Here is a 72,089-nt window from a genome sequence, read left to right as displayed (position 1 = left end):
AATTAGGTTGCCGAACAGCTAACAAGTCTTAATTCTCTCGTAAACCAATGCACGTTTGTCCTTCCAAAGCAGCAAGCCACATGGTGGAATTGACAGGAGCATTCTATCGATTTTTAAAGCACTGCGGTTGGTATGGAAAGGCGAAAAGTGAATAGTTCAACGAAGCGAGAAGACATTTTATGTGCTCAAAATTTAGATAACCTACGTTGCTTGAAAGAGATTTTATAGATTTTGACGCAGTAACGTTTGCTCAGAACGAATTGGTTGCCGTCAGGGGAATGTTTATGAAAGCTTAAGCTGCCCACCCCTACGACTTCACGACAATTGATTGCGGTTACACATGCGAAAGCGGGAAGCTTCGGACTCCGCCCTCGCTTAGTCAAGCAATTGAAAACATCAGAAAATATTGCTGTTGTCGAATATTTCTTAAATTCAAGTTGCGCTTACAGGCATTAATAAAGTGAGACATCTCCGCAGAGTTGCGTTGTCTCTGCACTACGGAACAGATATGCTTCCGCTTCCTGCAATGGTATAAGGATTTCGGATCACAGTCGAATAGCACTAGCTTAGTCGTCCTGCTCTGAAGCTATATGCTGTTTCGCCTTTGTGTACTTATGTAGTCCTGATGCAGCACTTCTCATCAGCTCCTGGTACTCTTAACGCTAGATTGTCGTCTAAATACCGGCAAGTATACGCGAATATGTAAGAGAGCTCATCCTTGAGAGTATCCCCACTGGGAATTTTACAGAGGTGTCAGTTTAGGTTGTGAATTTATTTGATGAAACAGAGCGAGGAGTTGTGCAACTTGAATTTTTTTTTATTACGGAGCGCAATGAACTACATAGTGATATATCAAAAAGACAGCATTATACTAATTCACATCATGCGATTTTCCGTCCTGCATTAATCACAAAATTCGATGATTAGCCGAGAAGGCGATGACGCCGCAGTCACAATCATGGCCGGAAAAGTCAAAACTGAAAAACGAGGAAGGAGTGCGCAACCAGAAAAAGGTGAGCATGCAGTTCGAAACGTGTCCTCCACGTCCGAGGCATTCCTCACGTCAGGGTGCGCATGCTCGTTTTTGAGTTTGGACATTCGTCATGCAGCTCCAGTCGGCATGGGTCGAAGCGGGTGGCAGACTCGCTCTCCAAGTACATGCAGCAGTAACGTTAATTGTTTCCAATGCTGTCGCCGAGCATTTCCAGAATGGTGTTCGCTTAAATGTCAATATTATTTTTTTTTTTCAGCATGCTGAATTAACTTCACCTAACTCTGCCCATGTTTCGAAGACACCTAGCTCGGTTTACTTTTTAAGAAAGTGGGTCTGTTGCTTTAACTTAATAAGGTATTTATTTCAGCGTCCTTACTGAGCCCACGAGACTCAGTGACGAGGAGGGCGACTGGTCATCCTTCGACAAACTGGGTGACGACTGGGCCGATCGCGTGCTAAATGACGAGGGGAGCCTTGACGTCGAAGACCGGCTTCTAATGTAAGCTTTGCGTATGATTTGTAAATCCGCCCTTTGTGAATTGCACGCGGAAACGCAGAGCGTGACCCGGATTACATGACGCGTTAATGCGGCGAGGCGCTACCTTTGTCGTTATGAGCCCACTACAATAGCACTAGTGCCTTTGGATATGTGGAATCAAGCACCTGTATTCAAATTATGGATGACAATTAACGCTGCGTTCCTCGCAAATGAATTCAAGGCACTCGGATCTGGGTGGGTGTTATGAAAAATGAGTAATAGGAGATGAAAAACCTCGTCCCAGATAACAACAAGGCGGTTTAAAACGACCAAGCATTACTGCTGCTGACTAATCGCTTTGTAAAGCGGCCATTTAGCTGCACTTGGCACTATTATAAACAGAAGCAAAAATTGCGGCATACCAATACTGAAAATTTTCACAAAAAATTGCGTAACTACTCCTCATGTTTCGAAGAAGAGCGCGATAAATTTGTCTTTTTTGTTTAAAGTTACTCAATTTATTTATTTATTTCAGAAATGCTTCCCGGCCTCACAGAAGGCCTTAGACTAGAGTGGGATTACATGCATTGTTTAAGAATAAAATACACAGCAGAAAAGAAAATCAGCTTAACAAGAGCAAAACCTAACAAATCAATCATCATCATCCCGGTGTCGACTTGCCACTCAAAAATGGATTGAAAGACTTACAAATCACCATGCTCTTCGTACAGTGAAAGTGACTACGAGAAATAAAAATTAAAAGGGAAAAATACATAATTAAAAGCAGACATATGAAACCAAATGCGCAAAGAAACGGTAAGAGCAATACAGGAGCAAAATACCCCGAAGAGATAAAGAACGGCAAACTACAGTTACGACAAACGCCAAGAGTAATAAAGAAGCACTACACGCAAATATAGCCAGAACAATTTTTCCATTTTGATAGCTGAAGCTCGGCAGTCGGGCATTCCGCAATATCAGCAGGAAGTGCGTTCTACTCGCTGACTGTTCTTGGAAAGAAAGAATTTTTAAACGCATTGGTTTTGCAAGTGTATTCTTACAATTTTTTAGAATAATTTGCACGCTATTGTGCCGAATAACAGGTTCGATATGTATCTTCCGGTTTATCCTAGCTTAGAATGGTAGAGAAGATGCGTGTACTTCAGTCGTTCATGAAAGCGACGTAACTGGAGAGGATCTAAATTAGCTTTTTGCACAAGAGCAGATGCTGAAGTGTGCCAACTGTACGAACTATAAACAAATATTCCTGACCTTTTCTGGATGTTTTCGAGTTTGGTAATGTTCATCTTAGTATAAGGATCCCATACTGCTGAAGCATATTCAAGAAGTGGCCTGATAAATGTTTTGTAAGGTAGGAGTTTTATATCTTGTGTTCACTGGCGTAGGGTTCTTCGCCTAGTAACCAAGTTTCCTTTCTGATACTACCGCTGCCACAGCTATTCGTGTTCAGGGCGCTTAGTGAAGCGACCCTGGTTGTCACCCTCGAGGTCATGACAAAGCCAGTGCACCCCAGCAGCCAACGTCACTACTTTGTACGGGCCTACGTATCGACTGAGAGCGCAATAGAGCCGAGCCACATTGCGTCCCCTCACAACTTTGCACTAGACCGTGCGCGCAGATTCATTTTCTGACCGCGTATCGCCCATCCGCTGTCTTGATGTTCGTTGCTGGGAGGGAAGGTCATGCCCCGTCCTTCCTGATTATCGGTAGTGACGTCCTGGTTAATTCCGGCAGCAGCGGCCTCATTTCGATGGAGGCAAAATGCAAGGCGCCCGCATACTCTGCGATATTAGTGCGCTTTCAATACCCGTAGTCCTCGAAATCATCGGTCGTCATAGCCTTAGTTCCTCTGGGATAACAAACCTCACAATTTAGGAAACCAAACAAACATTCTTTGCAAAAAAAAACAAAAGAAAAAGGACATTCCGTTGGTCGCCTACAATTGGCTTAACAGGAAAACGAAGAAACGAAAAATAAAAATAAAATAATTCATTATTGGTGCTAAGTTTTATTACTAGAAAAAGAATGTCTCCCTGGCGATTCCATGAACACGCGGGATTCATGCTCTGTCTATCCGCTTCATGCTGTGGGCGATTTTTCTGCCCGAGGGATGCCCACGACAAACACACAGCGGGCCATGTAACAAGCATCTTTAATCTCACATGGATCGTCGAAGTCGGTGCTAGGTCGTCGTCCGGGGGGCTGCAGCCATGCCGGTCGTCTTCGGTGCAGAAGCTCCAGGCGCTAAGCAGGAACGAAGATGCAGGGACCAAGAGAGAGCGACGGCGGCGCGAGGCTTCTTTTATAGCCCCCTCGCGCGGGATCGGTTCTTCCCGAACGAGCGGGGAGAGAGAAACAGGCACCGCGCAGGGGGCATTGGGATAGTGGCGCGGCCTTCGAATGCGCGGCGCGCACGGGCCTTACGGATACGTGGTGCAGGGCCCCACATCTTCCCCCCCTCAGCGTCCGACCCGGGCTCGGACATGGACATGGCCCGGCTGTTGGCGTAGCCCGAGTCGGACGCTGAGGGGAGGAAGATGTGGGGCCCTGCACCCCGTATCCGTAAGGCCCGTGCGCGCCGCGCATTCGAAGGCCGCGCCACTATCCCAATGCCCCCTGCGTGGTGCCTGTTTCCCTCTCCCCGCTCGTTCGGGGAGAACCGGTCCCGCGCGAGGGGGCTATAAAGGAAGCCTCGCGCCGCCGTCGCTCTCTCTTGGTCCCTGCATCTTCGCTCCTGCTTCGCGCCTGGAGCTTCTGCACGGAAGACGACCCGCATGGCTGCAGCCCCCCGCACGACGACCTAGCACCGACTTCGACGATCCCTGTGAGATTAAAGATGTTTGTTACACGGCCCGCTGTGTGTTTGTTGTGCGCATCCCTCGGGCAGAAAATTCGTCCACATGGGTGCTAATTCAGCCCCAGTTGGGTGAAGTCGGTGCTAGGTCATCGTCCAGGGGGCTGCAGCCATGCGGGTCGTCTTCCGTGCAGAAGCTCCAGGCGCGAAGCAGGAGCGAAGCAGGAACGAAGATGCAGGGACCAAGAGAGAGCGACGGCGGCGCGAGGCTTCCTTTATAGCCCCCTCGCGCAGGACCGGTTCTCCCCGAACGAGCGGGGAGAGGGAAACAGGCACCGCGCAGGGGGCATTGGGATAGTGGCGCGGCCTTCGAATGCGCGGCGCGCACGGGCCTTACGGATACGTGGTGCAGGGCCCCACAATGCTTGACTCCGCTTCATTCATGCTTGCCAATCCGAGTTCTTTCTCTTCCGGCTGCTGTCCCTCAGAAAGCAATAGAGTGATGCCTATCGACGTTTCTCCCACTTTGGAATAAAAAATTAAACACAGCAGTTCTTCCCAGCTTTCTTTTTTTCCAACGCTGCGGATACGACATCCGAAAGCACTCACAGCTCGAATCTGTCGAGCGAGTTCTCTGTCAGAGGGATACCGGCGCGACCTGAGTTTGGCATCGCTGTCATCAAAATTGGAAGTAGTTTCATAAATTTTTTCGTTCAAAAAGATTTGGTTACAGCTACGAAGCACTTGCAAAGAATCAAAGAAACGGCTTTGGGAACTGTCGATCCCATTTAACTTAACTAGGGGCATCGCTGCTTGGTGTACACAAGAATGGCAGATAAACTGCGAAAATCCTCCAAGACTAATATGTGCGGTAATATGCAGCAAGTGAAGCTAAGTCAAACATAGCTCTAGATTTCGCTTTAATTGCCCCAAGGATGATACTTCAAGCATGTGATAGATCTGTCGGGTAGAATCGTTCGCAAGCTGTCGAAACGTCTGGCAGAGCTGGCAATGAGCAGCATAATGAAATGAAAAAAATAACTACCAGAAAACTCCACGCACAAAAATATCTTACTATAATGACCCCTACTGTTTGTAAGTCGTATTATTTATATCTGAATACCGCCGAAGCTTCATCCGTTTTTTTTGTGGGCAGCGCCCCGTAAGCACTCTCGCAGAAATTATAAACGTGCGAGAAGCATTCAGTGTATTTGGTTGCGCGCAAGATTACTCGACGGAGTCTGAACAATACACAATTCTCAGGAGCACCTGGGAGGAGCCCTTCAGGACGTGTCCTGGCGGCGTGGCTGATGAGGACTCGGAGCTCCTCTCAGTGAAGTTTGAAGCCAGCCTCTCCATCTCCTCTGCACCTCTTCTGCGCACGTGTAGTGCCCCTGCAGTGTATCCCTTCGTTCCTACAGGATGTGAAAGGATGCCAACAACACCCCCTCCGCGGCGCTTTCACGTGGAGCGGCTGGAGTGCGGCCCTCACGAGTAAGACTTAGGATACAACTCTTCCGTTTACTGTGCTGATCATGTTCGTAGTTTTCTGGTCCTTCCTTGCTTCGTAAGAGGCAGCCATACTTAGTTCTAACATGTCGAGGTGTGTTGTATCGTAAGAGAAGTGGCTTCGCTGAGGCTCGCCTGGCGCACCTTTTGTGACCGACCTGACGCATGAACGCTACAAACTGCATCGAGAACAATGCGGGTAAGGCAGGTATCTTTGGTAGGCGTGTAAACATTCGTTCTTCGGAAATTTGGTATGCGTTCTTTTAGTTGCGTCTGTATCTCGATGACTGGTTAGAATTAACCGTAGTTAAATGCTAAGGGTAGCAGAAGAGCACAAAGAATATTCCTGATGTATGCAACCGCCAGTGGTCGAATTAAGACGCATAAAAAGCGAACGTGCGGCTAACAGCAAGAAAAATTAATCATGTTTAGTTTACTTCACACCGAAAATCAGCAGTTTGATTTAGTTACTTTAAAGGTCCACGGAAACGGCCCCCAAGAAACTATTGATAAACGTGTTCAGTGTGTAGAACACATCCTTTTGAGCATTAACGCAAAGTATAACTCCTTGGAACAAAGCCAGCGATTTATTATTAATTTTTAAAAACAGCGTTTTTTGAAATTCGCGGGCAGAGGAAATGTCGCTTGGCGGTGTCGCATGGAACTATTTCCTAATCCCGTGACGTCACGGGTCGGTTGACTGGCAAGGCTTGCTAGAAGCTGCCATTCGCTGCGGTCACTGCAACCATGACGTCACGAACACACTTCCGGTAGCTGCGAAAGTCGTCTGCTCGTACGCTGCTCGAACTCTGTGCGGGCTGTTACAGCTCGCCGCCCTTATCGGTTAGGTGGCCATTGCCCATTAAGTGCAACAACCGAAGCGACGCAGGGATCGGCAGAACGAAGCTGCATTTACAAATATCTTATTTATATAACGTGGTTTCAGGAGTATCGGAGTGTCGTCCGACAAGGCGTCAATAGCACGGTCAAGCACCGCACGATGGCAGCACCTCCTCGACCGCCGTAAACACCGCCGCTGTGGCCCCTCCTCCCGCATGCCGTTCGCGAACGACACGGCGGATCGTTAGCACCGATGTCCGAAATAAAGCGTGCTAAACTTTGTTGGCGTCTGGAATACTGAGCCGAATATCAAGTATGAAGCCCTCGTGAGGATCGCTGACCAGCAGAAAATTGCTGGTAAGAGCGATAGCCGTGATACAAGCTAGTTTCTGCTCAAGCCAGCTGCCGCTGGTGCATTTCGGCTGATCCGATCTGCTCGTACTAGCTCTGCGATTAATGCGTCGGCAGAGTTAATCCTATAATTATTTTACTATGGCAGGATAGGAATCACTATAAGGCAGTTTCATAAGTAGACGATTTACGACAGCGTTGATCATGTTCCAAAGCGTCGACCACCACGGCTTCGAAGCGAAACAATAGGCCTAGCGACGACTAGGGACGGTCACGCACGGCGCCGGCGTTCGCCGCGCTCGCACGTTCCACCCCCGCGGTAATTGTGTAACGTACCTCAGCCTGCTCGCGGCATCCCGTGCTGCAAGCGTTGCAAACTCGTGTACTTTCATAGCTAAGGCCGCATATTTTTTGGCGTTCTGCTCAGCAACAAGCCGTTCAAACGATACTGTAGGCACGACAAGGCTTCAGTACGCAGTCGCTGCGCTGTCGGCCGTAATCGAAGACGTCGGGCGACACCATAATCTATACATCGATCTTTAAACGTGATACAGTGGGCAAATGAATAACTTTGTGAAGCAAACCCGCTCGTACGTTTCGCGCACTCGGGCGCCGACGAGTAGCTTCCGTCAACAGACGCCGTCATAACCTCGGTTAACGACGCAAACCGAGGTCGTCAAGCTCGGTTTGCGGTAACCGCGGTTAGTGGTGCAACCATGGTTTGGTCCGCCGTGTAACATAGGATAACCACGGGTTCGCGGTTACACTAACCGTCGCTGCGCGAACTGGCGAACTCCTCAGGCGTGTGCAAGCGAGGACGGGTTGGCGGAGTACGCCAGCGAGCGAGCGCGCGGCAACCGGAAGTTCGTCGAAGTGACGTATGTCTGGGCGGAGCTTTGAACTTGCTTGTATTCTTTGTTTTTTTATGGCTCCCTTCGGCGTACGAGTTGAGAGGGAAAATTGGAAGGGTCATTTTTTTTCGCCGATATCTCTGGTGTTGCAGAAGCTAGATCAAAAATTTTTGCGGGAGAATGATGGGTGGTTCAATAACTATCAGTGTTATGGCGTTGTTTACCCTTCTTGGTGACCCCTTTCTGGGGACCTTTAAGGCAGCGTAAACGTCACAGCGCTGAAGAAAGATCTTCCGGTCCACCATGTGAGATTTTCTTCGAAGCAGAACCACAATGAACAGACAGCACTGGCCTGTCAGAAGCTTTTTGCACATAAAAATTAGGTTATTTTACCAAAGTAGAAGCCCTCTAATTGAAATTGGTACACAAATTTTCGCCTCTCGCCACGTCACTCTGCATTACAGCGGTAACTGCGTTCTGTCGTGGCGACGAGTTTGTCGAGATGGAGAGGCGCTGTTCACATTTTACATGTCGTTTCACAATTTACATGTCGTTTCACATTTTACATGTCGTTCACATGTCGTTTCCGCACCGATGACAAGCACTGGGTTTGGGCCCGAATTGGGGATCGAAAGTATTTCAAGGATTGTGCGCAAGAAAAGGAACATTGCTAAGAATTAAATTCTGCATTAGTAATCGTGAGTGGCGTGACTGTGCTGAAAAGTACATTATAATAATTATTATTAGTGTTATTATTAACATTATTACTTATTATTATATATTTTTCTATCTTTTTTTTTCGTAATGTGCTCTACAATTCTCACACCGTGTATACAAGACATGCTACTCATTGATTTCTTTCTCTCCGTGACTCTTTTCGTCTCAATTTCATTTCACGTGTTATTTGTTTTTTCTTTTGGGTTCTATCTCTGTGTGTGAAACATGTGTGTGCAATTTTTTAATTTGTGCTGCAGTACGTAGACCATGTGGTTGTTCCTGTGCACATTAAATAAAATAACAAATTATTATTATTATTATTATTATTATTATTATTATTATTATTATTATTATTATTATTATTTTGCGACGCCCTTCGTTGTTGCTTTAAGCAAATAACCTGCGCTCTCCACCCAAATGCATGCTGCTGCAGCTCCTGAGCACCTGCACTATTGCCTCTTGCAGTAGTCTGAATGCCATTAATTACCGCTCTTCCAGCAGGAAGCTGGCCGACAGCTCTTGGCCACTGTCAAACTACAAGTTCTCGCCGGCTGTGAAGAGGACTACCTCGGCTCCAGAGCTCCGGCTTCAGAGCTCTGCGCCGGCGCTTGGATTTGGATCGGAGGCAGAGCAAGTGTGCCAAGGTTGTTCGGCAGCTGAGCTCTGAAGAGAAACTTTCTCCGCTTTTCCACCTGATCGAACTAAGGGCTCTTTATCTTCTTGAGAAGTTTGTGTGTGTGTGTGTGTGTGTGTGTGTGTGTGTGTGTGTGTGTGTGTGTGTGTGTGTGTGTGTGTGTGTGTGTGTGTGTGTGTGTGTGTGTGTGTGTGTGTGTGTGTGTGTGTGTGTGTGTGTGTGTGTGTGTGTGTGTGTGTGTGTGTGTGTGTGTGTGTGTGTGTGTGTGTGCGTGTGTGCGCGTGTGTGTGTGCTCAATGTACTGCAGGACTTGCTCACGTTAAGAATTACTCTCCCGCTCGGTCAGCTTTTAAAGAAACCTAGAAAATCACAGAGCAATGAAAGTGACATTTCAAGATGGAGCAAGGGGTGCTTTTGCACGCTGGCGAAAGGGAAAATAGCGTGTACAGAGACCGCAACACGTATTGTCTGGCTTATCGTGCCGGGTTTCACACTGATCTTTCTTCTTTCAACGCGAAGGCAGACAGACGTCCTTCTGCTACGATTCCTTTCGTGCCTCTGCGTTTCCACCACAAAGAAAAGCCAGTTCCACCGGACATTGTATCGCACTGTCTCTCCGACCTTCAAACCGCTAAATGCACGGTCACTGAGAACTGCCTTTCAACCAACACTCTCCGTGTAAGCCGTGGCTTTACAGAGACGCTCAGAGTGCGGTAAGGATAAGTAGGCTGAGGAGCGGCGAGCGTAAGACTTGATGCAGTGATGGTGCCCGTCAGAAAAGAGTGTGTCTCCGCTATTTGCGTAGCGCGCTCCTACAGCCGGCCAGATCTTTAACAAGTATTGCACGAGCGTCGACCTTCAGGATTGTCAGCACATTACCAGGGCGTGCAGCTGGAAAACAAGAATAGTAAGCGCATGTCTCTATAAACGACTGCCGTCAGCGAGTTTATTTCCATTATCACGACAGCCTCGCACACCTTCCCGTCGCATCTCGTTGAGATGGCGAAAAGACGCTGTGGACTTATCGGTGAAAAACTGATGCTTTTAGTTTCAAGCATGTGGCCTACTCTTACTCTTCTGTAAAATGCACCACGAAGGAGTCATTGATGGCAACGCCAGTTCTGTTTTTTATAAATAACTCGCACGCTGCGGATATTTGCGGCGACATCTGTGGCGTCATTTCGCGCCCGTGTGCTCATGATGATGAATTGGGTATCACGTGTCGCTCTTCTGCTTTGTAATGCGTCTTAGGACGCTTGGTCTTCGCGTTTATAGATTTGTGCTGTTGTTTCCGGTGCTGAAGCAAGTTTTCAGATATAAGCCACGAGGTAACAATGTCTTGCAAATAGGACGGCCCGCTTTAACGCTCCGCAGCCGTCATTCAGCGCATGCGTTGCTCCCATTACTGAAACACTCTACCTGCATCCCCAATAGTCAGAGATGAGCTGTCATCAAGTCGTGCTGAAAAAGAATTTTCTTCGTTTCGAGAGAGTTTCTTCTGGTGAAGCGTTTTACTGTCAGTGAGGTTCACAGTATTCTGTCAATATCAAATTTTCAGCGCGAGTACTCTAGAAAAGAAGAAGACGGCACGTCGTAAGGTTAACCTGTGGTAACTCTGGGTGATTTCGAACTGTCGACGAAAGCAAGAATTATGTTGGAACATAGCCTTAAGTTCCCTCCAGATCCTATAGGCTAGAAGCTGTATTCAGGCCGGGCATCCTTGGAAGGGCTGCCAGCAATGCTTGCCTGGCTCTGTGGGGCAGCTCTTTTCTCCGGGATAGTAAACGATACCTTGTGACGAGTGCTCATCCAGAGGCGCACCTGCAAGCTCAGTGACGAACCCCGGGAAAGTGAAAAAAATGTGCAGCTTTTCTCCAAAACATCGCGCGAAATCGGACATACCGTCTTGATTTAGAGAGTGTTTGGTTTGGTTTGGTTTGTGGGGTTTAACGTCCCAAAGCGACTCATACACTTTCCGCTTGAGTGATACCGGTAAGCTGGTAATCATTGAGCACCTTCTCAATGCAGTCCATCCCAATTTTATTCTCCTAAGTATTTCCGTTTCGCGGCCCACATCTGCGGTCTGTACTTGTCTTAAGTATACATATTCGCCTGTCACTTCCAGTGATTTGCAACCTATTTTAAACTGCTGTTCCTTTCACAGGCTGTTCAGCATTACCTTCGTCTTCTGCATGTTAATCTTTAGGCCTAACTTGGTTGCATTTATCATTTATCATTTAACATTTATCGTTGGTTGCAGTTGGCCATCTGAGTTCCTTAACAAGGCAATGTCATCAGCGAATCGCAGATCACTGAGATATTCTCCATCGAGCCTGATCTCCTCCTATTTTATGCCTTTGAATACACTCGCTAAGCAAACTGCAAATAGCACTGGGGGAGATGGTGTCTTCTTGTCTAAAACGTTTCTTAATTAGTATTTCATCACTTTCGTTATGCAGAACTATGGTTGCTGTGCAGCCACTATAGACATCTTCCAGTACTTTCACATATGGCTCACCTACACCGTGATCTCCCAATGCCTGCATGACCGCTGAGGTTTAGACCGAGTCAAAGGCTTTCTCATATGTCAATGAATGCTATGCGGACGACCTCAAAACCAGCAGGATGAAAAATTTTCGACCGATGTGAATAAAATAAATAATTAAATCATATGGTACTAACATATAAAACGCTATAAAATTATATGAAAATGTCACCGAGCCAGGATAACATGAATGTATTAGGACGCTAAATTTGAAAACACACAAGACACAGGCAGAGACATTAAATAAAGCCCTCGATCAACCCCAATTATTTGCATCTCCTCAGCTTCAGGTGCTCCATCTGCTCTGCTTTCGAGCTCTGCTCTCGGTTTAGTTACCTTACATAAAAACGGAATCACGTGAGGACGTAGACCTTCACTATGCGAGCGTCGTTTTCCCTGAAGTGAAAAAAAAAATCGGAAAGGCCCTTGCAGCGAATTTACGAGCTGAGCTCCGAAGACGGATAAGGAAGCCCCCCCCCCGGCAAAAGTTTGAGATGAATTCATTTTCTTCTTTTTGTGCCGGGTAGATTTACTCGAAATGAGATACACAGAGTACTGCATATTAATTTGTGCATGATCTTTACAGCCACATATAATGCAATAAAAGCTCTGCCACTGCGTGAACTGTGCGTAGTCTCGTACTTATCATCTGGAGGAAGGTTATTCAAAGTAGCTTCAATGTCCTCCAGCCTTCCGTCGTCAACCAAGCGGTCAACCTCATCAATCGGACTTTAAAGAAGCAGGGTGGGTTCCTCACATGTAAGGTTGACGTGATTCCCTCGCCGCGCGGAGAGAGTTTTTCGGGAGTATAGAGGGACTCGAATAGGGAAGACAGAGGAAGGAGCGCGCAATGAGCAAAAAAACGAAAAAGAGAGCATTCAGGAAGGGTGGGGGGTGCAAGCCCAACGAGAAGGACTGGAACTGCGCCTGCGCTCCTTGCAGACATGTGTTTTTCTTCTTGACCAGTAAACAACAACGCGCCATACGCGATGCAACGGAGTCGCCGTATACGTCCTTGCCAACGGCAAGCATGTCGCTTTCTGCGATTAAAAAGGAAATTTGCTTAAAATATATACATCTTGGGAGGAGGGGGCAACCGTGTTTCTAGCAGTATGCGCAAAAAAGAATAAGCGAATATCAGGCACAAATAAATTGCTTATTCCTAAAAATCGGTCATAGAGTAACCATGTACAATAGACGTCATAAGTTTTTGCGTTGCCCTGTGTTGTTGCTTTAAACAACGAACCTACGCTGTATACACCCCAGTGCATTGTGCTTTATTTCTTAGCATCTTCGCGCTTTCCACAGTTCATTGTGACGTGCAGTTGTCTGAGTGCCACCTATTCTGGCAGGCATCTTACCGACATCACGTGGCCCTTGGCGAGGCTGACTCTGACAGAAGCACTGTAAGACTTGCCGCTCGGAGCCCGGTCTGCCGCTTTAAGTTCGCACACCGCTTGAGAGGCTCGTGCATGAGAGAGGAGACTAAAACGGAGACTTTCGAATAAAATATCGACGTTCTATAAATGCATACTCATGATGTCATTGCTTGCTACTTTGTGAAGACATGTCATTGCTCTACGAAGATATCAAACCATGGAAACTTGTTTTTCAGTGAATTATATCGATATGGAGACGTAAATTTCACAAGTCAGTGAAATTCCTGGTGCGACGCTCGTAAAGTATTCTGTGTCACCATTTATGGAAGTATAAATTTTCACTGTTTCCAATTGGACACTAACCTTTTTCCTCCCTTTTGCCTATTCCTAATGCATGGCTCTTGAACGTTGATCGGCATGCGCGTATGTTCATCACATGCAGTGTTTTTAGGCCATGGCACCTATGCCTCTCAACGGGGGCGTGGTCGATATTAGATGCTCCTGTAGCCAGATCGCCCATCTGAGGAAAATAAAGTGCTGCTTGTATAAACTCAGCATTACAGCGCAACTCTGCTGGGTTTCCAGACTTATTGAGCTGTTTTACTGCTTTTGCATAAATACGAGCTTCCTTTAATGTGTTCAATGCTAATTTTTCCAAAGTAAACAGAAATAATTCTAAAACAGCAAAATTAATAACTCCAAAACACAGACCGCGAGAGTGAAATCACACGTGTTTTATGTGTGACATCGGCTGTGGCTGTGACGTCAAGGGTTGGTTCGGCAAACTGCACGGGCCCCATAAATATCAGAGCCACGCAGATGCGGTGTGTGCATTAGACAAAACGTCGAAGAGCAGAAAGCAGATATTTAACGACCAGTGAGGATTCAGAAAGCGATCTGTTCAACGATTTATGACCAGAGTGGCCCTTCGTGCACGAGTCGCTTGAGGGACCGCGCTCCAGCAATACTCATTAAACAGAAAATGTATACCACAATTTTCTGTACGTTTGCTCATAATTGACAGCCGCAATTCGCCCATCTGGTGGCTTCGATGGCCTGCTGAGCTAGAAGAACGTTGGTACAGAACACACAAGTATCTGTTCAACGCAGCCTTAGATGGTCCAACTGCTTCTCAAAGCACACGTGGCTTTCATAATTAACACTCTAGGAGAAACGCTTCCGAGCCACCCTGGACACTGGTTGGCGCCGCGGTCAGCATTTGTCGACCCGTAGCAAAAATTTCTATCAAGGAAACTTTAGTGTATATCACGCCCACTCTCGCCGTTCACGACACACCCTACATCACAAGAGAAGAGATTCCTTACTGTCAGGCATGCAGCAGAGCACACCTGAGCCGGTGTCTTAAGCTATAGACGGGGGAGAAGGTAACCAAGAAGCAGTCGATATTTTGAATCATTTTGCCCTGTGATATGTATGACGCATAGGACAAGCAAATTTATTTACTTCTCCACTTTTGACAGACTCCGAAGTGATACTTAACTCTGCTTCTGCACCGAAGTCTTGCTTATGAATTGACAAAAACAATAAGACTATAGGTATAAAATGTGTCGAAAATTTACGCTACAGTTCAAAATACTAGCAACAGTCCTGGCGAATAAATAAAAACAAACGAGCATTCACCACCACTCGCGCTACGCAGGCATGGAAAACTTCATAAAAGACTGTGCCCTAGGCATAGCAGATTAACGCAATTAAACGCTACAACCAGGAAGCTCAATCCATGCTCACACTGCACACATACCGAAGGTGTACCAGAGCTGCGATATCTGCCACGACAATTTGAATGCCACTTGTCGCATCCAGATGCGAATTTATAACTGATACACAAAACATTTGCTTGAATGTGAACAAGCCTGGGTACTTCGCACATCCTGACTATTCGCTGAATATCTATCCTTGCAAAAGAAACTTTAGCCATGGGCATATATGTACTTCCGAAATTTAAACAGAATCCTCCGATGATATATGAGCGCATTCTCAAGAACATTTTCAACCGGAAGCTAAAACAAAAATACACGCAACTAAACAATGGTTACAATGGTTAAATGAGGCAGTGCACCGTAGTCGCGTTCGGTCTGGCTAAGTAAATCGGAAGCATTTCTTCTCGTACATTCCGCCAGCAAGCTATCGTGAGGGGCGGTTAAGCCTTCGGTGAACCTATACTCAGCCCTGGAAATCATAAAAAAACTGTCGACAGCTTTCATGGCAAAATTACTTTTCAGAACGTATTGAATTACATTACTAATCACTTTGCTGAAATTCGCAGAAATGTCAGAAAATTACATTGCTAATTACTGCTCACCAAGACTAATGACATTGCATTACAGTTACTCTCGCTCAATAATGCAGTTATCTTAAATGAATTCCTAGTTTTCTTGCATACAAAAACTAACTAAACCTAGCTAACTGAACAAAAATTTCTCTCCAGACGCGCCGTACACTTTCTTTCGTCTCCCCACCAAATTCTGTCCCAAAAAACTATTCCTTCCTGCTTTCCGTCAGCATGCTGCATTGCAAAGCTAAGACATGCGGCAACAAAACAACTAAGTCAAAAGCATGGGCGAACGCTCGTCAATATTGTCGCGACTCAAGCCACAGGGAGCCGTGAAGGTACACGTAGACGAAGACCCGATAATAAGGTCGGCTTCTAGCTCCGATAACCGAGTCTAGCACCAACGCGCCTCTCGAATCCTCCCCCCCCCCCCTCCCCGCCGAAGGAAAATATCGTCGCGATGACACGGTGAGAGCAGAAAAAAAAATTAAGTATGAGGGGAACTCTACAATAACTCAAGGTCTCACTTGCAGGAAGCGTCAAGGTTACAAAACGCGACGTTGACACAGCGCTCAGTCACGCTAAAAAAACGGCTTTAGGCGCACCACATGCACAATTTCAGGCCGCTGACGCCGAACACTGACGATCACACTTCCATCTGAAACACCTTCGTAGTTAACGCTGTTTAAGCGGTGCAGGACTTTATAGGGTCCAAAATACCGGTGGAGCAGTTTCTCGCAAAAGCCTTTGTGGCGCACGGGGGTCCAGACCCCCAATTGGACCCATGGTTCGAAGTGGACTTCCCTGTGCCGAAGGTTATAATGTCGAGCGTCGGTGGCATGCTGCTCCGTGATGTTCCAGCGGGCCAGTTGACGGGCTTCCTCGGCCTGTTCCGCGAAATGGGCGGCATCGGGTTCGACAGCTTCATCCCCGCACGGGAGCATCGCGTCCAACATCGTGCGGGCCTCCCTGCCATATATGAGACAGAACGGTGTAAACTTTGTGGTTTCCTGCGGCGCTGTATTCTAGGCGAAGGTGACATACGGCAGGATCTCGTCCCACATTTTATGTTCAACGTCGATGTACATTGAGATCATGTCCGCCAAAGTTTTGTTGAGTCATTCCGTTAGGCCATTTGTTTGAGGTTGATACGCTGTTGTTGTGCGATGATCGGTATGGCTGAGAGTTAAGGTTTCCCGCAGTAGCCGAGATGTAAACGCCTTGCCTGGATCACTAATGATGGTCGACGACGGTGTACCGTGTGTAAGAATAATATTGTTCATAAAGAAATGAGCAACTTCGCTGGCAGCACCTCGGGTAAGGGCCTTCGTTTCAGCGTAGCGTGTCAACAATTCTGTGGCGACTACGATCCACTTTGTCTATTCGAGGATAAAGAATATGGGCCTTGCTCGAATGGTGTGAGGGGTGGCTCGATATATAGCAGCATGCCGGATGGCTTGAGCGCGGGGTTTTTTCACCGCTGGCATTCTCGACAGGTCTGGACGTAACGTTTAACGCTCGGAGAAAGATGAGGCCAGTATTAGTTCTATTGGACTCGGTTTAGGGTGCGTGTAAAGCCAAGATGACCGGAAGTTGATTCGTCATAGCCGGCCAGGAGGATTTCGACCCTTAGATCAGCCGGTATGACTAGCAGGTATGTTTTTGCACTCGAAGTAAAATTCTTATAACGCACCCCATTGCGGAGGCAGAACGATGGCAGCCCCCGAGCAAGATACCGGGGTATTGTAGAGTGGCCACCTTCAATATGATCGATGATCAGTCGCAGCTCGGCGTCGGCACGTTGTTTGGAAACGAGATCGGACGTACAGACTGATCCGAGGAAGCTATCGTCGTCGGTGGCATCTGACGAAGGAGAGTCGACGAAGCGCGCGGGACAGGCTATCAGCACCGGCGTGCTTTCGGCCGGACTTACAAAATAATGTGCTTTCGGCCGGACCTACAAAATAATGTTGAAATCAAATTCCTGCAGGCGCAATGCCCAACGTGCTAAGCGGCCACAAGGATCCTTTAAGTTTTTCAGCCAACACAACGAGTGTCGGTCAGTGATGACACAAAACGGTCGACCATAAAGGTACTGGCGGAACTTGGCAGCGGCCCATACTACCGCTAAACATTCTTTTTCAGTGGTGGAATAGTTGCACTCAGTACGGGAAAGTGCAAGGCTGGCGTAGGCAATTACTTTCTCGACCCCGTCTTGGTGCTCAACTAGAAAAGCACCAAGGCCGACGTTACTCGCATCCATGTGTAGCTCCGTGTCGGCATCATCGTCGAAATGTGCCAGGATCGGGGGTGACTGGAGCCGGCGTCGTAACTCGTCGAAAGCTATCTGCCGCTCGACGCCCCTGGAAAATTATGCGTCATCTCGAGTCAGGAGTGTCTGAGGGCTGACCATCTGTGCGAAGGTTTTGATGAAACAGCGATAATAGGAGCACAGCCCCAAAAACCCTCGGACTGCTTTTTTATCGGCGGGGACGGGAAAGGCAGCAACGGTAGCAAATTTCTCAGGGTCAGCTCGGATGCCGTCAGCACTCACGATGCGCCCAAGAAACTTCAATTCGGTGAACCCGAAGTGGCACTTTTGAGGTTGAGAGAAAGGTTGGCAGACCGGACGGCAACCGGTTGCGCTCGGGACGGCAACAAGCCTTGAACCCAGCGTCTTGCTGGCGCGGAGCTGGCTCGACCCTTTTGAAAGCCCTTAAAGAAGCTACGTTATTTATTGCTTCTTTGTTCCTAAAATCGACCTCGGCACATGCGCTCACGCCCTGAACCCTTCCACCTATCTACCTCAACCCTGCCCCTCCCTGGACCCGTGGTTACATGTGTGACCAGGCCAGTTCGAAACCCACCGCCGGACAACCACCGTTAAAATGGGTACAAGCGTCCCCCGGCCCGGCGCCCGGCTCTCTCAGGGGTGTGCGTTTGGAAGAGGCTCTGCTAACCCTTCTGTGCTCTTTGGAGGGCTTAAAGTTTCGAACAAACTAATGACCTGCAAAGGTTGGGTTCTCACAGGTCGGGTTTCCAGCATGGCTGTAGCATGGCTGTAGGGCTAAAAAAAAAAACAGTTGCACTGCTCGCCACCACCCAGTTTTGAACTCCGGCCGCCTTAGATCATTTGTCCCTTCGGCAGCGCCTTGACTTCTTACATCCTACTTCTTGGGAAATGGTTGCAACTTGCAACGACCTTCAACCAGCCGAAGTAAATGAGCCAGCTACGCAGAACACCGCAGTTCTAAGACGAAGCGTTTTACTCAGTAATCTTCCTTTTTACTGGTATCCTCGCACGTCGTTCCTGCTTTTGAACCACTGTACCGAGCTGTCTATTTAAAGAGCAGTGGTGCATTTTAGCAAATAAAACTGCAAATATAATTATTTGTTTTGCTACAGAATTACTGCCATAAAGTTAATGCATTGCAAATTTTCACAAAACGTAAGCTGAATAATTTTATTACTATACTCGTAAGTCAATTACTGCCATATCTGTCCGACAGTAACGTTTTCCAGACACAAGAATTTTACCTCTGCCTACATTTGATGAAAAGATATAAACTGCGTCCTCGTTTATAAGACATCAACTACATAAACACCTTTTGTGATAGATCGTTCACGGCTGAAGTCCGAAGCATAAAACGCATCAACGGCTTCTGGACGTCGGATGTTTCGAAACGCCCTTCGCCAAATATTTAGAAAGGCCAGTTAAGTCTATGCCACTCAAAACCAGAGAAAAGAACTGCGAAATGCATGGCGTCAGAAAGTTATTGCCACCTTCATGTGATAGACGACGGCAAACACTGCGCGCAACAGTGGCGTCCGGCAGAGGCTCCTTCAAAAGTTAGCATCGAAGCATAGCTTTGGGAATTACACTTTGCACTCAAAACAGTCTTGCGAGGCTTATATACTCAGACAAAGGATGGGCGTGGCTTTTACATCAAGGCATTACACCTAATTAGAACGAGTTATATGCATGAGTTACCGACATTCCAGTGGAAATTAAGAAGAAGAAATGAGCAGGACATGTAGTGCGAAGAGAGGATAACCGATGGTCGCTTGGGGGAACAAACTGGATTCCAAGAGAAGGAAAGCGTAGCAGGGGGCGGCAGAAAGTTAGGTAGGTGGATGAGAAGTGGATGCAGCTAGCACAGAACCGGGTTAAGTGGAGAAATATGGGAGAGGCTTTCGCCTTGCAGTGGGTATAGTCAGGCCGATGATGATGATGATGCTTATGATGATGCTGATGATGCTGATATGCATGAGAACCGAAATCGGAAAAATTCGGATGCTGCTTCCATCCACCTTTTAATGAATGTAATGATTTTGTTCCGAACAGGCAGCCACGATAGATAAGTGTGCTAATTGTCCACGGGGAGAGCCACCCTCAATGTAGCCCAACGTAGCAACGGGACAAGAACTTCCAAAAAACCCTGCCCACGTCCGCTACACACCATCTTTTTAGCTAAATATGGCATAATCTGCGGTGGTTAGCCAAACAATGTTAGCCCTCGTCGCTTGAACAAACACCAAATGATCAAGAAGAGGAGAAGACATGGCAGTTATAAGAAGACAAGAAGCTGAGAGGTTTTGGAAGCGTTAAGACTATTGACAATAGTCTTAACGGCACTTGCGGCAAGGTATACATCGGCCAAACAGGCCGATGTATTAATGATAGGCTACGGGAGCACAAGAACTCGCTAAGGACTGGCATCGGCTCCAACCTTCCCTTACATTGCAGAAAATGCAATGATGGCACGTGTCGAGCCCTTTTGTATGACACGACAGTATTAAAACGATGTAAGGAAGCTATCGCCCGACAGCTCATAGAATCATATCATATTGAAAGAACTGGGTCTGGCTGCGTGAGTTCTGTCACCATGGTGCTGCACAGTAATGAATATGCCTTTTTAGATAGATATGGAAGATTACAGCTCAACTCATGATAACTTCCCATCACCCGCTGCATATATATTCTGTGTGTTTGCATGAATTAAAGCATTGTTGAAAGTGTAGCGCCGTCCTGTGCATCTTTTTTTCTCTGTGTCGTCTTTTAGCGCTGCAAATCTTTTTAGTTACTATTGACAATGTTCTACGGTTGGATCAGGCCGGTGGTCCTGTCTACGGGAAATGGCGGCCAAAGTTTTGTGTTGCCTCCGCTGAAGGGCTGTGAAGGATCAAACACTCCGCATCCAGTCACTCACCCGGATCCACTTTTCTCTGGACGCGCATGCTACGCGCGGCTAAGCGCGGCTACTCGTGTTTCGCGGTATCACACAGACACAGTACATACAATCGTTTGGTTTAGCGGATGCCCACAGCAGAATTTCAATTGCCTATGTCGTCGTACATTGGCCATCAATTCACTTTTAAAAGCACCCAGGCGTCCTATAACTGCAACAAGCGCATTGATGATATGCTCGCTTTGCCCTCATCACCCTCACGAGTTTTTTTTTTTTTGTCTCTCTACGTTAAAGCGGGCTGCGTGCTGTACGGTCTAAGCTATTGGAAGGAATGAAGGCATACGAATTTGCCTGCAGGCAAAAAAATGCGATCGGAGCTGTGTTCGATGTTCCGCCCCCTCTCGGAGACCACTGGATCACGCGAACCGGACACGCTAAACTTATGCCCTGCAGACACGTTCTTAGAGCATGTTTAAATATGAGCTTTATATACTTCGGGTGGTAGTACGTGTGAGGTACAACAAACGCAAATTAAAGTGCTCGCAAATAAGCGAGTAACAAAGTTCATGTGCGTGAAGAAGAATCCGTAAGATAATTGGTATCCACGCGGTCGCGTCAAACAAGTGTCCTCGAATCTCTTCAGTCAGTTCGACAAAACGGACTTCTGGTAGTGTCTGGAGGTGATATTAGGCTCGAGAGGAAAGGATGACTGGTTCATCAATCTTAACACCCAGCGCCTGACTCCTATTGGATGGATAGAAACAACTTTATTTAATAAAAAAAAATTCTTCCTATTTTCACATCAGAAAGATGTGCGCGTTCCGTTTACTATAAATGATGATTGCCTCATTGTGCATTCTATCGATGCACAGACAAAAGCTTTATTTACGAATTTTCGTCTCAAAACCTTTCCAACCAATTTCAATGATCAGCAATATTTCCTTTCGTAGGTAACAGCTGTGGCTGTTTCAATTTGCATCTACTCGGCGATTTCCGCGATGAGCGGCCACAGAGTGCTCGCAGAAGAGGAGAACGAAGTAAGGGGAATATGATTCGAGGATAGCAAACTCCTCCTTGAGCCATGAGCCACTCCTTGCGACTACGGATTTTAATCATTTAAATTTCCATTGGAATGTCCCATGTTGTACCTCGAGGCAATGTGAGGTTTCCATGACGCTCATGCGTTGTAGAATTCCTTCCCTCAATCTTTATTTAGGTCGCTCTGGATTCACGCCGTCCAATCGTTGTGCGTCATGTAATGACGTGGAAACAATTGAACATTACATCCTCTCCTGCCACAGGTATGCTACTCAGAGAAGACATTATCTAGAAATACCTCTTGCTCGCCTAGGACTGCCATTTACAGTTCCTGTCCTCCTCTCCTTTGGTGCAACCGTCAAAGGGTATGCCCTAAAACCGGTGTGTGAATTACTTCATAACTATAATATTGCCACTGGAAGATTTGTGTGTTAGCGCTGAGCTGTCTGAATTGTATTTTTTCTTATTATTATTTTTAGTAATTTACAATTTTATTCGTTTTTTTCATTGCTTTCTATTACATCGCCTCAAAATTTCAAGTTATTTCAGCAACACTAGCTCCTAATTATTAGGTTATTTATATCATATAGTCAAATCGACATTATCAAAAATAGTATGTCACCTACAACGAATTCTGGCCAATCCCCCACTGTGGGTATGTGCCATTACAACGAGGGAGACGAAGAAGAAGAAGGAGGATAGCAACTGATGCCTCTCAATTTCGTGAAAAGGCAGGCGTCGCAATACACTTTCCGTTTCTAGATTGGGCTCCTTCTTTTCGTCTTCCGGATTTCACCCCGATTGTCCAGGCGGAATTGCTGGCGGTGGTGCTTGCCCTACGGAAACTAGACCCAAAATACTCAACAGTGCCTGTAAACACAGGCTCTTATTCCTTGTGCTCGTCGCTTTCTTCGAATATGGACTCGCCAGTATTAAACACCATTCTTTCTTTGCTCCCCTCACATTTCAGCCTCATACATATAGTGTGGGTACCAGGCCACAGTAATGTGAGAGTCAAAGAGATTGCTGATAGACTAGCTAAAGAGTCTCTCAATGGCCCTGTGTTACATATCCTCACGGCTACAGCGTACTTAACAGCAGCTCAATTTCGCACGCGCTTCTTATTAAGAACGCAGACTGGATCTAATTTTACATCGGATGAATACCTGCATCTCAAGTATTACTCAAGTAGGAAACCATGTCAGTCAAAACCGACTCAAGTCTCTCTAACCAGGCTGCGCTGCCGTATTCCGCCTATAAATTTCTATACGCACAGGTCTGGTTGGCGCTTACTTCCACCTGGGAATTTTGTGGAGAACCGGAAACAATAGCACAGTTCTTGCTATTTAGCCGCCGTTTTACGATGATGAGAATACGGTATTTTGAGAAGCCGTTGCAACAGCTGGGACTTACTTTGAACAGCCAGATTTTATTCTCGTTCGGTGCCGCCATGCCACAGGTCTGTTTTACAGGTACATCCACAGGTCTGTTTTCAACGCCATTAAAAACCTTCTATTAGAATCAAATATCTGTTACATTTTTTAATTTGTAAATACAAATCTCAGTGTTCTCCTACTGCGTGCGTTATTATCCTTTTTATTTTAGTTTTTAATATTTTACTTTCTTTCTCTATTTCCTTGTAATCACTTTGTTTTTGTTTTTTTTGCGATGCAATTATCTATTTCAAAATCACATAGCTCTGCACCCAAATTCTTGGCGGATCCCCTTGTGTGGGTATGTGCCATCAAATTAGAGGAGAACGACAACAACAGCGCGCGCTACCGGTTCGAATTTTGCTCCAGTTCCGCCCCCATCAGCTGGCCACCGAGCTTCAGGCATCTGCTGCTTCGGGCACCTTCCTTACCGGCCTTGATGTCCCTGAGGACTTCGTCTCTCCATGGGCAGCTGCGAACGACGACGAGCAAGGCGCCGTGCTGCTTTTGGTGCTCGTCGCTTCGCGACATGCTGGATCTGCCCGGCGCAACGTTTAAGCCTTCTCGCCATCGTGGAATCGAAAGTGGAAACCCTACAAGGTAAGACATCACTTCTCAAGATGTAGTTGCTGATGCTTTTTCCCTTTTGAGACTGCTATTCTCTTTTCCCGCACGCGAGGTCAGATGTTCTTAGTAACAATTCTATTTTACTGGTTGGTTTGTGGGGTTTAACGTCCTAAAGCGACTTCGGCTATGAGAGACGGTGGAGGACTGCGGAAATTTGAACTACCTGGGTTTTTTTAACATGCACTGACGTCGCACAGCACACGGGCGCCTTGCTTTACGCCTCCACTGAAAAGCGGCCGCCGAGGCCGGGATTCGATCCCGCGTCCTTGGGAACAGTAGTCGAGCGCCGTAACCACTGCGCCACCCCGGCGGAGCGACAATTCTATTTTGTGCTTGCCACTTCACTTGCATACATTGAAATGTTATTAAATTTGTTACCGTGTCACATTGTGTTGGCTTACTCGCAAACAGCTAAAGAACATAGGCCACCAAAAGAATGCTTCTGCCAACATCTGTTCGTTCCGGAGTCCCGAGATCGTGATTTGTGTACACGAAGACAGCGGAGTAGGGAGAGGAAGCCTGAAGAGCGCGAGCGTAAAATTTGCTTCAGTTTATTGACGAGGAATCGATACACGTACGCCTTTAGCTATAGTCCCCTTTACGTAACGCTTTCCTGCGTGCAATTATCCATCTCAAAATTAAATATTTCTGCACTCCAATTCTTGGCTGATCCGCGGTACCGGTTCAATCTTTGCGCAAATTCCGTCGCCATTAGCTCGCCACCGAGCTTCAGGCATCTGCTGCGTCGGGCACCTTCCTTACCGGCTTTGATGTCCCTGAGGACTCCGCCTCTCAATGGGCAGGTGCACACGACGACGAGCATGCCGTCGTGCTGTATGCCGTCGTGTAGACACATTATTTTAATTAAATAAAGCTTTTCCTTCCTCCTCCTCCTCCATGTGTGCATTGAATGCGAAAGTCGCATCGTTACAATGCTCGAAGATTAACGTGGCGCCATCCCTCGGCAGCACCCTCGTGATGGTGGAAGGGGAATAACGTGTGTCGCTCTCTTCCAGTGTAATGCATCTCAGGTTATTTCTGTTTCATGTTAGATAGATAGATAGATAGATAGATAGATAGATAGATAGATAGATAGATAGATAGATAGATAGATAGATAGATAGATAGATAGATAGATAGATAGATAGATAGATAGATAGATAGATAGATAGATAGATAGATAGATAGATAGATAGATAGATAGATAGATAGATAGATAGATAGATAGATAGATAGATAGATAGATAGATAGATAGATAGATAGATAGATAGATAGATAGATAGATAGATAGATAGATAGATAGATAGATAGATAGATAGATAGATAGATAGATAGATAGATAGATAGATAGATAGATAGATAGATAGATAGATAGATAGATAGATAGATAGATAGATAGATAGATAGATAGATAGATAGATAGATAGATAGATAGATAGATAGATAGATAGATAGATAGATAGATAGATAGATAGATAGATAGATAGATAGATAGATAGATAGATAGATAGATAGATAGATAGATAGATAGATAGATAGATAGATAGATAGATAGATAGATAGATAGATAGATAGATAGATAGATAGATAGATAGATAGATAGATAGATAGATAGATAGATAGATAGATAGATAGATAGATAGATAGATAGATAGATAGATAGATAGATAGATAGATAGATAGATAGATAGATAGATAGATAGATAGATAGATAGATAGATAGATAGATAGATAGATAGATAGATAGATAGATAGATAGTGTTTATTTGAGTGTGCCTCAACAGCCAAGTGGCCTAAAGGAGCGCACACTAGGTCAGATAAATCAGAACACTTAATAACATTTAAAACCAGGCATGAAAACAACAATTAGGCAAATATGTCCGTGTCAATAAACGTTTTGTTATACAAGCTTTGTATACGAGTCATTGGACAGTTGGCGTGCAAATCTGGATAAAATGTGTCAGAACATTTTGCAGCCTTTGCATGCGGCACACGAAAATTCAATGACATCAGTAAGGTCTCACAGTTAATGAAACCACGCACAATTTTTTGCAAAAACTGTATGTCACGTATGAGTCGCCTGTCGCCAAGAGTACACATTTTGAGCTCTGCCAAGAGAGAATCGTAGTCGTGGAAACGGCGGCGTCCAATATATCTGTCATAAAAGATGCGCATGAACTTACGCTGGACATTTTCAATTTTTGCGCAATAGTCGGCAGATAAGTTATTCCAGGCCACTGACGCGAACTCAAGACGCGGTCTCACAAGGGCACAGTATAGAGTGCGCAGACATTCGTGCCGTTGAAATTTTTTTGTTAGTCTAGAGATAAGACCGATATGTCTCAATGCGCGTAACACAATTGAATTTACATGCAATCTAAAATCAAGCCTTGAATCAACAACACCAAGGTCTCGTACATGGGCCACACGAGAAATATGATCCGCCAAAAGTGTATAATCAAACACAACTGCGTCGCGTTTCCTAGTTAGAGACAAGACGGAAGTCTTCTTAATATTCAACTTTAAGCGATTCAACAAACACCATTTCTCGACGTTGTTAATGTCAGCTTGCAATTGGCGGCAGTCCTCAATATCTTCAATATTACGGAATAATTTGAAATCATCTGCGAAGAGCAAAATTCTCGAGTCCTTGACATGTAACGGCAAATCATAAACAAACACTAAAAACAACAAAGGTCCTAAGTTGGAGCCTTGAGGCCCTCCCGAAGATGATAGAAATTCGTTGGACACACAGCCTGAAAATCGGACCATGTTACGGCGGCTGCCAAGGTAGCTTTTGAGCCACCTACAGTACATGGGGCAAAGTCCGTATCTTTCCATCTTCATCAGAAGTACCCCATGGGAAACCGTATCGAAAGCTTTAGTCATGTCAAAGTAGACTGCGTCTACCTGACCGCGATTAAATACATGTGGGCCAGTATAATCAAGAAAGCTGCATAAATTCGTTTCCACAGATCGACCTTTTAAAAACCCGTGCTGCAGAATTGAGATCTTCTGCTTGAAGTATGAGCCCATGCGTTCATACATAACCATTTCAAAAACTTTCGCAAAAGAACAAATCAGTGACACAGGTCGAAAGTTGTTCACATCACAAGCATCGCCAGACTTGAATACAGGAACAGCTACTGACAATTTCCAATGACAAGAAAAAACACCAGTTCGCAATGATAAGTTGAACAAATGTGCTAAAACAGGGCCAAAAATGTCAGCGCATCCTTTGATTACGAAGCTGGGAATTTCATCAACTCCTGTTGAAAGTTTTGGCTTAAGTTTCTGAATCGCCAAAAGAACCTCATGCTCGGTAACATTATCATAAGCCAAACAGTCAGCGCTGTCTTCAGAAATGATAAGAGCTGGTGCGTTATCATGGCGCACAAAACAAGAGCTGAAGTGATCAGCAAAAGCTTGGCACACATCTTGAGGTTTAAAACAGATACCATCGCGCGTCTTTATCACAGCAGCACTAACCTTATCATTTCGTTGCTTGCGCACAAAATCCCAAAAACTATTTGGTTCCTTTTTGAAGTTCTGTTCAAGAAGTTTGTGGTACTCGGCTTCATCACGTGCAATCAGTTTTTTCACAATTTTTCTGCACAATAAATATCTTTGGTACCAATACTCACTTTCTGATTTCACGTAGAGTTTATGATACTTCTGTTTTTTCTTCAAGTAATGTCTCAAATCGCGCGAGAACCAGCAAGGAAATCTACACTTCTTCGATTTACGGCGTGGTATACATGTTTTCATTATACCCTGTACAACTGATGTAAGTAGCTCGACGCCTGTGTTTACATCATCAATCTCAAGCAATTCAGACCAGTCGTAGGCCTGAAGATCATTGTACAGCTTCAGGCAATTGCCATACGCGTATCTAAATTTTTCTGGCACCATCTCACGCACTGGACGAAAAGACAAAAAGAATGACTAGGTAAACGGGCAATGATATTTGTCTATCAGAACAAGAGGATCGCGCACTGCTTGCACGTCGAAAAGAGGCACATTAGATAGAATTAGGTCTAAAATGTTTCCAGCACAGTTCTTCATTGCATTGCAGTGATGTAAACCATGGAAATTACTAAAATCAATTAAACATTCGGCTTTTTCTCGAGTTGCTGTGCAGTACTAGTGACCAAACCAGTGGACCAATCGACCTTAGGAAGATTAAAGTCTCCGTAAATGTGAACCTTGTTTTTTGAAAAATCGATTTTTTCCCCAATATCTAAGAAATGATCGGTAAAAACGTTAGGAGCAGAATTTGGTGGAAAGTAGTAACAGCCAACTAGATATGCGATTTGTCACACGTTGGAATTTCCAACCACACACATTCTTCGTATGTCTCCAGGTATGGTCTCCTAAATGCATTTATAGTTTATAGCTTTATAATTTTCTTACGATGCAGATTTCAATACAGCCACGTGTTATACGCACACCTATGCAGCAGTTACGATTCAAAGGACCGTATTACCCCGCTCCTATAAGGACTAAAAATCTCAGCTGGCTCGCGCAGCGTAGAACCTACCAATATCACCTTCACGAGTCCACGCCTGTACTTACCTCTTCTTTCTAGACCTTTATCCCTTAAGCTACCAGTCACCTTTTTGTAACATGAAAAAGACACCCAGTTCCCAGTGTAGCTGCAGCCCTTCCATATAACCGTGTCTTTAATAGCAATCTCAGGTGAATATTACGTGGAACCAATGAGCCGAAAAGGAAACACAAGCGATTCGTTTCCCGCATATCATCAGTAATTCCATTCGCTATTTTCTATGCCTCTTCTTCGGTAAATTGCGGAACGATTTCCATTCCAAGTTTGTTTTGCAGTTGACAATCAAATGTTTTCAGCGCTCGCCGCAATCCGCCGTTTTCACAAAATGTGGCGCCCTCTGGGAGTGTTTGAAAATTCGTCTGCTATTGGTTGAAAACGTCCTTGGGAGATGCAGCTGCCAGCGAAATGACGGTGTATGCTCTTGACAGCTACCACAATCTATCCTATGCACCTGTCACTAATATTAACTACACATGGCCTCCGAGATAAGCTACGGACGCGCCGAACACGGAGGCTTAGAACAGCGCATGCACAGCTTGGGTTGGTGGTTTGTTTTCAACCAGGGAAGATTGCGGATAGGCTAATGTCCTTCCGCATTTACTAAATGAGCAGTCAGTAATTGAGATGTCTAATGCAGGGGGCTACCCAAACTTTCAAGCTCGTCTACCAAGCAGGACGGCGACTGCGACGGCGATTGCGACGGTGATTGCGACTGCGACTGAGACTGCGACTGAGACTGCGACGGCTACTGTGACGGCGACCAGCGGTCATGTAGCACCCAGACAGAGAAGGACGCTGAAATCAACCTCGGCACTAAGTGTGTTCGCAGCTTTCGGACCGATGAGCCGCTGTTCGAATACGAGTATGTTGTTCATTCCTCCTTTTCCTCTGAAAATCTTTGTACTTGCAGACATAAAGTTCTACAAATTGGAACATAGCGGGTACAAAGATCCAGCACTTCGTATGTGCACTGCCCCTTGAAAAATCTCTACACTGAGATAATTAGGCATCACAACGTTAAAAAGTCTGTCCGCGCTTCACAAGCGCAGATTGGCAGCTACCCTACCATGAATTAGGATCTATCGGGCACGAAAATTAATTTGGTACACGCATCATTTACGGTGGAAATAAAGATGACTCAGTTTTGTTTTATAAAAAAAGACTGTGTGGACACCCACACCACACATTTTATTGGATGCAGACTAAAGCGTACTCGTATGACGATTTCATGCAAGTGTGTGGAGAGACTTAGCGCGCTGCTGAGCACGATGTACAGATACTGGCGAAGACAGTATGATGCCCTGCAGCGAAAAGACATGGGTGAGAAGATGCGAGATCCATTCAAAGCGTGCAACTCGCAGCATCTATGGGCAGTCCCAGCACGTTCTACGTCGGTTCTGCACCGCAGTTCGGATTCAGAAATGTACATAACAGTGGTAGCGTCTTTTTTTTTTTTATTTCTTCCCAAGGTGTTGCCAAGTATACCGGTTGTCATTTGCTGGCACCTTCTGAGTATAAAATTGTAAAAGGAAGAAATAAGGGCCCGTTGACATTTTAGCTATGCAGCAAAGTCACAACGCAGGAATTCACGACGTTACTTCCGACACCCCTAATAGCTCTGTTACGATAGTGCAATTCATCAATACAATTCCAAGCCCAAACGTTTCCCCGCTTTAAAAGAGCGAGGACAAACACGGCTCATGGGTGATCTGTCCGACTACACTAATGCAGTGAAATTCTTTAAATGCAGACAAGTATTTTTCTAAAATCTTCTTTTCCGGCACGCTTTAATTTACGAGCAGTCTCTGTCATAAGTGTAGAGCCCAGGAGGGCGGCTTCTGAGCCACTTCGTGCTGCTTTTAATGCATTTTCAGTGTTCCGAACCTGTTGGTGGTGAGAATACTTTTTGTCCTACCCTCTCCAATGGGAAGGACATCCAGTAATGCTAAATCAGCGCCACTACACGGCTCAGAAGCAGACGCCCGGCCTCCACATTTTTGGCAAAGGCTCTACATTGGCTCAATGCACATGGCCTTCTTCGCTGAAATTAACTTAAAAACATGGTATTGGACGATAATGCCATCTGAAAATTAGATAAAATGCAGTTTTAAGATTGATTGAAAGCGAGCGTAACACAGACCGAGAACTATGCTCATAATGTGCTCTTTACGTACGACTGATTCGAAGATTCTATAACGCATCCTATCACCTCCTTTCAACTTAAAAGTATTAACGGACCATAAAGGTGTTCTTTCTCCAATATGCTCCTTGGTTTTCACTGCCCGAAGTATTTCACTACCCGAAGCGAGACCAATTCAAAGCGTACAACTTGCACCATCTATGGGCGATCCCAGGATGTGTTACGTCGGTTCTGTATCGCAGTTCCTGCTCAGACCTGTACATAACGGTGACAGCGTCTGCTTTTTATTTCTTCCCATGGTGTTGCCAATTAATCCGGCTGTCGTCTTCTGGTACCTTCTTCTGCGCATAAAATTGGAAATGGAAGAAATCGGCCCACGTTGATATTTTCATGATGCAGCTAAGTCACGATGCAAGAATTCAGGACTTTTCTTTCGACGCTCGCTCTGTTACGAAAGGGCACTTCAATAATGCAATTGCAAGCGCAAATGTTTCCCCCGCATAAGTTACGTGTACTCTTTGTTAAAAGTCAAAAGTTACAGCAGAGCCCAGAGGGTCTGCTTCTGAGCCACTTCGGGCTGCTCGTAATGCATTTCCAATGTTCCAAATCTGTTGATGGTAACAATATCTTTTGTCGTATACCCCTGCAATAGGAAGAACCTCCAGTAATGCTAAATCAGCGCCACTTCAAGGCTTAGAAACAAACGCCCGGGCTCTACACTTTTGGCAAAGGCTCTACACGGGCTAAATCCACATGGCCTAGCTACTTCACTGAAATAATTTAAAAGCATGGCATTGGACAATAACGCCATCTGAAAATTAAATACAATGCAGACAGACATAAGAATAATATCTACCAATTGACTTAGCTATGCTTGGTTGAAACAAAGGGTAACAAAACTATGCTTACAAATTGCTTTTTGCACACGGCTGATACGAAGATCTCTATAACGCTGCCTATCGCCTCATTTTACCTCGAAAGTATTAACGGACCTTCAACGTGTTATTTGTCCATCATGGGGCTTGGTTTTTCACTACCCAAAGTATTTCCCTGCTAAGTTGCATCGATGATACCAGCTAAGCAGGTTACTCACTATAACTGCACCTTACTTTCATACTGAGCAATAGTTGGGCTCGCAGTTGTCCATCTGGCGGCTCCTAGACGTCCACTGAAGAGGTCCTTCCTGGCATCCCTAGGACTGCTTTCTACCATTGTACTCTCCGTGGCCGTAGTAGCAACTCCCTGGGCAACATGTAAGCAGTCTCATGGTGACTGCTTCTGAGAAGAAAAAACTTGTTCTGTCCTTCGGGAAAATAGGTTTGAATTGATTGGCCTCATCGGCAAACCCGCATTTCCTCGGAAGTTTGACCCAAATTTCCAAATTCCCAAGTTTGGGGGTGAAAGGCTCACCACTTCTACACTGCATTGCTACTGTATCACGAGCTGACACCGTAAATAATGCTATCGCAAAACATTGGGTATTCATGACACTAACAAGCTGAGTAGCCCTATTGATGTTGTGTCAGAATGTGTACGTACTCCTCTTTTTACATGTTGAGTATGGGCATTCTTATTAGGTTAAGTTACCACGAAACAGGACTTTGGTCATGAAACCTGTTTATGCTGTTTTCAGATAAACCAGCCAGGCTGATGTGCTCCTGTTGTGGATATAGCCGGCAAACTTGAAATGAGGACCTCTTAGCGCATATCGAACGAGGAGGCTTTCGCGAAAATTATTGCATATGTCCTGCTTTATTAATAATACTCTAAAATCGTATGTACCAGCTTTTCCAAAAGCAATCGATCAGCCCCGCCGGCTGGGGGAGGAGGCGTGGGGCCGTGCTGTGGCGCGGTGGTCGCCTTCGGTGGCTGCTGCGCACTGGCGACGAGTGTAAGTACCTGACGTAATTCAGCTCCCCCGATATCTTTCTTGGGACGATAAAATGTAAGCGAGTAACATGTGACCCCTGATTTCGCACCTTCAGACAGCAGTGCTACTAAGAAAAGGCGCTGCTAGCAGCAAAACGCCCTCAACGATCTTTTTGAACTGGTGCCGTGAACCATGCGCTCTTTGTTGGAACACCTTGCGCATTTAATATCAGTACGCAGCTCCTGTAGTTGCAGAACACCTGCTGTTCTCCTTTTAGGAGTGCTGGCAGAGTAAGACAGAGTACGGTTCTCAAAAACATCGATGTGGTTCTTCTCACGATTCTATTATCTTCAGCTGTCACACTTCATTGATCTTGAGGAGAGAGAATATCTAGGCATTTTTTTCCCTTAGTTCCAAGTCCCGCAATTGCTACATAACTAACGAATCGAATCCGCCATTGACGCATTTGCAGCCGCTTGCAAACGCACAGGAGTACTGTCTTGACGATTGTAATGTCAAACCGAATGCAGGAAGGTTGAGTAGAGAGTATGCCTGCCTCAAACATATTAGGCATGTAGCCAATCCGTGATGTAAACGTAAATGTACCCAAACATAAGATCCCTAAGAATGCATGAAAAAAATTGTTCTTCTAGTTGGCTTGAAGCTCCCGCTGAACTCGAGCATGCTGCGGCAGAAGACTTCAGCAAGGGTGAGAATTCAGGTATCGAAAATGATTTGGTGCGGCACTTTAAGGTTGCATCCAGCGTTAATTTAGATGAGTTACACATGTTACCATTCTGCTAGCGAGCACTGCGCCATCAGTCAAGTGTCTCAGTAATAAGGAGTAATACTAAACTAGTTCGCAGTCCTTGTCCGGTTTCCTATGATCTCCGGAACATATTGCTAACAGGCTCGGATAATGTTTCCGTAAAGAAATGGCCGCACGTGTTGTGAAATTCAGTGATGTAAAATTGAGGCGCGAGAATGACATTGTTTTTCGCATTATGAAAATGAGTGGTGAAAATGAAAGCAAGATTGCTAACCCAAAGTACATTGCGCTCTTTTCTGCGTATCAACAGGGGAGCGAAAAATGACTGGAAATCATGCCTCAATTCTTGTCACCTCCAGCGTAACGTGTGTTAAGAAAAGGAACGTCGACGAAAGGTTGTTCTTAATAATACGAAGACGTTTCGGCGTTCATACGGAAGCCTTAATCACACAGCGGAAAGCCCAATGCACGAAGTTTAAGTGCGTCGTATTAATCTACTCCCAATAACCTAGTAGATGAATCTACCACTCGACCAAACGCATTTTCGTCAAACATTATATTTCTCTTCTCCAGCATTACGAAGCGACACAACAAAGCCGGTCATGTGCAAAGAAGTATTGGAACCGCCGGAAACGGTGCCGCGAATTTTGGAGATCCCTTATTCGCAGTTACTTTCCCGATATTCCAATTCTAATTAAGAGCGCAGCTTCACAGCGCCAGCGTAAAAGGAGCGTTGAGCGAGTTATACGCTATGCGGACGCTCTTCCTCAGAAGCGCAACGCTTCGTAGGCGCCAAATCAGACGCTGCACACGATTACGCGCTTACTTTTAATCACCCCACGAATGAGAGCGAGGAGGCAAGCTTACGTCAGCTAGCTTACGCTCGCTGCCAGAGCGCTGCGTCCAGCGACAGAGACTGTGACGCCGCGACTCTGTCCCGCTCCCGTGCCATGCCAAACCCCAACGGCCGTCGGGGCTGCTCGGTTACGCTTGTACCGCGTCTTCAGCGAGTGTGGCAAAGCTAAACAAATTGGGGTCATCGGCAGCGCCCTACATGTCTGAGAGAGAATCAAACTCAGCGGAGAGCATTAATTGTTGTCGCCACAGAGCCCATATCACAAGTACTCAGTACAAGCTGTGTACCGTGTCTTCAGCGAGTATTGCAACGTAAAACAATTCGGGGTCATTGGCAGCACCTGCTTAGTGCTATAGGGGTCTGTCCCATGCTGACGATTAAATGAAGAATCTTGCAGTAGTCCACGCTTAGACATCGAGAGCTTATATTGGGACATAACATATGCATCAAACTCGAGCTGTTTGAGGGCGTGAATGGGCTGAGGTCTTCTTCGAGCAGTACTGTGCATGTCTGACGACAGCGTGGGTTAATGTTTTTTATTCAACCGTACGTAGTACCCGCCGGGGTGGCGCAGTGGTTACGACGCTCGACTACTGTTCCCAAGGACGCGGGATCGAATCCCGGCCTCGGCGGCAGCTTTTCGGTGGAGGCGAAAAGCAAGGCGTCCGTATGCTGTGCGATGTCAGTGCACGTTAAAGAACCCCAGGTGGTCGAAATTTCCGGAGTCCTCCACTACGGCGTCTCTCATAGCCTGAGTTGCTTTGGGACGTTAAACCCCACAAACCAACCAACCAATCAACCGTACGTAGAAATGACAAGAGACGGCATCGAATTGAGAGCTCACTCACATGGCCGGTATCGCATAAAAATAGCCATGTAATTTACCACTGTCTACGACTGGTCCGGCCCCGAATAATGAAAGAGAATGAGACGATAGCTAGAGTGCCGTCAGTAATGAATTCAGTTTAGCTGTGCTTAGATTTTTCTTTGTTGTCTCGGGCTTGAGCGTGCTTTCTAAGTATTCGCGTGATTCTGTGATTGCTCCTAATACAGCGCCTACAAATCAAGGGGGGTCTGAAAAAGCCGATATGAAGAAAGGTGATTAACCGCGTAAATGCAGTTCAATGTAAAAAAGAAACCAGCGCCACATAAGTTGACCGTAATCGCTACGCAGGTCACAAGACGGTGACTGATCTTCGATCGCGGGGTACCGCGCACGGACGCATCTACCGTAGAGCAGATCGTGAGGACCGAAGGAAGACTACAGATCCGCGCCGGTCCCCAAAGAAGATGAACTATCACAGTGCGCTCCCTTCACCGGAAGCCAGCTCACACACGAAGAGTGGGAACCAGTCGCCGGCACTTTCCACCGTCTGGCGGCGAAGTATGTACTATAGTGTCTTAAATTGAAACGTGTGCCGACTGCCAGCGGCGAGCTGGTCGTTCCAGCGTATCCTCGGGAGCGCAATGAGTGCCGAGCAGACAGCTGGGTGAACTGTCTCCGCCACCGCTAGTTCTGCGGATCCCGAAGACGCACAACATATTTTTGTATAGCTTTAGCTCCTACACGCTTGACTAAATGCGTTAAATCGATTCTGTGCATGAATAAAAGACCTAGTTCCGTATAAACGAGGCCGTCGTCGGGGAAAATGTGTATTTGCGGCAGTTAAGACACATACATCCAATGCAAGATATATGCAGATTGCCAATTTCCAGAGCGTATTGGGTAATATATTTCTTGAACCTTAACGACGGGTCCAATGTCTAACATATCTTTATGACCACAAATATTGTTGGACGCGCTAGTTTATGCAGGCTACACTGAAGTCCATCATCGACGCTCGATTGGGATCTTGGTCTGGGCTAGTTGGTCAAAGCTTTCAAAAAAATGAACACACCACAAAGAAACCGGACACCTGAAGAAGACAAAACACAAGACGTGACGGGCGCTGACTATAAACTTTATTTCACGTACAGCCGAAGCAGATTTTATAGCTACTACAATGAACCACGTGGGCACAATCACCTACTGCATAGTCAGAGTGAACACTTTCAGAACACGTTTTGTTTCTCAACTTAGACATTAACATGATGACGGGTACACTCAAATCATAAATATACAGTCAAAACATAAATCTGAAAAAACGTTTGCAAGAGAAGCTGCAATCAGACGTACTCCCCGAAGTGCATAAGATGACATCGGAAAGGAGTGCGTTTTAACAGTGCGCATTCGAAGCTGGTTAAGCGGGCAGTTGTAACCGACATGCTTCAGGCTGCCCTGACGAATTGTTGTGAGCACTTGGCTGATTCTAGCCTTAATCACCAGATTGAAAGTCTTTATTCGGCTGCCTATTCGCCTTCTCCTATACCGGGCTTGTGTGAAGTGCTTTAACAGAAGGTGAAGCAAAGTGCAGTAAGTCATCAACCTAAGGAAAAGAAACCTGTGGTAGTTGTTCCATACATACATGAACTGTCACATAATATCAAGAGAGTAGTGGGAAGGTACGATGTGTATGTTGTGTTTTTCGCCCTTTATAAGTTAGAAAGAATAGTCCCGGTGGTGAACCGGCAGAGAAGGGCGAGTTGCGACGTGAAGCATTTGACGCCGTACACCGAATGCCGGCTAGGAGTGGTGTACCAGATCCGACTAAGGACATTGGCTAGACGGGGCGATGTTTTAACCCAAGAGCTGGAGAGCACTGAACGTAATAAGACTGTGAGCCACATGGCACAGCATTGTAATCAAGCCGACCATAAATGTCGGCCTTTATTATCCGACGCAAAATTTTTCGCAACAGCAAAAAGCAAAATAGAAAGAGAAGTAATTGAAGGTTTTAACATTGAAAATACTGCAGACGCGTGCATCAGCACCCTTCAATTTCTCTTTAAGAGAACGAAGTGGCCTTTTTGGAGAGTGCTAGGGTCTTGCATTTTAACTTCAGCTAGGCATTTTGGTGTACGCGTATGGCCATTTTTTTTTTTGCGTGCGCTTGTCGCTTAATTGTTCCCGTTTGTGTAGATTTTTTTTGTGGTGCTTTGGAAGCATGGTTTGGTCGTGCGTGTTTTCTGTCACCCGTCTGTCTTTTTTTCATCTGTTAATGATTTTCACTGTTTAGCCGTGTTAAATGTTTGGCGTTGGTTACTGTCTTGTTTGTTTTTAGCGGTTTCATTCACTCGGTACGTTGTCGCCTTTCGCATTTATTTTATGCGCCTCGGGGAGTACGTATGCAACTTCTCTTTCAAACGTTTTTTTTTTGTTTTTCAGATTTATGTTTTGATTTTATCTTACATGATTTGAGCGTATCCGTTATGTTAATGTCTAGGTTGATAAACAAAGCGTGTTCCGAAAGTGTTCACTCTAACTATGCAAGTAGGTGATTGTGTCCACGTCGTCCATTGTAGTAGCCATAATACGTGCTTCGGCTGTATGTCAAATAAATTGGTAGTCAGCGCCCGTGCCGTCTTGTGTATTGTCTCCTTCCTGTGTCCGGTTTCTTGGTGCTGTGTTATGTTTTGAAATCCACGCTCGCTCGCACTGAAAACACAACGGAGCGTGTTTCAGGCTAGGCTAGCACGAATATTTTTGCCAACTTATTTTTTTTTTCGGTAAACGAATGAAATCGACTGCCCGCAAGTGTAGTCAATGTCCCATCCATCAATTTTTCATCAGCCCCGATTGAGTTATCTCTGAGTTTCGTAACTATTTTCACTTTTTTTTTGTGAATTTCATTGTATATTGGAAGCATTATTTTTATTATTGATATTGTGGTGTTTGGTGTTTTTTTTTTCTTCGCTGACTTCCTACTTATGAGCCACAATGTTTGTAATCCCCCAACAATAATGCTCCACGCGAGCGAGGTAGGTATATGCGTAAATAAATAAATAAATAAAACCACGAACGAAATCGTAATAACGCTCCTGGATGGCTGGCTGCAAATGTTCAGTGTTTGCGTACGGGGCTACCGGTGCAGGCACGACGTTCTTTATGGTCGACATGGAACACTGCCCTGGTGTGGTGTCCCTCATCGTGAGCCACTTGTACGACCGCGTAGATCAGCTGCGCTTTGAGGGCCAGTCGGGCGACGTTGCCGTGGCCTACCTCGAGGTGTACAATGAGGTGGTGCGTGACCTGCTCTCTGCCAGTGGAGCACCGCTCGTTGTGCGCGAGGACCCCGCCAAGGGCATCGCCATCTCCAACCTCTCCACCCACAAGGTGAAACAGGCTGATGCTCTTCTAGATTTGCTGCTGAAAAGAAACAAGAATCGAACTCAGCACGCCACTGACGCCAACGCTGAATCGTCATGGTCAGATGCCATCTTCCAGGTGCATGTGCTGCAGACCGAGACTGTCACAAGCACCAGCAAGGGTATCCGCGCTTCAAAGATGAGCTTCATCGATCTCGCCAGCTCAGAGCGCGCTGCAGCGCGCTCAACAGGAACATCGGGGCTAGGCTACGCGATGCAACCAAGACAAAGCCTGTCCCTCCTGGCATTCCGCAAATGCGTAGATGCCCTTTCCAAGAATGTGACGCAGCGGGCTTTGTACCGAGGCTCGAAGCTGACACACATACTGAAGGACTCTCTGGGTGGGACGTACCGGACGCTGATGATCGCCGCTGTGACGCCGTCCAAGCTCAGCTACACAGACACGTACAACACGCTCAAGCATGCTAAGCGTGCAATGAATATTGAAATGCAGACCAAGAACATCCTGAATGTTTCGTGCACTTGTCGAAATACAGCGCACTCATTGAAGAGTACAAGCAGAAGCTCGACTGCCTCCAGAGTAAGGTCGACAGCGCAGAGGCGGAAAAGGCTGTGCTGGCGGCCAAGGTGCAGGCGCTCGAAAGGAGCCTGGAGTTGGCGCTTGGCAAGAGTGACGCCTTGCCGCCACCTGCCTCTCCCGCAATCCGCAGCACTGAGAAAACGAGGCCGGTCACAACCGTCATGTGGTGAGATGATTTAATTATCCGCGGCTGGCCTTGCGCGAGCGCTCGTCCGTAACAATATGAACACGCAGTCGTATGCAAAACGAAATAGATCAGTGAGAGCTCAATCAAACACGACGCTACATAGCGGACAATTTCAAAAACCAGCAGGATTAAAAAATTGCGCCTTATATGAATATAAATAAATAGTTCTAGCATATGGTTTGGTTCTAGGGGGTTAACGTCCCTAAGCGTATCAGGCTATGAGAGACGCCGTAGTGAAGGGCTCCGGAAATGTTGACTACCTGTGGTTCTTTAAATTGCACTGACAACGCACAGTACATAGGCTCGTGGTTAGCAGGGACAACGCCGACGTCGACGCGAAACACAGGAACCGGCGCCACGGCGCTGCGCTCTAAAAAAATTTGAAAGACCCCTCCAGCGTATCTATGAGCTAATTAGCTCCGAAGACGGATAAAGAAAGCCCCCGCGGTAGAAGTCTGAAATGAATAAATTTTCTTCGTTTTGTGCCGCGCAGATTTACTCGAAATGAGATACGCAGAGCACTAAATTGTAATTCGCACATGAACTTTCCAGCCACATACAATGCAATATAAGCTCTGCGACTGTTAGAACTCTGCCCAGTGACGTAGTTATGATCATCTGGAGGACGGGCATTCAAAGTAGCTTCGACGCCTCTAGCCTTCCCTCATCAACCAGGCAGTCAAGCTTATCATTCGGACTTGAAAGAAGCAGGTTAAATTCCTCGCTTGAACGGCTAACGTCATTGCCCGAGTGTATTTCGAGAATAGAAGAGCTAGAATGGGGAATACCGGGAAAAGAGCGCGCAATGAACAAAAAAAAAAAGCGTTGAGGAAAGGGGGGGGGGGCGAGAAGGCCCAGCCCGCGCATTGTGGAGACATGTGTTTCCCTCTTTGATCAGTAATCAACAACACACCATACCCGATGCATTGGAACCGACGCAGGACACGAACAGCAGAAGCAGACGCCCCGAACAGCGACACTACGCTTTTCATTGCTCCGGCGACCACCTCGCTCTCATTGCCGCGCGCTGAAGGCGGCACACTTCTCAATTCTAGAACACTATATATGTACCACTTGCACCCATCACTAGGACATTACTCTCATGACGGTGTTGCTACCGCTGCCTTGATTTAACCGGCCACAGAACGGTGAAAAAAAAAAAAAAAACACCATCCCTGAGCTCCTGAACAAAACGCAAAGGATTGCAAGCACAGTGATGAATTCATGTTTCAACAATGACAGCGTTTGGGTGAGTTCGTTAGCCGTGTTGATCGTGAAAACGCATATAAAACACGCCAACAGAAAAAAGCGCTCGTGTGTCTGTCTTTTGCGGTTGTCCGTGTTTTGTATGTGCTTTCAGGATCAACATTAAAAGCATCACAGCAGCGAAGGCATCCAGCTATGAATTAAAGGATCAGCCTTCTCCTTTCCCTGGCAACTTGCACAACGTATACCACTCAATGCTTGGCTGTACCTATAGGCGGCAAAGAAATTGACGTTTTTCGAGTATAGCATTGGCCTACCAGATTCCAATCCATGGGACGCTCGCATGCCTATATTTACGTTGTCTGTGCATAAAAGTTAAAAATCTACATCTACGCCTTATAATGTCTTACACTGGCAGTGGAAAGGAATGAAATATGGAGAGCAAAGGGGAAGGGGCCCAATCGCGGTTAAGTTCGGAACGGCGTAGTCATTTGTGTCATTCAAACATCCGTGCTGGGGACGCAGCGGGTAAATCGGGCGCGCCTTTGCGTAATTTGCACTGGTGACGACATCCTCGAAAACTCATTGCAAAGTGCTGGTCGAATACTTGAAGCTCAACCATTCGGGCGACCACTAAGCGAAGCACCTGAGGACTTCTCTTTGTGAAGTGAAAGTTATAAAGGAGCACCTAGATGATCTTTAGTACTGTGCGTTCACCTGGTCGTGATTTAAAGTGTTGCCAGCCGTAAGCAGTGGCTGCTCATTTTTCAGATACTTAAGAATACTGAAAATCACTGTAAACAGAAGCTCTTTTTACGCCTTGTGTCCATTAGCATATAAGGACTGGTGAGGGAGTCTTGCTCTCTACGAATATCAAGAGGTCCATGCAATCAGCAGGACCTGAGCAAGCACACTGCCTTGTGCATGAGTGGGAGACAAGGGAAACGAAAATATGTACATTCCAGCATCCTCAAGAAGGGGTTTTATAGAGTAAAGCGTACCAACAGACTTAGGCTATAAAGGACGCCGTATTGAAGGAAGGGCGGAGTAAACGGGTGCCTTGCGCCTCGTCTTCACTGTAACTCGCCACCGCGACTGGGGCCGAGCCCAGACGTATAGAGCTTAGTTATCCAGTGCCCTAACCCATGAGTCAGAGCGGTTAGGTGGCCAAGTAGTCGTTTAGAGCGATTAAGGATCCTGAGTCACGTGGAGCTCAGCAGCAAAAAGGCGTGTGACACACCTTCACTGACACGCACTGAGACGGCCACTGATCTTATCACCGCAAAATATTTCGTAGCAGTCATACCTTAAACCATCTCACTTCCGTTCAAGGCCTGTGCTTGTAAGGTTTGTAAGTTAAGGACTCCCTTTGCCTGATGGTACACGATGCGTTGAACAGCCCTGTAGTGAAGTGAATTAGTGCCAAGTGTAACAGAGAACTCTTTCAATTCGTTCCAGCTGCGGACGCTTTGACAGTATACGGTATCGGACCACTCGGACTTGAACGGCATCAGGTGATCAGGAAGAAGCCCGGCCCTGTCATCATCAGGTAAGACTGGACTTTGATTGCACTTCTCTTGCCTTGACGAGTAAGCATCATAGGTGCATATATCAGGAGTAGGGGAGGAAGCGATGGAGGTGATGAAGGGTTGCAATGATCCCGCACCCTCCCCTCTGCCAGGAATTTCTCATAGATAAAGCGTGTTCAACCACGCTTTGTATGCGAGGAACGTCCTTGAAATACATGGTTCATATGCGACCATCGTTGTCACTGGTCTCTTCTAAGCGCGACCCATAAATACGCCTCTAGGAAAAAGTGCACATATTCTATAAGGCATGTGCGCCATGCGGTTTGCGGTAAGCGACGTTCAGGGTTATTCTGATCGTAGTCTTTCTTGTGCTTTTATATTTACGAACTGAGAACTATGGCGTTGGGTAACGATCAAGTGCCTAATTCTCAATATCATATTGTCACGTAGTGGTGACAAGGCCGTACACGCCAAAAGAAAACACAGGCGTGATGGTACTGAAATAACTCTTTATTGGGGCTGACTTGCGCCCGAAAAGGACTAAGCAACTCGGCGGCGGCGATAGCAACAAACGTGCTCGTCGAACAAAGAATGCATGTCACAATCGGCAACGTTCAATTTAAAGGCTGCACAGAACAATCTAGATAACGTCGCAAACAGCTACCAGTACGGGCTGGAACATTGTGGAAAGACACCCGAGTGGCCGGAACCTTTGAGACAGATCTCGGTGCATCTTGGGCTACAACAAAACTGATAAAGGTGTGACTCGCGACATCGAGCATTAACAAACAAAGATTACGGAACTGATACGCGGTCCAGAATCAGTGATAAGCCTGTATGCCGGCGGCTGTTAAAAAACAACAAATACTGGTTTGAAGGTTTCGCGGCATTACTCCCCCCTTAAAAAAACATCGCTTCGATGTTCCAAAACAATGAAACTTAAACATAAACACTGCGAAGTTTAAACACCACAGATTCTTTAACGTGCGTAATATGGCTTCAGTCGTACAACATGTACAATTTCTGGGCGTGCGCGTCGCCGTTGTGATGCTGACGTTCCGCCGGGAATGACTTCAAAGCCCAGTGGTCCGACGCGGCGAAGGATTTTGTATGGCCCAAAGTATCGACGCAACAACTTTTCACTTAACCAGCGACGGCGAATTGGTGTCCAAACCCACACTTGGTCTCCTGGATTGTACTCTGCGTGGCGTCGTCGTAAATTGTATCGTCGGCTGTCGGTGCGCAGTTAGTCTTTATTACGCAGCCGTGCGAGTCGTCGGGCTTCCTCTGCTCGCTGCAGGTAGGCGGCGACGTCAAGGTTGTCTTCGCTGGTTACGTGCGGCAGCATTGCGTCGAGCGTCGTCGTGGGCTCCCTGCCGTACACAAGCTTAAACGGGGTCGCTCTGGTCGTCTCCTGGACTGCCGTGTCATACGCGAAGATCACGTACGGCAGGCGTCCCAGGTCTTGTGGTCAGCGTCGACGTACATAGCGATCATGTCCGCGATCGTTTTGTTCAGGCGTTCCTAAGGCCATTGGTCTGGGGATGGTACGCAGCTGTTCCTCGATGGCTTGTGTGAGTGTATTCCAGGATGTCTTGCGTCAACTCTGCCGTAAACGCCGTTCCCCTGTCCGTGATGAGCACTTCTGGGGCGCCGTGTCGCAAGAGAATTTGTTCGACAAAAAAATTGGCGACTTCTGCCGCGGTACCATTTGGTAGTGCTCTTGCTTCGGCGTAACTGGTAAGGTAGTCAGTGGCCACGATGATCCACTTGTTGCCCATAGACGAAGATGGAAAGGGGCCGAGGAGATCCATCCCAATTTGTTGAAAGGGCAGGATTGGGGGCGGAATCAGGTTTAGTAGTCCTGCTGGTCTAATCGGCGGCGTCTTGCGTCGTTGGCACTCCCGACACGTCTTCACGTAGTGGGCAACTTCGGCAGGCAGTCGCGGCCAGTAATACTTCTCCTGGATTCGACGCAACGTGCGCGCAAATCCGAGGTGGCCTGCTGTGGGCTCATCGTGCAACGCCTGCAGAATTTCTTGCCGATGGGGTTTAGGCACTACGAGAAGCTGCGCGGTCTTGTTGGGTGCGAGGTTCTTCTTCACGAGGAGGCCATTGCTTAAAGTGAAGGATGATAAATGTCGCCTGAACACACCAGGAGGGGAAGCGGTCTTTCCTTCCAAGTAGTCGGCTAGCGCTTTCAGCTCAGGGTCTGATCGCTGTTGTTCTGCGAAACTGCTGGCGCTTACCGGTCCCAAAAAGGCGTCGTCATCATCGTCCTTCGGGGAAGCATCGACGGGAGCGCGGGATAAGCAGTCTGCGTCGGAATGCTTCCGGCCCGATTTATAGACTACAGTCATGTCAAATTCTTAGTCGTAGGCTCCATCTGGCAAGGCGGCAGGAAGGATGTTTCAAATTAGCCAGCCAGCAGAGCGCGTGATGGTCGCTTACCACCTTGAATGATGGGCCGTATAGGTATGCACGAAACTTAGAAGTCGCCCAGATGATTGCAAGGCACTCCTTCTCGGTCGTCGAGTAATTGACTTCGGCTTTTGTGAGGGACCTGCTGGCGTAGGCGATTACTTTCTCCTGTCCGGCACTCTTCTGGACGAGAACGGCTCCTGGGCCCACACTGCTCGCGTCGGTGTGAATTTCGGTCTCCGCGTTTTCATCAAAGTGGCCAAGTACAGGAGGGCATTGCAGGCGGCGCTTAAGATCGTCGAAGGCTTCTCTTTGCGTTGCTTCCCATTTAAAAGGTACGTCAGCCTTTGTAAGCTGCGTCAACGGTTCGGCGATCCGCGAAACGTTTCTGACAAATCGTCGATAATAAGCGCACAGCCCAAGGAATCGGCGCACAGCTTTCTTGTCGGCAGGCGGTGGAAATTGTGCGATTGCAGCTGTTTTCTGCGGGTCTGGGCGAATACCGTCCTTGCTAACGATGTGACCTAGGAACCGGAGTTCTTCGTAGGCGAAGTGACACTTCTCTGCTTTTAGCGTTAGTCCCGATGACTTGATGGCTTCCAGCACTGTCTGCAGTCGTTTTAGGTGGTCTTCAAAGTTTGACGAGAAGACAACAACGTCGCCCAAATATACCAAACAAATTTGCCACTTCAAGCCTGCCAGGACTGTGTCCATCTCGTTGAAACGTGGCTGGTGCGGAGCAGAGGCGAAATGGCACCACCTTGAACTCATAAAGGCCGTCCGGTGTGATGAATGCGGTCTTCTCGCGATCTCTTTCGTCGACCTCAATTTGCCAATATCCGCTCTTCAGGTCCATCGATGAGAAGTACTTTGCATTGCAGAGCCGGTCGAGAGTGTCGTAGATGCGGGGAAGCGGGTAGACATCCTTCTTCGTTATGCCATTCAAGCGGCGGTAATCAATGCAGGAGCGAAGTGTGCTGTGTTTCTACTTGACCAAAATGACTGGTGCCGCCCAGGGGCTGTTCGATGGCTGGATTACGTCATCACGCAGCATTTCCTCAACTTGATCGCGAATGGCCTGCCGTTCTCACGGCGATACACGATAAGGGCTTTGGCGCAGAGGTCGGTCGTGTTTGTCCGTTACAATGCGGTGCTTGGCCAGTGGTGTTTGTCGTACCTTCGATGATGACGAGAAGCACTCCCTGTAGTCTCGAAGAATACTGCGAATCTGGTTTTTCCTGCTGTGGGTCAATACTGGGTTGATGTCAAATGTGGGCTGACGGAATTGGTCCGGTGCGTCTTCCAGTGGTTGGTCGTCGAGGGCGAATACGTCTTTAAGGTCCGCTAATTCGTCGAGAAAAGCGATGGTCGTGCCCTTGTTGAGATGCCGGTATTGTTCAGTGAAGTTTGTTACCAGCACCTGAGCTTGTACTCTCCTGAATTTCGCGATGCTTCTTGCGATGCCCATACTTCGTTCCATGAGCAATTGGATATTTCCTTCGACGATGCCTTCAGCGGTTTCGATGTCTGTGCTACCTACGCTGACGGCGACGCTTGATCGGGGCGGCACGGTCAGTTCTCCGTCGAGGACGTTTAGAGCGACGTGTTGCGTCGAAGTCGTCGTAGCAGGTATGGCTTTGTCTGCAGAGAGCTTGATGAGCTTGGATCGGAGGTCGATGATAGCCCTATTTTCATTTAGGAAGTCCATGCCTAAAATCACGTCGCGGGAGCACTGCTGCAAGACCACAAAGCTGGTTGGTTAGTACACCCATTTACTGTTATTCCTGCAGTGCATCGTCCCGATGGAGTAATCAGGTTGCCACCTGCTGTGCGAATCGGCGGGCCATCCCAAGCGGTGGTAACATTTCTGAGCTGAGAGGCTAACGGTCCACTAATGACTGAATAGTCAGCTCCGGTGTCTACTAGGGCAGTGACTCTGCGACCGTCGATATCAACTTCAAGGTCACTTGTTCGCATCCTCGCATTGCACGCGGGCCTTAGTGTCCGATCTCGGCTCCGTCGTTTCTTCAGGTCATGGCCGGGGCATACCGTTGTTACTTCGCTGGGCGGCCGTGTCTGCTTGCACTCTGGTCGTGTTGTCGTCGATGACGTCGTGTGGAGCGGCAATGAAATAGCTGCGTCATCGTTAGTGGTCGCCGGCGGCGGAGGATGTTCGTCGTTTCGCCGTTGAGCAACATCACCTCCAAAGGTTGCTTTGTTTAGTTTCCCCTGCGCGGGCTTGGGGACCTTCCGCGCACACTATCATCATAGTTAGATCCTGGCGACGCAAAGCGGGCCCTATACGGCGATGGAGACCTGGATCGACGGTTTGGTGGCGCAATCTCACCGCTACGCAGATAGTTGTCGATTTCTTGCGGTCGTTCACCTGGGCGTGGTCGTGGAGTGTCGACAGCAAATGCGCGGAGACCGATTCGTCGGAACGGGCAGTGCCGCAGAATGTGGCCGGCCTCACCGCAGTGGAAGCATAATGGCCGGTTGTTCGCTGTCCTCCATGCGTCGCACTTCCTGGGGCTTGTTCGTCGTTTGTAGGCTTGGCGGGCAGGGGCCAAGGGGCGGTTTTCAGGAACAGGACGGTAGCGGCGAGGGCTTGGAAAGTCATCACGTTGGGGCGAAGGGCGACGTAATGCAGCAGCGTAGTTCATCGCTGTTGCCTCTTGGGCTGGAACTGTCTCAGCCATCGCTTTAGGAACGCCCAGCGCCTGCTGAACGTCTTCAGGACGTTGTCCGCGAGCGTCGCCACCTGGGGTTGTTGCGATGATGGCATCAATCGGCGGAGCTCCTCTCGCACGATCTCCCGGATGAGGTCCCGAAGGTTCTCACCGCTTGCAGATGCGCTGGGGTAGTGGCTTGAGTAGTCTGGCTGTAGTGGTCGCTCGTAGTGGCGCATCCGGGTGTTCAACGTCTTCTTGATGGCAGACGCTTCCGTATCAAATTCCGCCACGGTTTTTGGCGGATTTCGGACAAGATTTGCAAAAAGCGATTCTTTAACGCCTCGCATTAAAAATTTGACTCTCTCACCTTCAGTCATGTTAGGGTCGGCGCGGCGAAAGAGGTGCTTCATCTCCTCAACGTACGCCAGGACAGGCTCGTTAGGAAGTTGAAGTCTTGACTGAAGGAGGGCCTGGGCTCTTTCTTTTCGGCCGACGCTTGAAAAGGCAGTCAAAAACGCTTCCTTGAAAATCTTCCAATCCTTCATAGCTGCCTCATGATTTTCGAACCAAACTCGGGCATGTCCTTGAAGAACAAAATAAACCTGCTTGAGTTTCGCAGCGTCGTTCCAGCCGTTGAATCCTGCCACACGATCGAAAAGGTCTATGCAGTCTTCCGCATCTTCATCCGGTCGTGCATGGAAGCAGGGGGGCTCATGGGGTTTGACGAAAACAACTGGTGCTGTAGGCTGCGCCATTGTCAGCGTCGATGCCTCTCGAGATCGAATAGGGTCAGGCAGCAGACCATGTTTGGGGTGTAGGCCTTGGAGTCGGCAGCTCGCTCGGCGACCTGTAGGTTAGTCTTCCAGGGCAACGGGAATAAGGCTGAGGTCTTCGCTTGAAGGATCAAAGACAGCACCTCCACCAGATGTCACGTAATGGTGACAAGGCCGTACACGCCAAAAGAAAACACAGGCGTGATGGTACTGAAATAACTCTTTATTGGGGCTGACTTGCGCCCGAAAAAGAACTAAGCAACTCGGCGGCGGCGATGGCAACAAACGTGCTCGTCAGTCGTCGAACAAAGAATGCCCGTCACACTCGGCAACGCTCAATTTAAAGGCTGCACAGAACAATCTAGATAACGTCGCAAACAGCTACCAGCACGGGCTGGAACATTGTGGAAAGACACCCGAGTGGCCGGAACCTTCGAGACAGATCTCGGTGCATCTTGCGCTACAACAAAACTGATAAAGGTGTGACTCGCGACATCGAGCATTAACAAACAAAGATTACGGAACTGATACGCGGTCCAGAATCAGAGTGATAAGCCTGTATGCCGGCATCTGTTAAAAAACAACAAATACTGTTTTGAAGGTTTCGCGGCAATATTGCCCCGCTTACTTCTAAGGGTTTGGGATGTGATATGCTAGAGCCAAATTGTAGAACCGGCCATCGCAGTGCAGTCACTTGATCCCTATTACTAAGCTGTACGTTGTTTGCGGAATGGTTTATTCATGTTGATTTCATGCTGCTTGCTTTCTGTTTCCACCTGTTAAGGTTAACAAGTTAAGAATTTGATTCGCTTCTGACGCCACTCTCCCTGTCGTCACTGTTGTCGTTACCCATGTTCAACGACATGGTGATAAATGATGGGAAGGTCATGGTGATAGAGTGGTGGACGAGGGTTTGTTTAGCCATGACGAGCCGGTATACGCGCGATACATTGTTGTCCAAAGGATGTCTGACGAAACACGCACTGTCAGCCGACTGCACTCGTGACAGTGTGACGCAAGTATTGTGTGCCTCCAGAAATGCTAAAATTCCCCATGTGCAAATATATATACGTTACCTAATAGCTTATAGGGCGAGCTGTATTTTTCAAGGATTATATTCTCCAAACTCAGCGGTCAACCAGTGTGAATCTCACAGCCCATGTGACGCTAATAATGCTATTGCGAGGGTATTGCGCAATGTCCGCCTACTAGGCTTCGAAACTGTGCTAAGGTTGAAAACCCCTTCTCGTTCTTTCTTTAGTTTTGAAATAAGCCCTCCAAAAGTGCTCAGGTAAGGCCCATGTGCAGCGGCTTACCATGAAAGATGCGCTGATAATGATGAATTGGAAGGGCGATTCCTATAGGCAGTTATTAAATGCATGGTACCTTAACCGATGGTCAGTTCAGTCGTGTCCGACTCTTCGTGGCCCTATGGACCATGTCACGCCACGCTTTCCGGTCTCTCACTATCTTCCTAACATCACATAACTTCATCTGCAGCGTCTCGAGGATGCCATCTAACCATCGCGTTCGCTGCCTACCCCTTCTCCGGTGACCCTCAACGTTTCCAACATCAAATCTTTCTCCAGCGACTCATTTCTTCTCATCAGATGACCAACGTAGCTGAGCTTTAACTTTAGAATTTGACGCTCCAATGACTAGTCAGGGTTTATGGTCGACAATATCGACTGATTTCATCTTCTGGCAGTCCAAGGAACTCTCAAGAGTCTCCGCCAGCACCACAATTCAAACGCGTCAATTCTTCGGCGGTCAGCCTTCTTACAGTCCAACTCTCGCATCCATACATAACAACTGGAAAGACCATAGCACGAGTTATACGGATTTTGGTTGGCAGACTAATGTCTCTGCTCTTTACTAGGCGGTCAAGGCTAACCATAGCTCTCTTTCCCAGAAGCAGGCGTCTCCTAATTTCATGGCTGCAGTCTCCTTCCGGGGTAATCTTGGAGCCCAAGAAGAGAAAATCTGTCGCAGCTTCCACTTCTTCTCCGTTGATGCTCCAGGACTTGATAGGGCAAGACGCCATGATCTTTGTCTTTTTAATGTTCAGTTGAAGCCCAAACTTCTCACTCTCTTCTTGTACGCGCATCAGAAGTCTCATGAGGTCCACTTCACTTTCTGCCATTAAAGTGGTATCATCCGTATATCTAAGGTTGTTATACGTTTTCCAGCAATCTTCGCTCCAGCTGAAGACTCGACCAGACCGGCCTTCCTCATGATGCACTCTGCATATAGACTAAATAGGCAGGGCGACAGTATGCAGCCTTGCCTTACTCCTTTCTCAATCGGAAACCAATCAGTAAGACCATGCTCAGTTCTGACTGTGGCCTCTCGCCCTTCATACAGGTTCCTGAGGAGACAGATGAGGTCAGTTGGAACTCCCATCTCTTGGAGAGCTTGCCCCAATCTGCTGTGATCTACACAGTCAAACGCTTTCACATAATCAATAAAGCAGAAGTAGATGGGTTTCTGGAACTCTCTTGCTTTTTCCATGATCCAGCGAAGGTTGGCAATTTGGTCTCTAGTTCCTCTACTCTTGCGAAACCCAGCTTGCACGTCCGGAAGCTCCCGATCCACATACTGCTGCAGCCTACCTTGCAGGATTTTCAACATCACCTTGCTAGTATGTGAAATAAGCGCGATCGTGCGGTAGCTGGAACAATCTTTGGAACTGCCATTCTTTGGAATGGGGATGTAAACTGACCTCCTCCAATCCTGTGGCCACTGCAGGGTTGTCCAAATCTTCTGACATAATGTATGCAGAATGTTAACAGCGTCATGGTTGAGATTTTGAAGCAACCCGGCTGGAATGCCATCAATTCTGCTGGCTTTGTTCTTAGCAAGGCTGGCTAAGGCCCATTCAGCTTCACTCTTCAGGATGCCCGGCTCGAAATCAGTAATCACAACCATCTTATGTTGGGTTTGCACATCCGGGTTCTTCTTGCACAGTTCTTCTGTGTATTCCTGCCACCTCTTCTTTATCTCTGAAGCTTCAGTGAAGTCCTCGCTTCGTTTGTCCTTTATCACGCCCAGCTTAGCACAGAAGCTTCCTTTGATATATTTGATTGTCTTATACAGTGCTCTTGTGTTCCTTAATTGGCTGTTGTCCTCAACTGCTTGGCACTGTATGTTCAGGAAGGCATTCTTATCTCTCCTTGCTATTTTCTGAAAATCCGCATTGAGCACCTTGTATCTTTCTCTTTCCCCCATAACTTTTGCCATCTTCCCTTCCTCAGCTATTTGCAAACCCTCTTCAGAAAACCAGTTTGCTTTCTTGCATTTCTTTCGCTTTGGAACTACCTTAGTGGTAACTTCTTGTATTTTATCAGGAACATCGGTCCACATTTCTTCAGGCTGTCTGTCTTCTAGATCTAATTCTTGAAATCGATTCCTCACTTCCACAGCATATTCTGAGAGAATTTGATCCAGATCATACCTGATAGGCCTTCTAGTTTTCTGCGTTTTCCTCCATCGAAGCTTAAATTTGGCAACACGAAGCTGATGATCGGTGCCACAATCGGTCCCAGGTCTTGTTTTTACTGCTTGTATAGCGCTTCTCCATCTCTGCCGGCAAAGAATATAATCAATCTGATTCCTGTACAGACCGTCCGGTGAAGTCCATGTGTAGAGGCGCCTATTGTGCTGTTGAAAATGAGTACTCGCTATGGTCAGGTTGTTTTCTTGACAAAACTCAACTAGCCTCTGCCCAGCTTCATTTGGCTCACCAAGACCGAGCTTGCCTGTAATCCCGGATATTTCTTTACTCCCGACCTTAGCATTCCAGTCTCCTATGAGAAAAACGGCGTCTGATGATGGAGTGCTGTCTAAAAGGCATTGCAGGTCCGCATAAAATCTCTCAACGTCAGCTTCTTCAGCAGTAGTGGTTGGTGCATAGACTTGAATGACTGTTATGTTGAAAGGGTGACCTTGGATCCGAAGTGAAATCATTCGGTCGTTTTTGGGGTTGTACCCTAGCACTGCTTTGCCCATTCTTCTGTTTACTATGAAAGTGACCCCATTCCTTCTCTTGGATATCGTGGCCACAATAAAAGACATAATGGTCGCCGGAGTTAAATTCTCCCATTGCGATCCACTTGAGCTTGCTGATACCCAAGATATCAATGTTCAATCTGTCCATTTCTCGCTTGACTACATCCAGTTTACCTTGCGTCATAGATCTTACATTCCACGTTGCTATGTGATATATCTCCTTGCAGCATCGGACTTTCCGGTCTCTTCCCTACACATCCACAACTGAGCGTCCTTTTGGCTTTAGCCCAGCCGCTTCATTCGTCCTGGAGCTTCTAGGAATCGCCCTTTGTTCATCCCCAGTGACATGTGCGACGCCTTCTAACATGGGGGGCTCATCTTCCGGCGCCATATCATTAATGCTATTGTGACTGGCCATAGGGTTTTCTTGGCAGGAAATACTGAAGTGGGTTGCCATTACCTTCTCCAGTGAATCACATTTTGTCAGAACTCTCTGCCGTGACCTGTCTATCTTGGGGGGCCCTACACAGCAGAGCTCACGACTTCATCGAGTTTCGCAAACCCCTCCGCCAAGACAAGGGAAACCTATGATACAATTAACGGAAAAAAGCGGAACAATTTTTCATCGCATCAAGATACCCCCGAACTGAAGGAAGCGATTGCATTTAGGAGCAGATTTATTTTTACGTGTTAAGCATATGACATGACCACAGACAGCTGTGAATATTGTGTTGTCGACCTTCAGGCCGTCGTAAATTTGACTGGAGTCAAATTAAGCTTCCGTAAATCATGCAGTGCAATATTATCTACGATATCAGGGCTGCGTGCGCTGGGGCGCTAATTCAGTCTAACTGAGGTCTTCTGATTTTCTGTTTCTTTCATGCCAGTGCCGATAACGTTACGGCCCCAGCGATGGCTCATAACGTCCTGGCTGGCGGAAGACGCAAGACCTGAAACATCACCCACACACCTGTCTGCAACAACGCAAACGATATCAGGAAGGACGCGCATTTTGTATATGTGCGCACGCACTGCGTCCCATTATAGGCAGACTTTCATGTTGAGAGCGCAGGATTAAATAAATGTTTTGAATGCTTCCTTGTATGTATGCTTTGAGAGGAACGTGATCTGTTGCGAACCTCTCACATATTTTTGATGTGCCTCCATCTTCGCCGCACGGGTAGGTTTGATAGTGCTATATTATAGCGATGAGCTCCTGGCCCGTGTTCGCACTGGCACATTACACCCCCTATGTTATCAGTGCCTGAGTTAGCGACCAAAAGCACAGCTGTCGCTTCGCTGTCGGCCAGAGCATGAAAAAGGGGAGATAGAGTGATGTCATGCGAATTGATGGTGAAAAACAGCGAACTAAATGCGCTCTTTCATGGCGGTAGGAATCGTTCTTAATGGGACATAATATGCTTACATTCGCTACAATTGCGTTTCTATATACGCTTTGTAATCTGTTTAATACTTGTTTCCCTCCCCATCATTGCGCGTCGGGAGAGCGCCGGATGAGCGATGGGGTAAATGGCTTTCGTATACGGGAAAATGAAAGTAGCGATAGGAATTCCTCCTCGGAGCCTACTAGGCATGATGTGGAGGGACGAGAAGGTCCTTTGGATCCGGCCAGCGACGTGAGCGACCGTGACCACATGCATTCAGATTCCCTCCGCAGGCGTACGGGAAAACTGTTTGGACACTGCCAACGAGTGTTCTGGTTCAGGGCAGCAAAGTGCCTTGAAGCATGTGCGATGGTGTTGCCTCAAGAATGCTGCGCGTATTGGAAAGCTTGGGACACACTGCCGCTACTCCCAGTGCTGGGAGCTGTTAGCAAAGTCGCACTTATACCCCAGCCGGTAAGCCTGAAACCCTTGTTTCGCAGTTTTGCCTGTCGCAGGGATAATTACCTACCTACGCTACCTGCCTACACACTTACCGCCCTACGTACCTACTTACCCTACCTACTTACCAAGCCCATCTAACTATCACTAACTATCATCTTTGCCAAAAGTAACCCTGCAGCCCCCATAGAGTAACATAACCGACAAGAAGGGACACAAGCATAGGCCATCTGCGGCTGATTTTTGCTCACTGCGCACCTAAGGGAGGCGGTGAAGCGCACCAGCCTACAGAACCCTAAGAGATAGCCGCGCTTCTCGCCAAATATCTGAGGCCAATTATAAGCACCGGCCTCTGGACGAGGCTTAAAACGCCTAGCCGGGGTATGAAAGGGCCCAAAAGGTATTTTTATGCAAGAAGCCAGCCGTGTTAGTGCAGTGGTTAGGGCGCTCGATAACTATACCCAAGGATGCGGGTTCGAATCACGGCCTCGGCGGCCGCTGTTCGGTTGAGGGGGTCTGAAATTCTGGAGCCCTCCGCCATGGCGCCTCTCATAGCCTGAGTTTGTTTGCGAGTATAAACCCCATAAGCCAAACCCTCTTGTAGGTTATGTTACTCGATGGAGCCCCACCCGCCGGTACAGCAGGCACGATGTAGAGCGGTTGCGCAGTGGTCGCCGTTGGTGGCCGCTGTAGGAGGGGTAGAAAGCTCGGTTGTACAAAAAGGTTATCCCTAGAGTTACGTAAATTTTACCACCATGGTCAAACTAATCACTGTGATCAGAATACGTTTTGCTCATTAAGTCAGAAATTATCAAAGTTTGGGCGGGATAATTGAGAAATCGCACTAGATAACATAACATTTCCAAATGTATACGATTTTTTTTTCAAGCTTCAAAACACTTTTGTGATCTTTCAGGAACTGTCTTCGACATATGGAATTGATTTAAGGCGATTGTGAACTATATTTGTGAGCAGGTGCTCTATGATTTTCGGTTTGAAATTTCAATTTGCTCTTGTCACTTCAGCTTGAAGGTGCAAAGTCAAAACGCTTTTAATAAGAAGCCGTTTGTAACAAAAACGCCGTTTGCGCTCTCATGAATGGCTATGGAACCTTCGTGAATTGTACGCAAAGCAGGAGCTCCAAAAGGATCTCACCTATCGCCGCTGAGAGTAAAAGTACCGCGTTGCAATTCCTTTGGCAAACTTAACGACAGGTTTTACTTTCCACATCGAGAGCTATGCGTGAACTACGGACTGCAATGCGTGTGAACGAAAAGCCTCCGGAGGCAATGACACCAAACGAACTCAACATTATTATTCGCTGATTTCTTTACGGGAATAGGGAACAGCTGGTGAAGTAATTCATCGCTACACCGTCTCAGAACACGCTGTTCTGATCGCAGATTTTTAAACGTCGCTTATGAATTTACACAGGGCAAATAAAGCGAACGTAAACACACACGCATGCACGAAAACGGAACGACCAACGCGAAAAGCATTACGCACTTTTATGCGTTGCCATAGGGCGTGAAATAAAGTATGTAGAACAGGCGCATATGGATACATTGCCTCATTTTTCTCCTTTCTCCAGGTGAACAAAGCGTGACAGCAAAGCCAGTAGTGGTCACCCAAGAAAACTAGCAACTGCAGGAAAGGAGAGTCGAGTTTTTGAAATCCGTTCCTCGTCTTGCTTTGCTGACATTGCAAACGAAAGCAAATGTTTGTCGTATTGTTGAAGATACGGGAACTGCGTGCTGGTATAAACGTGCAACGTGTTGTAATAAAGCGCGCCACCGAAAAAAAGAACGAGCGTTGTGCGAGTAATACTATATGCAGGGCGGCCTTCCTATGTCACGAAGAATACCGAAGGCGCGAAATCGGACGCCGCACGTGATGCTCGCTTACGTACTACATTCCACGAAAGAGCGAGGGAGCGTTCTTTTGGCAGCCAGCTTGCACTCGCAGCCGGAGAGCAGCGACTAGCAATGGTGATCTTAAAGCCACCGCTCTTCATCGTGCCTGCTCCGTCGATTGGAGGCTGCTCGGTTATTTTTAACAAAGATGGCACCTATCTACCTACCTACTCACCGGCCTATGTATCTACCACCCGCCTGACTACCTAACTTTCCTACCTTACCTACATACCTATACCTGCCTACTTTACCGCACCTTATCTAACCTAACCTTGCCTATCTGAAAGAACACGGAACAAGAGTAGAGGGGGGGGGGGGGGGTGAAGCCTCAGTTCGCAGGTTGAGACAACTTTCCACAAGTGGACTTGTCTTCGCCTGGGCAGAGCGATCATCACTGGCAGAGGTTTAAATACGCTTTTGCTGCCGAAGAAGTTAAAACTGGGAAGGGAGAGGGAGGAGGGAGGGTGAGAAGGTTGGTCAAAGAATAAAAAACATTTTTCTTCAGTATACATTTCTGAGCCTGGAACCGGGGATCATGTGGCCTGAAAGAAATAAAAAGGGCAGCAGCAGGAAACGCTACAATGCGGGGTGGATGATTAGTCAGCACCTAAAACAGGTTCGGTGCAGACACACCTTTCTCGAAAAGGGACAGGATTTCGGCCTTACCTTACCTACTTAGCCTTACCTACCTACTTACCTTCCTCTGGAGGGCAATTTTCGTGGATAGTGAACTCTCAAGTGGCTTGGTCGGTGAACCTGAAAATGAGTGGTTGAATTGATTTGCACATCTTGTTCTTTGCATTTTCTCCTTACAATGCACGATAAAGATCTTATGCAACGTAAAAACTCTAAATTGGGTGAAAATGTTCACCTAAAATGTCTGCCTGTTTCTCTATACTTGCTTACATGCAAGGGGCTGTTGAAAATTGAATTCAGAAAGGGAAGAAGATGCCTTCGAATACAAGAATTCTCTCCCACATTTCCTTCATGCGAAATGTAGTAACACAGAAATTTGAGCTAGTTGGTTCATCTTCGTTATTTTACCGGCGCTGCGACAGGTGACGATGGACAAGAAGAGACGACAAGACAATGCGCTCGGACTAACAACTGAAGGTTTAATGAAGCATACAAGAAAGTATATTCTCACATGACAACCAGAAGCACATGCATGCGCTATCCCTTCCCACCAAAAAAACAAAACATACAGCTATGGATCCAAAAATGACAGTTCACAATCATTGATGATTACTGATGGTGTGCTAACGCACGTGTCACTATTTTTATGGATGTGATAAGCTTCACTGAGTTCCCTGGTAAATTTGTTTTGATTCCTGAAAATAATCTTAGCTTTATCAAGGCTCAAACAAGTTGGCAGTAGATATGGGGTTAAAGTGTTGTTTTCGGCTCCCAATAGGCTGGGAAAATTTTTTGCTATGGTATACATAGGAGACGCAAAGAACAAAAACAATAAACTAGCAAAGGATGTCAAGTAAAACATGAGCAGCGTTTTGTGTCATGCGCAGAAGGAGTAGTCTATGATATTCCTAGTGAACATGTTGGGGCAAGTATAATTTACTATTGCTTGTTTCGTTTTAGTTTGGTTTGTGGGGTTAAAGTCCCAAAGCCACTCAGGCTATAAGAGACTCCATAGTGGAGGACTCCGAAAATTTTTCCCACCTGCGGTTCTTTGACGGGCCCTTACCTCGCACAGCACACGGGCGCCGTGTTTTTCGCCTACATCAAAAAGTGGCTGCCACGGGCGGGATTTGATCCCGCATCCTTGGGCACAGCAGACGAGCGCCCTAACCACTACACCGCCATGGCGACGCTAACGTGCGTTCGGGTTGCGTACTGAGGTCACATGAATAACAATCGTAAAATGCAACCAGGGAGCGTCGTGGCTCCATCTACGCAGTTACTGATGATGGCAGACCTCGGCTGAAGCATTGCATGAAATATAGATCAAATCCCGAATGCACTTAGACTACACCTACTACGTTGTTCAAAAACAAACTCTCGTCCCTTCGAAGCCCCAACGTGGTGATGCAGTGGCAAGACGACCGACTACCGTGCCGGAATACCTGGGTTCGATCCCGACCGTGGCGGCTGCATTTTGATGGAGGCGAAATGAACCGACGTCCGTGTGCTGTGCGATGTCAGCGCACGTTAAAGATACCCAAGTGGTCGAAATTACTCCGTAGCTTTCCTCTACGGCTCCTCTTTCTTTCTATCCACTTTCGCTACAACCCTCCTCCCTTTCCTTACGGCTCGGTTCAGGTTTCCACAGAAACAAGACTGACAGATGCTGCGCCTTTCCCTTCCCTGGAGCCAATTAATTATCCCTTTGAAGTGACATCGTCCGAATATTGCCTGTCTGATTTGCAACAAACACATCGTAAGGAAAACTGATGATTTTAGAAATTTTTGCAGCGAAATTTCGGGCCCACAAAAATGAATGTTTTCGTGTTCTCGCACGTAAGCAGCCAATTATGTCTAACAAATATTTTTTTTTTTATGCGACTGAACTGTTTATAGTTGACACTTAATTTTCCAAGGAAGCCTCTTTGATATTGTCACAGACACGGTGCTTAATCTTCTGCCTGTGTGAAGTTTATGTTATTGTTGCGGTTGTCCTTGTGTATGTGCGAAACATTCCTACAGCTTTAATTTTGTTTTTGTTTTTCTTTGCATTCCCCCGAATGCAAAGCATTATTATATTTTGGCACAACTCCTGAGGCCTCCAGACTAGCTCTATAGGTGTCCTGAAGCAATCATCAATGCCGTAAACTGTTCGTTTAGCACATCTACGCTGAAATGTTATCCGAGAATTTTTTTTTTTTTTTTTCAAATCTGGCTTAGGAATTGAATAAGGGCCAATAAACTCAGGGAAGTTCCCCCCTCCTGGGTTTACTTAGGGTAATGAATGGTGAAGATGTTAAATAATTATAACCGGAAAATGATCCCTTCTGCATGGACTATAGCGGACAGCCAAATCAATGTCAGTAAAAACTGATCTCGAACTAAAACACAAATCCAGACACTTCATTTTTGCAGTGCCTGTAGAGTAGTACGTGTGCTTTCCGGCATTGAGGAAGGAGATGTCGTAGCACAGAGTCAAATCTTCTATAATGTGACCTCGTTCATCGGTTTGTTCATTTAAAAAAACACTGAAGCGCGCAATAAACTCCCCAAATACCAGATGAGGATCGGACTGCTGTTTTATATGTGCTTCTATGTAATTACTTTTAAAGCTAAATGTGGTACTAGGTCTATGTAACATATTGCTACTCTTTTAAAAGCAAGAATGCCGACATCAAAAGCTTTATATAATTGGTTTAAGGTCGGCTTCACGAGTTGCAGCACCACTTTTAACTACGACAGCAATACCTCCAGAAAGCCTACCAGATTGCTCTTTATCGCATTGAATTGTTTTGCATATATTTTAGAACGTCTCCATGGTTAAGTCCTGCGTAAAGTTTCTGTCCACATTAACTTATCGGATAAAGTGAGTTTAACAAAGTTCGAGCACACTTTGGCGACTAATGTGATGAAAGGCGAAAGTGCTGCATTCTGCTACGCGACTGTTGTGCATGTAGCGATGAATGCAGCTACGAGTAAAGCGAGCGACTACTCTTTAACATTCGGCAAGTGCATTTATTCAGTGAATTCTGCTTGGCAGCGACGAGATCACGCTCCTTGTATCTTCGCAGTTGTTCTACGTTTACTGCTGTGTGGTTGATTTGACAGGGTGCGCGGTATTAACTAGTAACTAATTATTTCGCAACGGTAACTAATTAGTAGTTGTTATTTAACTAGCCAATTATGAGTAATACTGAATTATTTATGATAAAGTACTTAGTAAATATTATAATTTTATTTTATAAATAATTACTAATTAATTAGCCACTGATCATTGATTGAAATATGGCCCTATAAGGCACGCATTCGCGCATACTGGGGTGGCACTCTGTGATTGCTCGAGACCTCCATGACGTCATCGCGTCTCCACCAATTAGAGCCGCCGCAAAAGCTTGACACCTTTGCTGACGACAACGATGAGGCAATAAAGGCTTTCGCTTTAAAATATCAGTTACATCGGTATAGTTTCCAATAAGTTCACGGCAGTTCCAATACATTGGAAATGCCATGCTTAGCCACGTGTGAGGACGTCACTAAAACTCATATTGGTGGTTTTTCCGTTGCCGTTATTAAATTTTGCGCTTTTTTTTTTCGTTCAGAAGAGTTATGCCGCCGCTCCAGAGGTGGAGGTGGAAGGATTGCATCCATCCCATGCTCAAAGGCTATGGAAGTTCACAGACGAGCTGCGGCTGCTGAGGTATTGGGAATGTTCGATGGACCCTGTTTCACAAATTCGATGGCAAATTTTGTTTTCCCAGCCTGGAGAGGACGTGCTCCTGCCTAAGTCTTTGCCTGGGCAGAGGCCAGGTTCCAGTGTGGTGTGCCGTCTCCCACGCACCCCATTGGCGTAGTTTGTTTTAGCTGTGAATGTGAAGATGCTCTTATTCCAGTGTAGTCGTTTTCATATCCTTCCTTAAGACTGTTCTCTTTTGTTTGGTTTTTTTTTTTTTTTTCAGGATTGGCACGACCTGGAGTAAACGTAATGATCGCCCTCACATTCGAACAATGCGGCACAGCAGCACGGTTGTCGGATATGTGATCATTTTTGGCCCTGGACCTGGACCTGATCATTCCAATGAAGACGCCTCAGAACTACTGAACCAGTTAGTCACAGCACATACTAAGATAACGGCCGAGATTGTAGCCCTCAGAACATAGCAAAGGAATTTGGGAAATACAATATCTGACTTGAGTACGCGCTTTGCTGATTTCGAAAAACAAACTGAGCGAATTGATCACATGGAACGCGCTATTCAAGAATTAAAATCAAAACTGGTTCACATGAAAGATTACAGTAGGCATTCCAACTTCGTCGTTTTCGGAGCAGGTGAGGAGCCAAATCAGACAGAATCTGACTTAAAACAGAAGGTCCTGGCTGAAATCTTCTCTGAAACGCTTGATGTCCATTGCTGTTGTGTGGGAAGAATTCATCGTTTAGGAAAAAGCACTGACAACAGGCCTGTAGTAATATTTTTTCAAAACTATAACGAAAACCAGGCAGTCCTTAAAAACTCATACAAGCTGAAAGGAAAGAATGTGCCTATTCAAAACGACTATTCCAAAGAAACCCTCAAGAAACGAAAACTTTTATGGGAGAGCGCCAATTAGCAGAAAGGGACAAGAAAATGAAAGTTAAATTAGTGAGTGATAAGTTGGTCGTATGATGGAAGTAGGCGGTAGGATAGTTAAAGAGGATACTCGTAAGCTGTCTAAGAAGACGAAAGATTTGATTAAGAAACGCAGTGTATGAAAGCTTCCAATCGAACAGACTAGATAGAATTGGCCGAGATATCAAAGCTAACCAATAAGCGCAAGATGGCCGATATAAGGAAGTATAACATGGAGAAAATTGAGCATGCTGTAAAGAACGGGGGAAGCTTTAAAGCGGTAAAGAAGAAATTGGGTATAGGCAAAAACCAGATATATGCGCTAAGGGACAAGGCGCGCAACGTCATCACGAATATGAATAAGATAGTCAAAGTAGCCGAGGAGTTCTATACAGATCTCTACAGTAGCCAAAGTAGTCAGGACCGTAATGAGTGGCGGTAGAGAAAAACAGTCAGACGTTCCACCAGTGACGAAGGACGAGGTCAAGAAAGCATTAGAAACTATGAAAAGGGGGAAAGCAGCTGGAGAGGATCGATAACTATAGATTTGTTGAAGGACGGGGCGGATATAGTGTTAGAAAAACTGGCCACCCTACGCAGTGCCGGGTGTCATCGACGGTACCGGTACAATGGAAGAATGCAAACATTATCCTCATTCATAAGAAAGGGGACGCTAAGGATCTCACAGATTACAGACCAATCAGCTTACTCTCAGTTAAGTATAAGATATTTACTACCTAAGGTAATCGGTAATAGAATCAGGACAACCTTAGACTGCAATCAAGCAAAGGATCCAGCAGGTTTTCGGAAACGGTACTCTACTATTCATCACATCCATACCATCAACTAGGTAATAGAAAAATGCTCGAAATACAACCATCCCTTATACATAGCATTCATTGATTACGAAAATGACTCAGTAGAAACCTCGGCGGTGATGCAGGCATTGCGAAATCAGGGGCAGACGTGAAAGTGCTGAAAGATATATATAGTGACTGCACAGCAACCATAGTTTTGCATAAAGAAAGTAACAAAATTCCCACAAAGAAAGGTGTTAGGCAAGGAGACACGATATCCCCAGTACTATTCACAGCTTGTTTAGATGAAGTGTTCAGACACTTGGAATGGGAGCAGTTAGGGATAAGGGTAGGTGGAGAATACCTCAGTAATCTGCAATTTGCTGATGACATTGCCTTGCTAAGTAAATCGGGGGATGAACTGCAAATAATGATTGATGACCCATACAGGAAAAGTAGAAAGGTAGGCTTGAAAATCAATATGCAGAAGACTGAGATACTGTTCAACAGCGTAAGGAAGGAACAGCAGTTTACGTTAGGTAGCGAAGCATTGGAAGTAGTAGGCGAATATGTCTACTTAGGACAGGTAGTAAGCGCAGATCCGGACCATGAAAAGGAAATAACAACAAGAATAAGGTTGGGATGGAGCGCATTTGGCAAGTACTCGCAGATTATGACTAGCAACTTACCGGTATCGCTCAAGAGGAAAGTATACGGCACCTGCACTCACTTATGGGTCTGAAACGTGGAGGCTAACCAAGAGAGTTCTACTTAAGTTGAGGACAACCCAGAGGGCTATGGAACGAAAAATTATAGGGGTAACATTAAGAGATAGGAAGCGTGCAGAGTGGGTCAGAGAAATAACTCAAGTTACTGACATTCTAGTGGAAATAAAGAAGAAGAAATGGGCATGGACGGGACATGTAGTGCGAAGAGAGGATAACCGATGGTCGCTTAGGGTAACAAGCTGAATTCCAAGGGAAGGAAAGCGTAGCATGGGGCGGTAGAAAGTTAGATGGGCGGATGAGGTTAAGTTCGCTGGGGTCTAGTGAATGCAGCTAGCACAGAACCGGGTTAATTGGAGAAATATGGGAGAGGCCTTCGCCCTGCAGTGGGTATATTCAGGCTGATGATGATGATGATGATGAAGTTGGTCGTGGCGGGCCTAATGTTTTCATGGGATGGCATTACAAAGACAAGGATGAAACTGCCATCGCAAAGTACACAACAGAATGACTGACACAGTGAGCAGATAAAAAAAGTATTCAGACTTCTAAACATAAATGCGCGGAGCATTGTCAATAAAAGCGATCAGCTTGACTCTATTCTTCTTGGTTACAATCGCATGTTGTTGTCATCACGGAGATGTGGCCACGCGAGGAAATAGAAAATACATTTTTCCCCCATCCTATCAAGTATTTTGCCGTGACAGATTATCAAGAGGTGGGGGCGTGGCGGTCCTCGGTAAAAACAATATTCAGACGTCTTTAACTCGTCAAATCGATGATCACGAAAGCATCTCGCTTAAGCTACTTTTTCGAGACCGTTCCATCCTTCTATTCGCGGTTTACCGTGCTCCAAATTCTCCTCATAAGTTCTTACTCGATTTGTCGGGACACATGTCATCCATCAAACAAAATAACGTATTTCTCGTTGGTGATTTTAACTTACCCGGTATTAATTGGGATCTAGCTTCTGCTGTCTCACGACACTTCGCACATTCTGGCCATCTGTTTGATATCATGCTGTGTAACAATTTAGAACAAATAGTGGGACAAGCTACACGTATTCATGGTTCATCTCTTTGCGTTCTTGACTTGATTTTTGTGAGCCGTTCTGTTGAAACATTTACTGTTTCGATCCATCAAGGATTGTTGATCATGAGATGGTGTACTTTACTTGCGATTTTGTTGCTGATAAAGTTGCCGGACAGTCGAAAACCGTACCTGTAAAATATTTCTCGCGTGCCAGGGTTGAGAGCGCACTAGATTATTTAGATCTGTGTCTTAGCAGCTTAGAAGGAAGTGACCCCTCTGTTCTGCGGTTTAAATATAAACACATGACTACACATTGTATCAAACAATTTATTCCATTAAGAATAAAAAGAACTCGAAAATCTAATCCCTGGATTACGCGAGATATCTTGCATCAAAAAAGAAGACTCAAACGCTTAAGAAGAGCACGTGTTCCCAGCAGCACCATCGAAATGAGGCAGGTTTCTTTGACTAAAGCAGTAGCGGCTGCAAAGCGCCATTACTTTCAAACTATTTTGCCGAAGTTTACACATAATGCCCCTCAGAAATTTTGGAATTTTCTTAGCAAACAGAAGAAATTCCTATCTTCGATGAGGCACGAGGGGGCGCTGCTCAGCAACAAAACAGATATTGCTGAAAAGTTTAATTTATATCTTCACAGCGTGTTTTCCACACCTGCAGATAATTTTGTAACTCCTGTTTCTTGTTCACAGCCCACACATAATCTTGTGTCTCAACCTGGTGTGTTTGCAATGTTGTTGAATCTTAAAACAAAAGCAAGTCCTAGCCCTGATAATTTACCTCATTCATTCTTACATCGTTATGCTGAAATGATTTCCCACTTCCTTACGATCATTTTTCGAGCTTCTCTCTTGTCTTCAAGTCGGCCTTCCGACCGGAGGATGGCCCGTGCAGTACCCATACATAAGAAAGGTGATGCCGCATTGTTTAATTATTATCGCCCCATATCGCTGACCTCGTCATGCTGCAAACGTCTTGGACATATTATAGCTAATTACATAAAATCCTTTCTTGACGACAACAACATATTATCGCCATTCCAGCATGGATTTCGGAAAGGCTTTTCTACAGTCACCCAGCTCACATCCATGGTTCACAATTTTGCTCACGTTCTTGACCATTCCGGCCAAGTAGACGTCATATGTCTAGATTTTAAGAAAGCCTTTGATTTAGTTCCGCACAGTAAACTTATCCATAAACTGGAAACTGTTGGTCTCCATTTATTATCAACTGGGTTTCAGCTTATTTATCCCGACCGATTTCAGTATGTCAGTATCGATGGACACTGTTCCAGCCAACTTCCAGTAACCTCCGGTGTCCCGCAGGGAAATGTCCTTGGGCCACTACTCTTTCTTATCTATATTAATGATATTACCGACGTCATTACTCACTCTGTTCAAATTAGATTGTTCGCCGATTATTGTGTTCTGTATAATGAAATTAATGTTCCAGGCGACCACATTTTACTTAATTATAACTTATATTGTATTAGCGAATGGCGTAATAAATGGGGAATGGAATTAAATGCTGACAAGACAGTATTTATGCGGATTACGAACAAAAAGAACCGCCATTCTTTTTCATACAGTCTTCCCACCCGGAACCTTTCAGAAGTCAAAAATTACAGATACCTCGGCGTAACACTAACGAATAACCTTAGCTTGAACAAACATATTGACACTGTATGCTCGTCTTCCTTCCGTAACCTTTGTTTTCTTAGACATAAGTTAAAACAAGCTCCTTCCGACGTCAAACAGCTAGCATATAACACCATGATTAGACCTAAACTTGAGTACGCGTGCACTGTTTGGGATCCACACACAAAAACTAACGTTAATGTTTTCGAAAGAATTCAACGCAAGGCTGTTCGGTTTATATTTTCTAAATATCGCAGCACTGACTCACCATCTACCCTAATGCTTAAACATACCATACAGTCCCTTGAATCTCGGCGCAGAATACAAAGGCTGAAATTCCTCTTTCTACTAAAAAATAATAAATTTCCAGTGGCTCCAGATTTGTATCTTAAACCGGCATCGTCTGGGGCAACAAGAAATACGCACACCGAATCACTAACACCTTACTTTGCCAGAACTAACATCTTCAAATTTTCTTTTTTCCCGCGCACCATAACCGGATGGAATAACCTGCCGTTTCACTTCACTTCAGGACTTTTATTCTTTAGAACAGGCCGTGCATTGATTTGCTGTTTTTCTACATCTTGCTTGTACTTGTGTAAATTTTACGGTCATGTTTTTGCACTTAATGCTTTCGTGTTTTCTTTTGGAATTGTTACCCTTCCTTCCAGGACTCTTCCCTGGGTCTGCAGCATGATCAAATAAATAAATAGATATCTTGCACACATTTTACGCCCCCGTCAATTCTGAAAGCCATGGCCAAATACGTTGGCACTTTAAACGACGTCTGCGGCTGGGAATGTAGCCTCTAACAGTTATTGTTATTGTACAGTGTCAATCACACTTGGCAGGAACACGGAACGTGGTTAGCGCCATTGCACGTAATCCAGTCACACATCTATACAGAGTGGCGTACGAATACGAGGACCTCAAGTGGTGCTTCTTATCGCCCACCGTATTGCGTAAATTTGCTACTTGCTTGGGCGCAATGAGTCTCCGCCCGTGTGCAGTCACGCGAAGCCATGTTAGTGCTAAGTGTGATTGACACAGTACTCAACTTCTATAGATTCGCAGCGGGCGGAGCTGGCCGATGTAACGACAAGATGTTTCGAAGGTACATATTTTGCCGTCTTTTCTCATTTTAATTCATTGGAAATTACTCACACGTTGTTTCTAAAGTATTTCAAGCATTTTTTTCCCCTTGAGGTTCATCAAGTCATTTCGAAATATTGTTCTGAAGAGAGTGTGCACGCATTTATTTATGGGTAGACAATGTGATGAAGACGCGTGATATGAAAGGGCCTACCCCTCTTAAGTTCTGAGAAAAGTTTTGCACTAAAGAAAAAAAAAAGGAAGGGGGGGGGGGGAGGGGAGGGGAGGTAGATTTTAGAAATGCTATACTTTCATATTTTGTCCGTAGTAAAAGTTGAATGTAAACGCCCCAGCTGTGTTGACATCAGAGACCCGCACCGAAAACTTTCTGGGCGTACAGCAGTTAGCTTGCGAGAACGGCCAATGATGGTGAAAATTTCGTGGCATTTTTTTACTATTCCTACAGCTTATTCTAAGCATCATCAGCACCGCCACGAGCCTAATTATGTCCACTGCAGAACAAAGGCCTCTTCCACGTCTCTTCAGGGAAGCCTGCCTGTGCCAACCGCAGTCACCTGATCTACGCAAACATTCCAATATTATTCGCCCACCTTAGTGTCTGTCGTCCCTGTGCCTCTTGTCTTTTTCTGGAATCCTGTCCGTCGCTCTTAACCACCATCGGTTCTTTTTCCTACGCAGTAAAGGAACTACACCTTTTCACTTCTTTTCTTGGTTATCATGTCATTAAATGAACTTCGTCACCTGGCTCACTCTTCCTCTCTTCCTGCCTCTTAAAATAACACCTATCATTTTCAGTTGTTGTTGTGCGCTCAGATAATGACACATAACCACGATGGTAATTGGCCACACGTGAAACATAAGGGAGTTATGCTGTTAGATATGAGAATAAAAAAAACATACAATACGACAGTGCAATACAGTTCCATAGGCCACTGCGTTGTCTTTAAGTTGACTCATCATCCACCTCCAAGCTTCTGTCCCATTCATGAGTAACGGCAAGATACTATTCCAATCAACGTGCCACTTTCTCAGTGAACGCAGCATCCTAGTTACTGGCAAGCAATGCTCCATTCGTAAAGAGTACCTTGAATTTATCCTGTTTCCCCTCAAATGGGAGGGGAGGGTGGAAATAAGGCAGTAAACAGAAACTGTCCACATTAACACTTTCTGCCTAGAATTTCTTATTTCGAACATAAAAGCTTTTCCTGGATGTTAATTTTATCGATATCGTCCAATAAATACTCAATATATATATATATATATATATATATATATATATATATATATATATATATATATATATATATATATATATATATATATATACATATATATATATATATATATATATATTGCTCGCAGTGCAAGTACTTATGGATTTAGAGACATGATGTCACAGTCGGATATCAGCGCTCAGTGGGCGTTAAATGCGAAAGCAATAGCTTTGGTTACCGCGAGTCACAAAGACTAGAATGAAAATATGTTTAATTTTGAAATGTTGAGGACACTTAAAGCAGTTTATTTACTTGTGTAATCTGTAGTTCGCTATATTGAACAAATTCCAAGTTCTGCAAAGGCTAAAAATTTCAGTCTCAAATGCAGTCTCGCTATCTCTTGGCCAAAAAGAAGAGACAACGCATTTGCGCGCACATTTTTTTTTTTTCGATGTTTATTGCCTCTGGGCATAAAAGGAATGTTATGAAGTATGAAGGATCTGGTCAAATAAATAAAAACGGTTGGCTGATGTAATGAAGTCTAGTAGTGAACGATGATGCGGTCCCTGCGTCCAAGCGGCATAATCATCATCATCATCAGCCTGACTATACCCACTGCAGGGCGAAGGCCTCTCCCATATTTCTCACTTAACCCGGTTCTGTGCTAGTTGCGTCCACTCGACCCCTGCGAACTTCTTAATCTCATCCGCTCACCTAACTTTCTGCCGCCCCCTGCTACGCTTTCCTTCCTTTGGAATCCAGTTTGTTACCCTCAGCGACCATCGGCTATCCTCTCTTCGCACTACATGTCCGGCCCATGTCCATTTCTTCTTCTTAATTTCCACTAGAATGTTGGTAACTTGAGTTATTTCTCTGACCCACTGTGCACGCTTCCTATCTCTTAATGTTACCCCCAGAGGTGGGCATTTCACCTCAAAAAGTGCAACCTCACCTCAACCTCAATAAAAATTTCCTGTCCTCACTCAACCTCAACCTCAAAGCGTGAGGTTGAGGTTTGACCAGGTGACCTCACCTCAATTTTTCTGATGCCACCACCGACCTCACTCAACCTCACCTCAAACTCAAACTGTGAGTTTGAGGTCGGTCGCTCGACCTCAAAAAAAGAAAAAAAAGAAAAGGTTTTTCACTTGAGAACAATAACTATAAAACGTCATGGCACAAGGCCTGTGCGGTGACACGCCAGAATGACGACATAAATTTTAAACAACATTGAATATAATGAGGCTTACTTGTAAAGTAAAAAAAACTGAAATGAACGTTTGCCAGCGGGGCTGCTGATTCATAGCAGGCTGACCTAATAACGGCAGTATAATTGGTCAGTTTCAACTCTTCAAATTTCATTTATTTTTTTTTTTGATATCGTGGCTTTTGACCTAATTCCCGCTCTAATGCTTGTGTGTCCTTGGCGCTACTGGATGCGAACCCCCGAAGGTCTGCAGTGAAACGTCGCACATATCTGTGACCGTCAAATAGTGTTTCCTCATGACAAGCAAGTCATAATTTCTTGGGGAAGACATTGTCCTGCGATTTGAAATCGAATCGGATGACAAAATCACAAGCAATCTAATGTTTCTTCAGTGTTACGTCTCTGTTACAAAAAAAAAAAAGTAGATCGACCACTTACGTATATATGGAAGTTGTAGTACCATAACATTCTTTTATCAAATGGACTTCTGACGTGGGACTTATCACAAGAGGCGGACAGAACAAAATGTTGCCATATGCAGAGACGCTTAGCTATACGAAAAGGTAAATCGTGCTTGACTTTTGACATTGCGCTACTTTCGATAATCCTGACGAGTGGGTTGTGCTGTATCGAACGCCGTGGCAAATTATTGGAAAGATTACCCTCCCTTCTACTTATAATAACTAACGGTGAATTTGCAGCCCCAAAACATTCCTTTTATCATTGATGTAAGTTAAAGAAATAATATGTTGGATTAGGGATAATTCGCAGATTACCTTGAGATGCCGAGAGAAGCTCAAAAGCTGGTATCTTTGTCCACAAAGTTTCTTGTCGCAGTGAATGCATTCCAAGTTTACAGTGCTTTTCGTTTCTTTTGCGTGGCTATTGTAACGGAAATGGCCTTAGATGTCTTTTTCAAATCGACAACTGCGCGCGCGCACATCATCATCGGTATATTTAGATTTTTTCGCTATATCTGCCATAACCACACCTGCCATAACCGCAACCATGTCATGCACCCTCGACGTCGAACGCAACAATGCCATCGACCTCGAAGAAGAAGGGCAGACCTCAGCTGGAAAGGGCGGAAACTTTCGTCATAAATTACAGCAAGTCGCCGACCACGGCATGGCTGCGTGTCTTCGCTTGAAAAAGACGGCCACGGTAAATGGCGGAGAACACAGCATGTTGTGTACATGCTGCCTTTTTTTTTTTTTTTGACGATTTCAGGTGGCTCACCGACGCCGTTTGGGGGACTTCCAAGCAGACGTTCCAGGAATGATTGGTGTCGATGAGAATGTGGGGCTGAGACGCTTCTAGTCGCGACGAGAGAACTACGCCCACTGGGAGAATGAAGCGCGAACACTTAACCAATGATACGAGAGTTGTTTCGTTTTTCTTCGACTGCACAATATCCGTTAAGAGAGGAAGACTAGCGGGTGGTGAGCAGGGTGGAAACGCGTCTACAGGGAGGAAGAGCAGAGTTTGAACACTGACTAGCGTGTCCCTCCTGCGAAACGATGAGATGGCTGCATGGTCGACAAGCGATAGAAGTCCGCGCAGCCGCCGCGGCGTTCCAAGAAGCGAGAAGGGCCTGTCTTTATATTTCTTTAGACCAGCAGGAATACGCCAGTCGGAGGTATAGCGCACAACCAAAAGCTAAAGAAGCAAAGAAAAAAAAAAGAAAAGAAAAGAAGGTTGCGAGAGGAAAAATCTGAGAATTGTACCTTCTGATTTTTTTGTCTTTTTTTTTTCTTAGGCGGAGGGGGGGGGGGAGGAGGAAGGGTGACAATTGGCCGTACCGCAAAAAAGCGGCCGGTTGTGAGTAAACGCGGGAGCACAAATGCGAGAGGGGGCACTGGTAAGTGACCACACAAAACGAAAATAAGAAGTGAGGAAAAATAGGGGTGGTGCAAGTGTACTGAAAAACTAAAGAGAAGAGGAGACGCAGATCTTCACTCGCGCATTCGCACGCTCGAGCACCGCGCACACATCTCGCTCTCTCACCCACACTGCCACTGTCCTTGTAACTCTCGGACCCTTTGACAGAAACGCACTTAAAAATGCCTAAAACTCACAAACTCCCAGAGGCGCGCGTATGTGCAGTGGCTTACTTTCCAAGAAATGCCGAGGGGTTCCCGGGTCCGCGCTTTGTCCACTAGTTGAGATCGGACACCGGCTGCGGAACTGAAAGAGCAGAAGCCAGCTTACGAACAAAAGGCGCGCCCGCCACTAGCTGCAAGCTGTAAAACGGAAGGGAGGCTCTCGATAAACAAACATGTAAATGAAAAAGGCGCAAGCTCATGTAGGGTATGAGAAAGGAATGACTGCAAGCATTCGTCAGTCACATGTCTGTTCTTCAATTATTCTTCGAGAAGGGCACATCAAATTTATCTTTTTATGTAAGGGTTAATTTAATGTCTAGTGACTAATAATAATAATAATAATAATAATAATAATAATAATAATAATAATAATAATAATAATAATAATAATAATAATAATAATAATAATAATAATAATAATAATAATAATAATAATAATAATAATAATAATAATAATAATAAAAGAGTGGATTGCACTGATACAACTACGATCTACCGTCCTATTGCTTTCTTTCGTTTTAACTCGTACCATATACAATAGCAAAAGCAGATTTTATTTACTAAAATACAGTCTTTGTGGGGTGACTTCTCGTCAAGCCATTTATCTCTAGTCTCTTCTGCATCCTTGTTCTTTCCATATGCCTCTCTGAAACCTCCTCTCTGGTGCCATCCTTACCAAGCAATTCCTTAGTTGCTGGATCTTGTGCTTCCCTCTTTTCTACTATTCTAGCTTTTTTTTTTTCCGAGAAGCCGACACACCCACGCAGGTCTGGAAACCCTTCGAGTTTGCGCAGACTTTCTTTACTTCCCAAACTCGCTCGGAATGGTGGCGGGATCTTGTTTCACCTTCTTGCGAGTCTGCAGCCGTCGTCCGACCCCACTCGTTTGCCGCGCTACACTTTACGCCCTCCCCCTCCCTTTTTTTTTCGTGTCGAACGCAAACGCACAGACGCAAACTGTTAGTTACGTGCGCGTTGGTAGCCAAAAAGAGTGTACACAACAGGCATTATGAAAGGTGTTTTGCCGGCTATTTTATCGCTGTGGGAAACAATAATTTCGACCTCACAAGCCGACCTTACTAAGTTACGACCTCACTCAACCTCAAACTCACGCATGAGGTTGAGGTCTCATTTGCTGACCTCACTCAAAAAAATTTCAGGTATTGCCGACCTCACCTCAACCTCACCTCACTCCGTGAGGTTGAGGTCATTTTGAGGTTGAGGTTGACCTCATGAGGTTGCCCACCTCTGGTTACCCCTACCATTTTCGTTCCATAGCCCTCTGGGTTGTCCTCAACTTAAGTAGAACCCTCTTGGTTAGCCTCCACGTTTCAGCCCCATAGGTGAGTACAGCGGCATACGACGGATGATTATAGGGGGAGAGGCGCGCTGCCACTAGGTGCCCGATCGGAGTCGGCTTCACCGCACATTGTATTCACCAGATGCTTAGTTTGAGCTAGTTGGTAATAACGGTCCGAAAACATAGCACAAAAAAGACACGCAGACACAGAAGTAACGGGACAGGCGCTAACTTGCAACCTTATTTTAGGAAAAACCACCACGTCGAAAATATAGGAGCTCATAATCCCCACCATCAATCAGCGTGCGTGTGCAAAGAATAGCACTATCAGGATGACAGCGCGTGGAAAAGAAAATAAAAAAAAAAAAATAAGAATCACGGTGCCGAAGGGATAAAACCGCCAAGGGTGGAATGAGATATGCATTAAGGAAAATTAAGAAGAAAAGAGAAATGTAAAAGCT

At 46.0% G+C, this 72,089-nt stretch overlaps 1 pseudogene; it reads left to right on the top strand.

Annotated features, from left to right (window-relative positions):
* Positions 1–37,818: 37,818 nt before the first annotated feature.
* On the top strand, positions 37,819–38,852 carry LOC146202275 (kinesin-like protein KIF18B pseudogene; annotated as a pseudogene).
* Positions 38,853–72,089: the final 33,237 nt, after the last annotated feature.

This window comes from Amblyomma maculatum, chromosome 1, assembly GCF_055883805.1.
Source record: "Amblyomma maculatum isolate TAMU_Amacu chromosome 1, ASM5588380v1, whole genome shotgun sequence".
NCBI lineage: Eukaryota > Metazoa > Arthropoda > Arachnida > Ixodida > Ixodidae > Amblyomma > Amblyomma maculatum.
This window is presented reverse-complemented; position numbering and strand designations above follow the sequence as displayed.